This window comes from Amia ocellicauda, chromosome 4, assembly GCF_036373705.1.
Source record: "Amia ocellicauda isolate fAmiCal2 chromosome 4, fAmiCal2.hap1, whole genome shotgun sequence".
Classification (NCBI taxonomy): Eukaryota; Metazoa; Chordata; class Actinopteri; order Amiiformes; family Amiidae; genus Amia; species Amia ocellicauda.
In genome coordinates, this window is record NC_089853.1 from 27,081,377 (window position 1) to 27,153,465 (window position 72,089).

Sequence of the window (72,089 nt, forward strand, 5' to 3'; positions counted from 1 at the left end):
TCTGCTGATAGCCCCATGATGGCCTCTCAGATTCTGGTTTGCAGACCTGCAGCCTTGGCAGCTCCCAGTGAGCGCGGACTTGTTGTCCCAGGAGCAGTTCACGCTTTGGCACCCCAATCCGGCCCTCCTCCAGCTGTGAGCCTGGTCCCTGAGTGGGAGAGAATGATTGCCTCGGGTCTGTCAGACGTGGTAGTACTCACTATTCAGTTGGTGAGAGCTCCCTCTACGAGGTCACAGTATTCCTACCGCTGGCAGACGTTTAGCACCTGGTGCCAAGACAGCAGTCAAGACCCAATTAATTGCCCCATTGGGGTCATACTACAATTTCTACTGGTGCTGTTGGACCAGGGCAAGTCCCCGTCAATGCTCAAAGTGTATCTGGCGGCCATCTCCGCATGTCATGTCCAGATTGTTGGTGACCCCCCTGGCTGTGCAGTTTCTGAACGGAGCTTGTCGGCTGCGGCCTCCTCGCACCATTTCACTCCCCGCATGGCACCTTGATGTATTGCTGGATGCACTTTTCCAAGCCCCATTTGAGCCACTGAACTCAGCTGAGCTGAAGCTAGACTGCATTTTTGCTGGCAATCACCTCTGCAAAACACATGAGCAAGTTACACGCCCTGTCCGGCTTCACCTGCTCTGCCCCGTGTGGGCCCTCAGGTGCTATTTGGAACATCCGGCGTAATTTTGTAAATTTTAACAAAAAGTTGTGTTGTGCTTTAACACATTAGTTATTGTTAGCAGTTACACAACTTTGTGTTAAAATATAGTACTAGATCTATAGATTAAACACAACATGTTTAATCTGGAATAATAACTCTAAATACTAGATAAACTGCTGTTTAGGAATAGAACGCTTCTTTCAATTGATAAACGCCTGGCATTTAACTATTAAACATGTCACACTTTGTCATCATTAGCCATTTTGAAATGTTTGGCCAATAGTTCTAACTTCTGCCTCCAACTTTTACAAATCAGTTATCTCAAAGAAATTGGTCTCCTCTCCTTTTCGATTTTTGACACTGGTTGTTAATATCATTGTCCATGAAATAGGTATGAATGGCATTTAATTTGTGCAATCAAGTATTTTACAATGGCTGCCATTCACTAGTGATTAACGTAATGCAGACAGGTCAACTTTAGTTCTAGCTCCCAAGTTATATATTTTGTAATTACAGCTGAAGATGAAACCTACTTCACCTAATCTACGAACAGCATCAAATTTCCAGATTTTCAGTCTGATTTTCAACTGTTAACCGAAAGTAGAAAAATTACCCTCTTCTGTTCAAATTTCAGAGTTTCAGGCTTGATATAATATTTACTTGTTTCAACTTTTAGACAGCCCTATCCCAGTATGATATAACAGAAACTTAATTATGGAGTAAAGGAGGTACAGTACCATATTGTAAGGTATGTGGTAGTTACAGCAATCATGTTGCTCTGTGTAGCTGTTCTACAGTTGTAAACAAAATATTTAATCTGGAAATCTACTATACTTTAAATGCTAAATTATTGTTTGGCAATATCATATATAGTTTGCAACATTCACATTTCCAAAGTAAAATGTAAAAATAAATTAAATCATACAGCACTGTTAAAATTCACTTCACATTTCTCTACACCAACATTGTAAGTGATGGACAGATCAGTACTAGCCTACATATGGCAAAGGTTTGGTTGTATTAGTATTCTGAATCAAGTTCACTGATTCCCCTTTCTGCTTTCTTGACATGTTTTAAAGATATCGTTTGTGCAAAAAGAAGTACAGCTTAACAGAAAAAGAAAAATGTTATATAGCAAATGGAATTTTACTGTATCCCACAATCCCTATGCTTCAAAATGCAATATGATTCTGCAGCTGAGTGCTCTGAAATATTGTGAAGTTACAACGGTTTCCATTGTGGATGTCTTCTGTGGAGAAAACAGATCACTGTGCCGCATAATCCTGCTCGTTTGCCAGCGAGCTGCACACTGCGAAAAGCATCATTAGCTCTAGTGAATAAATGCAGCATTCATTTATTTTTGATGTAGAGTAACTTCCATTTAAAGAGTAATATAAAATTGTTATATAGATGAAAGCTGAGAGAGAAAAAAAAACATTACATAAGAAAACAAACACTGGAATCAAGGTTGCCTTAAAATTGTCAGAACCTTATAGAATGCAATCTGAAAAGTACTACATTGGACTTATAGGTAGGTATCAGTACAATACCTGACTGCATAGTTTTCGAAAATATAAACCAGTATGCTCTTTGCCTTTGTTGATATATAACTTAGGAAGGACTTTTAAAATTGTCATTTTGCAAATTAATTCTAAACTGTCCTACTATCCACATTTAAGCGGATGGACCCCAAGTGCATCATTTACCATATTACATAATATTGAAGAGCAGGTTGAAACCATTTAAAAGGTATCCTACTTTTAACACTTTAGATTGGAAATCAACCTAACCTAAATACAACTGGGGGGGAAGAAAAAAAATCCACAAGATGGGCTGCATGACAGCCATGCCAGTAATGCAAAATCAAGCTGCAATCAAAAGATTGTGCTCATATGTTCAGCCCCCATTTTGTTTGCATGTTTCTTTAATATTATGTACATACATTTTCCTGTTATTACGTATTTCACACAATTATCTAACATGCCAAAACAAAACATGACAAAAGCAGGCTGAAGTAGCCTTAATAAATGGGATAATATCTGTATTGTATACTAAACAAAACATATCATTTAACATTCAGCTCCTATTAGTCCTGAGTAGATATTGTCCGTGTTCAAATGAAAACTTCTGGCCAACAGAAACAATTGAATGTAGCAATAACTTTACTATCTTTACAATTTAAACTTAATCAATTCAGTATCCTAATTACCAACTTATTGCTGTGTCACAATCAAAGCTTGGCTCTCCACAGCTCCTAGGATGCAACCATTCTCTGAAAGAGAATATAGTTCCTGATGGTGAGATTATGTCCCATACTCACATTTGGGAACTCTTTTTGACTTGAAAGATAAATGCTGACTTTAGACTAGATAACAGGAGTAGGCAACCCCGGACCTGGAGGGTTTTTTGTCTCCCCCACAACATTTAATTAATGAATTAATTGGTCACAATTACCATTTGTCCCAGGTGTTTGATGATGAATGTTTTGAGTAATTGATGATTGAGATACAATTTGCCAACCCTGGACTAGAACATTCCAGTATACATAGGATTAATGCAAATATGCCAAAATGGCTGTACTGGGAGAGATCAGTCTACACTTCTTGAGGTGCCAGTGAATCATTAATACATTCATGGACACATTAAGTATGAAAATCTGTACTTATGTGTACATGAGTTTGTTTCAGTGATGAAACCCCTCTGTGAAATCAGTAGAGTGTATAAAGCTCCCACGCACGAGCTCGGAGGAGCGCCTGTGTTACACATAGAACAAAGTTATTGTTTACCATCACTCCAGATAACTAGATAGTCACAGGTCACATGCAACTATTTTATCTAAGTTAAATGTTCACTATCTATGTATGTATGAATGAGTCCCATATATGCATACATAAACATATCATATCAAACACAGTATATCATTTAGTGACATACTCTTAATAAGCGCATGTAGTTTGTGTCTGCAGCACAAACTGAAGGTGCTTCAGTTGGAAGATGAGTGCATGGAGGCAAGGTACATTTTACACTGAACATGCTGATTGTTGCACAATGTTCTTAAAAAAATAAATTATTTGATAGTTTAGTTGATCTTGCTTAGTCTGAATGTTTGTGGGTATATTTGGTGACAGTTTGAAGCCTATCTTTGGCTAACAATCTTTGCTTTTGTCAAACTTAAGGAGGTGTAGGGAATTTAGGAATTTTAATATTTTTGTGGGGGTTATTATAAGTCATGTTGAATTGCAATGTTTTAATTGTAATTTTAATACTAGGGGCCTACATTAAATTGTTTTTGTTGTTGTATAACATTAATAATGTTGATAATGTATGTATGTAGATATTACTATTGCATAATAATGTATGTACATAATGTATGTACAGTACCCAAGATGTAGTGAAAGGCATAAAATACCCATTATTTATATGATTTAAATTTTTCCAAAAATATTTTAGCTGCATGATGTCTATGTCTGTACTTGGCTAATATCTGCATTGTTGGGAGAGAGAGAGAGAGAGAGAGAGAGAGAGAGAGAGAGAGAGAGAGACAGAGAGAGGCAACAAAGACTTTTCTTGAAGAAACAGTCAACCCCTGATTTCTGGTTTGATGATATCTTTACCCAGCTGGTGTCTTGCTGGCGTTCCAGTTTATTAGCAGTACAACTGAAATGAGAAACAGATTTAACAAAGGATGTTCCCTCGGTTCCTTGTCTGAGCTGCTGTCAGAACACATCTCAACACACACACACACACACACACAAATATATATATATATCAATACCATCTTCACCATCAGCCTATATCAATCCACTACTGGATGAAGGCCTCCTCAAGAAGCTTCCACTACAGCTTCTATTTTCCATGTCATGCCTGCAAAGTTTATTATTTCATCTTCCCATCTTTTATGTGGTTGTCTTCTAAGTCTATTTTCACCTCCTGGGATCCATTCGAGTGTTTCCTTTGTCCAACTTTGATCTTTCTCTCTCTTTCATATATATATATATAAATTCTGTTGGCCTGTAGTCCAGCTTGCTATGAAAAGCCTAAATGATTGTTTAAATCTACACTGAAAAATATAGTCTCGGTAACTCAGACAAGGAGTTGAGCGTGGTTCATATATAGTGTTTATATAGGCTTACTCCGATATTCTACACATAATGTTTCTTTTATTGTTATTCATGGTGTCAGCTAAGGTATAGTTTGAATATAAATATAAATATAATTTGTTGGGACAAAACATTATAAAAAATAAGAAATATAACGACCTATCTAAATATGTATTTAAAAGTAAACCCAATAGTGTTCGCTCAAAAGTAATAGTATAATCTGTCATAATAAAGAGAGAAAGAGAGAGAGAGAGAGAGAGAGAGCGGAGACCAGACCATTCAACACATCTTGCTCTGTTCACTGATTGGTTGATTGGATGATTCACAACATGGCCTTGCCATGCTTTCAAAGAGCCTCCATCCTTTTTAAAGGATACTCGTGCAGGAGAGATGTAGATAACATGTATGTAAAATGCTGACTCTCAGACACTCACTGTTAAAACTCCAGGCTCAAATGCATCCAGGTTTTCTTCATTTGTTTCATTTTAAACATGGACTTGCTTTGCTGATAAGATTTTATGAAGATAGTATACATCTAACTAAATCAGTTACTTGCTTTTGAACAATCCCTGAGGTTTGACTAAATACATGAGAGTCAACTGAAGGCATATAACCTTTAAAGAGCAATTTAAAAACATGCATCGATGAGTACAAAAAATGAAATCCTACTGCCAAGCATTTTAAAAATAATTGAAAACCAGCATAACAACAGCAATACAGTTCCAAAACCTTACTCAAAATGATGTCCTTTTCCTTTGATTTGGCTACATTTTAAATTGTATAGGTATGTTATACATTTGCCTGGTAGTTATTGTTTTCATGACTCTAAAATGTTGAAGTCTGATATCTAATATTTTAAAGCAGACTGCTAATGTAACAGTTAAATGCCCAAAGGCTGTGATTTTATTAAATGTAAATGATCTTCATTTATATTTATATTCAACATTTATATTCAACATGGTCTGTTGTAATGAAGATGTCCCACTGATTTACACATAAAACATTCTCATTTATCTTTTTTCTTTCTTATTAAAAATGGGATACAAAGTCATGTGAATAGAGAATATGGGAGTATTTAGAAACCTCTTTCTATTAACATGACTATTTTTATATTAAAGAGAGCACCTGCAGCTAAGATCAGGGCACTCATAGCGAATAAAGATTTGTGACAGTGCTACAAAATGAAGCTTGGAAACATATATTCAAGATTAATTATAACATGTTAAATACCACCAAATAAAAATAATGCCAACAATGTCTGCAATGCAATTACTTTTCTATCAGTTATTTTATCTCCTATCTCTTCTTTTGCAGCTTTCCCAAACACTTAATCCATATCACCAGTGGTTGTCCTATAGGCAAGTGGACTGAAGCCAAATAATTTCTGTATAGTAATGTACTTTAAGGTGAATCAGTTGAACACTCAATTATTTCAACTTCACGTATTTAGGTCTCAGTTTAATAAAGTCCCAATACATTTTTAAAACATGATATTGTTACTTAAATTGTTTCACTTCTCTTGCTATCAAGTGCATTTTATATAAATAACAAACCTGAATTATTTGAATAAAAAACATCTGACCCAGAAATGAAATATCAGGAGACACACAAGGTGGGTCTTTTCCTCCCTCCTTTTAAATAAGACCATTTTGTGTGTCCATGAAAATAATATGTCTTTTCATTAATTAAGCAAAGCGATGGATCAGGCAGGAAACTCACCTAATTGCAGACAGCAGGTTGTCCTGACTGAATTGTAGCTTCAATTACAAGAACGGGATGAAGAACACTGTAGACTGAAGTATCACTATCCAGAGGGAATGATTATCACTCCCCACAAAAAACATGCCTCATCAAACCATGTCTGGGGAAGACAGGTGTGCATTTTACATACTAATCCACCTGATTTTTGGCTACCTTAAAACAAAAAAAAACAAAAAATTGAAGATTTGTGTGATGTGGAGCTAAGTGTACTGGAGGTAAAACCTGAATGTGCCCTGAAATAGGCATACACCCAGGCATTCAAAGGTAAAAGTCTTAAACAACTGTGTGTATGAGCCCTTAGCTGTTAAAATAAAAATAATATTTGTTAAAATTTCCCTGGCTACCTGGTAGAGCAGGCAGGAATCAGTTTAAAATGATGAATGTGATATTTATGGATCCTCAGTAGTAAAATAGGGCCTTGCAGCTTTGAAGATTTGTATATGTACCTGCTTCCCTTGAGACAGTGCATGGTTACTAACAAACATATATCACACAGTACCATTATTGAATCTTACACAGTACTGTTTGTGAACACCATAAAAAAAGACATTTGCTCTTCATTGGCTCCAATCCACACCAATAAGGATAACCCTAGGACTGAATGCTTTGAGCTTAGAGTATAGACGATGTTGGTTTCAATCATTCTGATTACTCAAATCCTAATAAATGGATAGCAAATCATTACTTCAGACTCAACATAAAATCATATAGTGCATTCAGAACTGAGAACCAGGAATTCTCTTTGCAGGAGAATGAAATAAACTGTAAAAGCATGTAATGGAAGCTGACTTACCGGAATCTTTTATGTAATGTCTTGATGAGGTTCATTAGAACCAATGAAATACTAGGAGTCAGAAAGCTTAAATCAATCTTTCTTTGATTTTGTTTTTCAGTTAGCCTTGAACAGAAGCAATGGGACTATGTTATCAGCGTGATGGTCAGAACCCTCACTGGTAATCTACACACATGGATTACTCGGCTCCTTTTCAACTCAACCCTGACACTGCTCTACTAATTGTATGCTGGCCAATAAGAGCTCCCAGCCACAGATAACTTGGTATGATAAGGACTAGAAATGGCAACTTGAGGGCTGCAGAACCCATTTTGCACTCCAAGTGTAGGCTTTACCAGCTACAGAAAGTTTTCTTCTTAAATTATTCACATCCCTTCATAGATGCTTACCATATCTTCCATTTATTATGCTGCTGAAAGAGTGGAGACCTCAGGCAGTTGTTACATTGTGCTCTACTGCACTCCATGTTTTCAAATCCTGGGAACTAGACTGAAGGAGGACATCTGTGATCTTCTATAACTTCTTACTTCCTAGCAGCTGGATCATAGAATGTGGATAGTTCTTGCTAATTACAGAGTACAAAAAAAGTGTTTTTTCCCTTATCTGGAAAAATCACGGCTGACCGTTGTGGAAGGTGTTTGATTGCTGACGACATGTGCGAATAAAGAATTAATTGCTAAAAGAACCATGGTAGGCTTACACTCTTTGTTTCATATTGTAACTTCATATAGTCTAGTGCACTATATTCTGAAAATATATTTTAACATTGTCAGGATTACTTGTAAAAGCTGGGAATTTAACCCTGTTTTCACCATAGCTCAGCGATAAAAAATACACTATACATTACAAAAGATCCAAACTACACATACATAACTATCAAAATATTACTGTTAATACCCATTATCAAGCTAAAATACACTTAAAGACTTTGCAAAGGTTCTGGTTCTTTACTCTATCACATTGCTGCCTTGCAGATCCTGTGATAGGTGAAAACCAAACATTGCATAACCTTTAATTTATCAGCTAAGACCCTGGTCCATAATATCAAATTATTACGGCCTCCATTATTGCCTTTTCCATGCAGTTACCTCGCACATCAAACAGAAACTCGATTCATTGGAATGTCCATGGTTTTATTGATTCCAATAATTGATTGTGAGTTTTCTTAAGAAGCTTACTGATTTATCTGGTTGTTGAATTGCATTGTTTTAGGACATCTGCCTAAGGACATTTTAGGACATTAAATACCAAACCATCAAGAATCTTGTCACATAAACTATAAATTAATTTATCCCATTAATGGGCTAGCACATTTTTTCCAGAGGACTGGTATATACTCCATAGAAGTTTCAGTTGTCTTTTACTTCCTTATTTCACAAACAAGTAACATATACTTGTTTCACTGGCAGCAAAATCCTATTAAAATGAACAAATTAGTGCACTGGTGGTGTGTCTAATCATTCACATCTTATACCACCCTATCATTTCAGTAGCAACTCTGAAAACGTGGATTCAATTTGATCAATCTATATAGTAATATCTTAAGATGAATAAGAATTTAGAAATATTTTAAAATACAGCACATCAGAAAATAAAAAATAAAAATGAAAAAGGCCTAAAAATACACGTTGGCTGATCATTTCAGATATTAACAAATCTATACTGAAAGTCTTCACTATGGCTTGATTATAAATGCACAGATATCACTCATGTTAGTCTTTTATGTATGGTTTTCCACTGGATCTTCACTGCCTTTTACACTCTGATTTTATCTTAATAATGTATTTATTTTGCTGTGTTTTTTGCAAGTATGTTTCCTTTAAATGTAAATGTAACTTAAGTCTTTAAGCATTGATACCAGCTCTGCAGTTGTGAGATAAGTTTGATTACACAGCTCATTACCAGTTTTGTTATATCTTTCCATTCTTTGCTTTTAAGATCTTGCAATCTACTCCTTTTGTTCCTGTGGAAAAAGGGAACTCCGTGAAATGTTGGCAAACCTAAACCTGGGAAACACTTCACACAAATTTGTTTGATGGAGGAAGCAACAAGCGGCAAAAGAAAGCAGTCACGTCCTACATCATTCACCCACATTTCTGTCTAGGTTCAAATACCCCACATCTTCATGTACTTAAAATATGAATTAAATTGAGTGTTCAAGTTCTAAGAAAAAGCCTTTGGCATATTACAAACTAAGAATAAAAATGGTTTACTATAGTGCAGTTGTATTTCCTGTGCTTGAAAATATGAAGGTTTTATTTCCACTTAATATGAATTGCTCATAGATGCTCATACATTTGTAGAGTGGAGTTTATAATAAAGCTGGCTTGTTCTTAACTGTATATATACACCGATCAGCCATAACATTATGACCACTGACAGGTGAAGTGAATAACACTGATAATCTCGTTATCATGGCACCTGTCAGTGGGTGAGATATATTAGGCAGCAAGTGAACATTTTGTCCTCAAAGTTGATGTGTTAGAAGCAGGAAAAATGGGCAAGTGTAAGGATCTGAGTGACTTTGACAAGGGCCAAACTGTGATGGCTAGACGACTGGGTCAGAGCATCTCCAAAACTGCAGCTCTTGTGGGGTGCTTCCGGTCTGCAGTGGTCAGTACCTATCAAAAGTGGTCCAAGGAAGGAAAAGCGGTGAACCGGCAACAGGGTCATGGGCGGCCAAGGCTCATAGATGCACGTGGGGAGCGAAGGCTGGCCCGTGTGGTCCGATCCAACAGACAAGCTACTGTCGCTCAAATTGCTGAAAAAGTGAATGCTGGTTCTGATAGAAAGGTGTCAGAACACACAGTGCATGGCAGTTTGTTGCGTATGGGGCTGCGTAGCCGCAGACCAGTCAGGGTGCCCATGCTGACCCCTGTCAACTGCCGAAAGCGCCTACAATGGGCACGTGAGCATCAGAACTGGACCACAGAGCAATGGAAGAAGGTGGCCTGGTTTGATGAATCACGAGTTCAAGGTGTTGGCCTCCAAATTCCCCAGATCTCAATCCAATCGAGCATCTGTGGGATGTGCTGGACAAACATGTCCAATCCATGGAAGCCCCACCTCGCAATTTACAGGACTTAAAGGATCTGCTGCTAATGTCTTGGTGCCAGATACCACAGCACACCTTCAGAGGTCTAGTGGAGTCTCGACGGGTCAGGGCTGTTTTGGCGGCAAAACGGGGACCTACACAATATTAGGCAGGTGGTCATAATATTATGGCTGATCGGTGTATATACACATATATTAAGCATTGCAATGTTACCCTAAAATGTGAGACTTTTTAGTCCATGTACGTTCATCTGTGCATTTTCTAGCATGGATTTCTTATCATTTTTAACTGTCCGTATATTTGCTTTCAAGAATGTTTGTTTTTATGGTAAATGTAAACTTGTAAGCTGGATGCAATGTGATCAAAGTTTGTAATTGATATGGATGCTATGCTCCTGTTTTAGAAATCCTATGGTTTGTCTTCATAGTTTGTTTTCTATCTTCACAACCACTAGACAACATGCAGCTCCCCAAATTACAAAGGGCTCATCTCAGTGGAGGTCTTCATGATGTCAGCATGATTCAGATTGGGAGGTGTTTTTCCTTGGATGAAATTAAGTTTGTTCTAACTTAATCAATACATCTTTTGAATCAGTTTTTGTTACAACCTCTTAGAAAAATATTATGAATATTTACTTTGGTCAAATATGGTCAATGACTTGAATGATTTGAAAATTGAAAAAATATACATATAATCTGTCTAATACAATATTATTCAATTACCATATCAGAACCTTTGACTGCCAATAGTAACAACAGTAATAATAATCATTATTCCACCTTGAATTAATGATTGGACCATTAGTTTAAAAAAAAACACCATAGATTGTTTAATACAACATACCATATTTTCATCAAACAATGTAACATCAATAAAATTGTGTCAATTAAAAAAAAATCTGCATATTACCTTTATTGCACAGAACAAGTTGAATGTTTTTGTCATCGATTTTTTCTTTTAATAAAAAGTTCTTTGTTTTTGACTACATACATGTTGTAGTCCAGAATTAACCAAAAAAATAAATGAATAATAAAATAAAATAATAAAAAAGAAAGATTAATCTATTAATCAATGGAGCTGAAATATTGAGTAAAGTACACACAGCTGTAACAAACATCCTTTTAGTCACTCTATTTTGAGCAGTACAAGCCATTATAGATGGTTTTGAAAAATGTTACTTTAAAGCCTTTACAACAAACCACTTTGGGTTAACACCATTTATTGGTATGTGGTTTCCATCTTCATTTTTGAATCCATACAACCCTTGATTTCTGCCCTGGCATTTTAAATATCTTAGCTGTCATAAATAGCCATACCCTTTACCTCTACTTTGTTGGCCCAGCTGTCCACAGAGTGTACTTCATAAGGTCAGGGTTTTGTACATAAAACCTTGAACATCAAACGATTTCTGGTTTGCACCCTTTTGCAGAAAGACTTAATTTAGAATTACATAATAGTTCCTGGGTATCTCTGATGAAATGGAAGCTTTTTTTATAAGATGGGATTCAAATAAAAATAATAAAAATATTTTGAGCTTTATTTAATTTCTTTTAAAAAATGTCTGGCTTTTCAAAACTTCCCAGAAGTAAAAGTAGTTTGGGGAATCCTTGGAGGGTTGATGAACACACGACCTTCAGGTTATCGCACCTCTCCAGAACTTCAGCATTTGCTATTCACCTTGTCTAGGTCTACAGCAGACCTAAGATTTCTGCTCTTCAAGTGTTTATTATTTTCATTTTATCAAATGACAGCAATTCTGCATAACCTGCAATTGTATTTCAATGACATGTTCAGGGGTAACAGCTCTTCTTGGAAATACAAACTAAGTGTTATGTAGTGAGGGTTTTCTACTGGGGGATTTCATTTTGTGTTGTTGATCAACTACATATGTGCAGCATATGTATCTTATGTATCTTTTGTGTTAAGATAATGTAGTATGTTAATTTATACACTGATAATAATACATGTGCATACTGTATGTAGCCACTGAGAAACATCAGGGATTCTATCATGAAAGATCTTTTATTTATGATGTGACTGACTTATTTCAAGCATATAATGTCTGTGCATTTAGTATGCCTAAGCAATCTTGATTATTTCCCCTTTTTTATTTTACTCTTGGAAGACAAATAAATAACATTTTTAATCAATATTGATAGAAATTGCAAATTATGATAAAAAACAGAATGTTTAATCAGAATGCTTTATTTTAGTTTGTTGTAAATAGAATCCTCCAAAAGAAAAAGAAAATAAACAAGGAAGGGTAAGAAACCATTTCCATTTTAACAGTAGAATTTGGAAACTGTGGAAAGGCTTTTCCTTTTTACAAACTCCTCGCAATGTCAGGACCTGTTCTAATTCAGAGGAGTATGAGCAACTAGGTCTGCAGAAACTGGAAATTGAGTCTGGATTCAGTTTGACACCAGGTCTTCAGTGAGAGCCCTGCAATTTAATGCTGATAAGGTGGAGAAAACAAGGCTTTACAAACAAGATCCTCAATAAATACCTTTCCCTTCAGGTTAACCGTGCTTTGAGCAGAAATGTCCAACACACTTACTTTTACAAGCACATACTTGTGCTCAATTTTGAGTGGATATTCATGTTCACTGGCAAAGGTAAGACAAAGAGTCTTTAATGAACAATTCGATGTATGTCATAATTAAATATATATATCTGAAATATTAATTATTGGCTACTTTAATCATGCATTTGTAATACCAATTAAAACAATCTGAGTGGCTATTCAGTGATTTTTTCTCAAATGGTAGCTACACTTCATTGGATCCGTACTGAAGCACACACACACACACATACAAAAACACATTGACCCTGTAGTTTCTCAGTAGGATCAACTCTTTAACGGTTCTTTTTCAGATAATTAAACTAATCTCTCAGACACCCATATTTCCACACTTTCTCTATTCCTGGGGAATGACTTTAAATTACAGGGTCAGGCATTGAGGAATCAATAAGTATGAAGAACACGGGGATATAAAAGCCAGTTACTCAGTTTTGTTAAGTTTCATTTACTTTAATATAACAAACATTCACTAGGGAATCATTAATAATTTAAAGGAGCAAACCTTATATGTATTTTCTTTTCTGTAAGTATGCTTCACTTTGGTTTGAAAATAAAAAAAAACAGCTAAAATAAAATGAAAGAGATGCAGTGCAAATATTTTGAACATGATTGATGATGTCGTCATTTATTTTGGTTAGGCTTTGCTTTAGGTCATCAACAGTGGCCCTTGGTGGAGTGTTGAAGGACATTTTCAACAGTCAGGAAACACAACAGCCATGAAAAAAAGAAGCTTCCAGAACCCTTCTATTCTATAAGGCTGAAGGTCAGTGTGTTCAGCAACCCATACTTCAGTGTCCCTCCTAGTTATCATCTCATCATAATATCTATGTTACCATTTTCATAAAAAAAAATGAAAAATTAAAAAAAATAAAAATTGAAAAACTGAAAGATAAAAGGATTGCAGGAGGAAAGATGATTTGCCTTTTGCATTCTGGCTGACAATAAGAAACTTTAAAAGGGTTCATTTATTATTATTTTTTTAAATATTTTTCCCCCCATAAAAATCCACAACAAAGTTCTGGTTCAAAGAAGTGGTCCCTGAAGGTCCATTGCAAATAAGTCTTGGTAAAACATCCAGGAAGGACATCAGCTGTGTAGTTTCTTTCATAATTTAACAACAATGAAAGCAAACACCCCTTCCCATGTTTAAAGTCAGGACAATTCTGTTAATATAGAATAACATCCCGGGATCCAGGGGGTTTTAGGGATTTTTTTTCTCTTTTATAGATTCATTGTCAATTTTCCAGGTCCTCAGTCTATCAGATCATTTTCATGTTGAATTTACGGGGGGCGTCTGCCGCACTGCTGCTCATGCCAGCATCCGATTTGCGGGGAACATATTCAATTTCTATGTTGTGCTTGGTATTGCCTTTGCCTCTGCTCCAGAGGAAGAGGAGTACCAAACAAAACAGAACGACACCAAGGAAAGAGATGAATCCCATAGTGGTGGCAATAATCAACGTTTTGATGTCAAAGGGAAAGGGGACCGTGGCACGGGTTCCGTTTGCACCGTTGTCATTGGGTTGATTAGAGATGAAGGCCAGGGTTTTATTGGGCTGATGAGGCCAATCTGGTGAGTAGCTACGAACGTGCAAATGGGCCAGTGCAGTATCATTTCCACCCGCGTTGCTTGCAATGCACACATATGTGCCATTGTCCTGGATCTGGGCATAACGGACTTCCAGGGTTCCGTCTGGAAACACTGACAGTCGGCCAATGGTCTTCGTTGTGATGAGGTGCTTACGCGGGGACAACCACATTATTACAGGGGCTGGGTCTCCATCTGCCTGGCATACAAAATGAATTGTGGTCCCCTCGTCGACAAACTTTTGCTGGGCCTTGCGGTCACGGATCCTTGATTTACGGCACGTGAAATAGTTGGGCTGGAGAACATCTGGAAAGTCTTTAAACTCCTTGCCTTGGACAAACTCGGGCATCGCACATGTGGGTTGCTGCCTATTGAAGTTGAGCCTCCAACGGCGACGAAACACCCAAAGTAGGCGACAGTCGCAAGCCAGAGGGTTGTCATACAGGATCAGCGTCTCCAGGTTGCCTACAGAGTGAAAGGCAGTCTCTTCCAGGGTGGTTAAGGAATTGCTTGAGACATTGAGGATCCGCAAGTAGTTTAGGCCCCTAAAAGAATATGGCTCTATTGTAACCAGTCGACCTCCAACGAGGTGAAACTCCTGCAGTCGAAGCAAGTCATGGAGCTTGCCTCCTTCCACGGTGTGGATGGGGTTAAAGGACAAGTTCAGGAAGCGCAGGTAGACAAGATGGCGGATAGCCACATAAGGAATGGTGGTCAGGTTGCAGTGAGTGATGGTCAGGGAGGTCAAGTTAAGTCCGTAGAGGCAGTTGGAGGTCATAGTGTCCAGAAACGGCCAATGAGTGATCTCAAGAATTTTTAGCCGGTAGAGCTGCTTGAAAGAATAATCCCTAACAATGTTAATATTGAGGTGCCGTAGCTGGAGTACTATCAGACTGTGGAGGTGAGTGAATGCCTCAGTAGGGATGGAGGTGAGATTGCACTTCTCCAAGGTGAGTTGTTCCAAACTGTTGAGTCCATGAAAAGCACGGTGGGAGATGAACACCAGGTCATTGTCTCCGACTTCCAGGGCCTTAAGGTTGTAAAGGTCCTGAAACATGTAGTCCAGAAGGATAACTATCTTGTTCTCACTTATGTCCAGTTGGGTCAGGTTGCTGAGTCCTGTGAAGACCCCTAGCTGAATGAGCTTCAGCTTGTTGCTGCGCAGCCCCAACGTCCGCAATCCGTAGAGGTTGTTGAAGGCGCCCGGCTCGATTGTGGAGATCACATTCTCATTCAGTTCCAGTTCCTCAAGGTGGGGGTAGGGGGCAAACTCATCGGGGTTGATGATCTTGATGCGGTTCTTGCTGAGGTCCAGAAGGCGTGTCTCTGTGGGGATGCCCTCTGGCACAGCTATTAGCCTCTTGCGGTGGCACAGCACTGAGCGCTCCTGGCCATTGCACTCACAGCGAGCTGGACAACCTGTGGCTGAGCCTGACAGGACAGTGCCCAGCATCAAGAGCAGGATGGGCTGCCAGCAAGCCACCAGGGAGCTGTGCACGCTAGCCTCCCCAGCCACCATCCTACCTGTTACCTGCAGAGACACAAAGAAGAAGAGAGGTTAAAATGGAAAAAAAAGCTTTGGAAACAAGAAGTTATTTAATTGGCAAATTTCTGTTAGTGAAAATTGGGTAACACTTAACAATAATGGTCCTAACCCTGACCCTAATTGTGTTTTATATATACGATGAGGAGAAAAAGTCAGATCAAGTGCATATGGTACTTATGTGTTATTCCTGTGGTTTTCAAACATTAGTTCTTTAAGAATTGGAGCCCATTATTATAACATGTCACTGAAAATTGTAAGGCAACATTTTAAGTGATTTTGCTCTGGAAGCAAATGGTTTGGCAATCCGTCCCTGTCGATCTCACTGAAGTAGAATGACAGTGTTTGTTGAGGGGTGTCCTCTATGTCATCCACAATTCATTCATTGTTTAAAGTTCTCCATAAAAAGTGTCGAAATATTATACAAATCTAAGATATTTAATTGTTTCAACAACATCATCTCGGGAGCATTGGGGCTATGTAAATACTGGAGAAGAACACTGGTGCAGCGTGTCTGTTGTTTAACAAACATACTGTAGATGACTTAACTGAATCTCACCGTTTCAAAGAGATATCAATTGAGATTAAACCAGAAATAATAAACTGCCATCTGGTGAAGCTTTTCAATGCATCATAACAGTTAATCCTTTTTAGTTACACAATTGTAATGGCTAGTGTGAATATTATAAAAGTATAATGTCTACTATACCAAATAAGATATTGTGTATAGAGGAACACATGAGTTTTTAATGCAAGATTCACATGTAAGAACACTAGGATTCTAAACTAAAAATAAATGCTATCTACAATAGAATGCAACAGAATTTAACAGAATAACGTAATATTGCATAATTTCTTAGATATCTGTATTGAATTTTGAGATACTAATTTCTTAATGTAATGCTTCAGAGAACGCTGGTATGCTTTACTCTGACAGTCGAAATCATATTAGGAAAGAAGAAACCTAAAAATGCTCTGTTTGTCTTGTTTATGAGCTTTCACTGCAGTGACATGGAAAAATAGCAGAACCAATTTGTACTATTAATATGTTCTGTTTCCCTTTTCTCTCCTTAATCTTAACCCATCACACATCTCTAATATAAAGATATTTTCCATATCTGCTGCGTGGGTCATTTAATGTGCTAATAAAGGAAACTGCCAGACTTTCAGCAAATTTGCTGCCTGAATATTAGGTAATAATTCACTGTAGGGGTGCAATCCCAATGAGATCATACTTGGTTCAGATACGGGGAGTACAACAGTGTTCTGCTGCATGTTCAATAAGATGTTTCAAAGCTGTTGAGATTTTCTAGATAATGCTGCAGGGGTTTAAACCCATCCACTTAATTGAAGATTCCATATTTCAACTTTATATTGCTATTATTTTGAAAATAAATGACAACCACATTGATGATAATTTAAGAATTCTATTTTCAGCCTACAAGAAGTGTGAAAAGGCTTATGTTAGAACAATTTTATAACTTACATCTGTCTATACTGGTCAGTGGGAAATCTCTCATATAAAGGAAGTAAACCACCACTTTTCAATAAATAAATTGAGCTCACCCTAGACACAATTATACTGTATATTAGGAAAATATATACATTTTATCAAATGCTTTAAAAAAATCTCTTTCTTAAATAGATATGATCAAACATAACCATTATACCACCTTTCATTCCAGAATTATACATACATAAGACTTTTATGGTACACCACTTGAAAATGCACAACAATCCTTTTGATCTCCACAATAATGAGGATAAATCAATCACATGAAAATAAATAAAAGCATTTTCACCCAAAGATTCAGAATGTAAGAACTGTTAAATGAGGAAAACCCATTATAGAAGAAGACATTTCAATGACAGTACAATATATAGTCTGCAGTCAACCGCGGCTTTGGTGTTTTGTGTTGAATAAGAACAACAGTCAACAGAGTAAAAAATATCTGCAAGTCGAAAAGTCAAAAAAGATCTTGTGATTTTAATTTTAACAGTGTTCTGAAAAAAATGAATATGCAGATTTTTTTCCCCCATCTACAGAGCACAATTTCAACATACATAAAATGGTCTACTCAGTTTCATTTTGTTGGTTAGTTACATACATATGGGAAGTTATTTCATTGAGATACACATTTATTAAAATACTTATTTACTATTGTAAGAACTGAACCTGTAACTGATACCATTACAAGAATACAAGAATATAGAGGGGAGGATACAAATACACTGGATACAGCAAGGCAACGCTAGTACATAAACTTGATTGACAATATCAGTCTTTTGAACCTCCGTCTAAAATTCCAGAGTTGCCACCCCACACAACAGAGAAGCCAATGGCAGTTGCTTATTAGCATACAATGGAGTCCTTACCCACTCCCTCTCATTTCTGGGTAATGACTCTGGTTCCCCACAACCGAAGGTGATTAAATCTGCTCTCTGTAAACCCTGTTAGACATGCTGTTCTCACTATTCTTTATCAACAGCTACTGTTTTGCTATTGGTACAAGACATTCAGAGACCTCCCTCAACCATCTGTGTCCACTTTCTGTAAATTAGGATGATATCCAAGAACATTTAGAGAGAACAGATCCACCGGAAACTGTGGAATTTCATCAGTACAAATGTTTCCAGTTTCAGTTTTATTCAATACACTATGAATCTACATTATTGCTATACATAAATACATATATTGATTGTGTTATTACACGATAATTAACATCCATGTACATGTTAATAAGGAATTTAATAGAAATGTATTTATGTGATAGGAATTTTTTAATTTTGTTCAGAGGGATTTAGAACCTACCTAGTATGTACCTACCACCTCATGGTACTCTTTTTTTTTTTTACAACAAAATATATTTTATTACTAATCTTAATACTTACTAAAGCTACTACTGAGATTTCCTTTTAAACAATCTACACAGATTGGATTTGTGTTGTACTTTTACTGTTAATGCTTACATATGGTAACTATATCAATTATTATTATGCAGTTACACATAATGCAATACCCAAGTTAGCAAATTTTATAAGCAGTCAGGCGGTGTTAAAATTAGCTGAGCTGTTAGAAAACTAACCAGTTACATGCTTTGTCAGTAATGTATACATTTTGTGCATCTGCACCATATATTATTATTATTATTACTATTATTTTCTTCTGCTCTACAATAAGTTAGAGGAGTTGACAGAAGGGTGTCAGGATTGTTTTGGGAAGGTTGCAAAGCAGGGACGGAATCGATGACAAATGGTGCCATGCATAATATATATATATTAACATTTATCACCTTCAACCTTTGCAATAAAATATGGCCTGTGTTACAGACAGATGCTGTATTTACATAGTAAGAACAAGTTTAAATAAATATATAGAGTAAGATTTGTGGGTGAGAGTGTTGTGCTGTTTTCAGTCTATAATAGAATTAAACATTTTCTATAACAGCTGCTTATTGGAGAGGTATTTTTTTAATTAATTAATGTATTAATCAGTACTTATTGTATGGTTTATATTGCACACATATTAAAGTTTTTTTAAGAAAAGGTTCCAAACTACTTTAATTTGCAAATTGTATTGTTATACAGTAGATCCAACCTGCTATTTCTGGTGTAAAATTAACATCTACTCAATAAATATAAAAGACAAATACAAAAGAAAACAAAATCAGTGTATGGGCAATACAGATGTGAAGTGACGTCTATAAGGTTATATGCCAATAACAGTACTAGGCTATATATAAGCATGGTACCTAGAGGGAAGTGCAGGAGAGCAAAGGTGAACTTTTGAGGGAAAGAAGTGTGAATATGAGTTTTGGCAATTGCCTGGATATTGACCGCAGCTTTGGAACTGAGAACCCACTTTGGATAATGACTAGATTAAGACTATGAGTCTGCCTAATGCCCATTAATCCATTAATATAGTTAAACACTTCAGGAGTTAATCAACAACAACCATGATGGTAATATTTTAAGAATATATTACTTGAGGCTCTGGAGGAATTTGTACAAAACGTAGCAAAAAACATTGGCCAAAATGGTTTAATAGAAGTGTACAAAAAAATATGAAGAGAATGACAATATTGTGGAGCACATAAAAGGGATAGAGATTAAACAAAATACAAAGAATATGTTGAACTGCAAAGAGATCTTAATGCAAATATTTATTTTCAATACTACAACAGCAAGAGGTCAATAAAGGAGGAAGGTAAACAGATAAAGGGCCAAAATGGAAGTATCTTGGAAAATGAACAAGATGTGACAAATGTTCTAAATGAGTATTTCACAGAGGTTTTTACAAAATAAAAAACTGACAACATGCCACAGGTTAACAACCAGTCCAGTCAAACTCTAAGAGAGATCAGGATAAATGAGGACGAGGTACTACAGGGACTAGCAGAATTAAAAACAAACAAATCACCTGGGCCAGATGGTATATTTACAACAGTACTTATTATAATTTAAAATTATTTATAGGCCACTAACTAAAATATTCCAAATGACACTTAGAACAGGGGATGTGCCAACTGACTGACGGCAAATGTCATACCAATCCACACGAAAGAGTACAAAACTGAGCCAGGAAATTACAGACCAATCAGTCTCACCTGCATTACTTGTAAAATGTTGGAAAAATTATTATACAAAAAATAGAGGAGCATCTTAATGAAAACCATATTCTTGAATGGCCTCCTCTCGTTTGTATACTTTCTTATGTTCTTCTTCTTATGTTCTTATAATGAAAATTTGAGGAATTCGGTACCACACATAATATTATTTTTTTAAAGAAGTTGTCAAATTACAAAAAATGGAGCAATAGTTCTCAACTGTTTTAGATTTTAAAAGAAGTGATGATGCCCCATATAATTATGATTTGATCGTGGTTCTGCGAAAGCAAATAGAAGACATGTTTTGTTCTAAAGCATAGCACATTCAAATTATGGTCTCTGCTTATTTTCTGTCACAGTGTAAACAATCTGGCCTGAAAAGTAATTGATTAGATTTTTGTACTTTATGCTGTTGAATGTCGATACGTTGTCAGATTCATTATACATTTCCTGTTATTTAACAAGTAAAATAAGAATACATTTTACCTGTATTCTACTGCTAATTCAAAATGTATTAGAGTAGGTTCATTCATGCAGATTATTCAGTCACAGAATGGTGTCTTGGGTATTTCCAGACTAGTAAACATAGGGAGGCTGTCACAACTCATATGTGCCTCTTAAGTGGCAAATTAATGTTGAGGAAATATACAACCAGTTATTCTGAGACCATAACTTACTTGTGCTTTGCAAATACTAGATGTGTGTAGATACTAAACTGCTTTTTTATGATAGAACTGACAGTAATTACTGCAGAACATCTTACTGAGCAACATGTTTTGAAGAGAAGCCATAGAAAATGTCATACACTCTCTTTACAGAAATTAATACTGGAAGTATTCTCTGAACAGCTCTAATCCATGGACATGATCCACTGCATCAAGACTATACAGTGCAACATTATTTTTCTCTCTTAAATCATACAGAAAATGAGATGCTTATAGTAGAGGTTTGCCTTCTCTTAATCTTTAAAAGAACAGACAAAAGCCATTCATTAAACTTATAAAATATATATTTTAATAAATATAATTTTACAATCTTTCCTTCTACCAACAGATCACAAAAATAATTGCATTTTCCAAGCACAGTAGAGAAACCACACATGCAATAAGTCTTCTCTCCTTACAAAGATAACAATTTTGCTTGGATGTGTATTTGTACATAGTAGCTTCACAGCAGTTAAATTACTCTTATCAAACAGAATATATTTGGATGTGCTCTAAAAAAAACTTCAATCAGAACTATATAAAAAACAATGGCAGCAAATTCATTTTCATGCTTGTCCTCTAATATTTACTTTTTGGATCCATGGCAGTCTCTTGTCTTTATGGAATATTAACAATAAATATAGATGAATCACAATTCTGACCACTACATGGCAATTACCGACTTAAGAATGGTGACTAGAAAAATGAGGTAGTACAGACATTATATAAGATGAAGCATAATAATGGCAGTTCAGACCCCAGGAGTTGCATGTAGACCTAAATCTCAGTTTTAGGGCTATATGGGCAGACTGCTGGAGCCTAGAGGTTAAAAGAATATGTCTGCAAATTCAGATTGATATAAGTTGTTCATGTTGTGGAATAAGTAACTATGAAATGGAAATAGATCAGAATTCCTTAAAGAGGAAAAAAAAAAAAATCTTACCTTTTTATATATATATAAATATTGTAATGCTGTGCCGGGCCATGTGGTGAGGGACCGCCACGAACTAAGGAAGGAAATTTAACGGGGGGGAACTGATCCACTATTCCCTACATTACCTCACCCCCCTCGATAAAACATAAGGCTACAGGCAGGGAGGAGGGCCTGACTGAGAGAGAGTTGGAATAGTGGTTAAGGAATTTAATAATGGTAATGGACATTGATATTGATTTTGGACTTTGAGTGTTTACCAGTGTGTGTATTTGTGTTTCATTAGTTTTGTTAAGAGAGGGACCCGTTGTATGTTTAGTTTAGGCTGCAGAGGGGCTAGGTTTTTATTTTTTTAATATCTGTTTATTTGAGCACCCCTGCATGGTGTATAAAAACATTCACCAATTTTGCACCATAACCATGCCTATTGCTTCCTGAGCCCCACCTATAAAACCCACGGACACTGTGTCCAACCCTACACAGTGTCACTATATATATATATATATATATATATACACACACACATACATACACATATATATTCTTATTAATATATCACTGCTTCCTTAAACTACAATGCTAACTACATTGTTTAACCTTTAAATATGTTGTGGTAAGCAGTAATATTTAAGCATATTGCTAGAGACAGTAAGTAAGAACAGTAAGCCATCAATAACATAATTAAATGTGCATGCCAACCGGCCTCGGAGTTCCTATACATCAATTCTCACATTTCAGGACCATCCCTAAGGAAACAGAGTGACAACCCATGATTGCTGCAGCCTACTTACATGAAACTCCTCCAGTCCTCAGCATATTAACCTCCCCTCTTTAACCTCTCTGTCACAGACTACAAAAAGAAAGATAAAATGGTAACATGGGCCATTTGTCTGAAGAGGATGACTGTCGAAGTATTTGTCTGACTCTACGGATCTTATGACTTCCCTCTCAAAACAATACAAATAAACCCAAAACATAAAATAAAATGTCCTAGTTCTTTCTTGTTTGTTTCAATACCCTATATTGATGCAGTCAACATGATTTGTAGAATACAACCTGAGTCTCCCCAAATATCCAATTTGTTTAGATTTTGGCTTGTGTAAGGTAGACAGTTTACATAAAACGATGCAAACCTTTTAAAGCAAGCAGCAAAAAAGAAGCCCACTTATTAGTTGAATAAACCTTGCTAACATCCTTCTAATAACATTGTACCCACAGATAAATGAACTATATATATATATATATATATATATATATATATATATATATATATATATATATTTTTTTTTTTTTTTTTTTTTTTTTCTACCTTAATATTCAAAATAAAATACTCAGCTAAGGAACTGTAGTAGTAGTAATACAAATTCTCTTATTGAGATTATATTTTTGAGATTAATTCTTTTTTTTTTCATACATGATCAATATGTTAACAATACCAGATAAACAGTTAACAATAAAGAAGAAATCAAAACAACAACAAAAAAGGTTTCTCTGTAGTACAAATAAAAATAAACTAAAATAATCAATGTGGTTTATGATCTCCCGTAGTATGAAGAGAAGAAAGTGAAAATACCTTTGTTTGTAACATAGTGTAGACATATAAAATGTCATTAGTTGGGTACACCATGTTCTGAAATGATTTATGACAGCGCACTTCAGATACAGATGTGTTAAATGGACCAGTGAGCAGTATCAGGGACATAAATGATTCTGAAGTTAAAGGCACACTTATCTTCCTAAATTGCATATATATATATATATATATATATATATATATATATATATACACACTCATCTAAAGGATTATTAGGAACACCTGTTCAATTTCTCATTAATGCAATTATCTAACCAACCAATCACATGGCAGTTGCTTCAATGCATTTAGGGGTGTGGTCCTGGTCAAGACAATCTCCTGAACTTCAAACTGAATGTCTGAATGGGAAAGAAAGGTGATTTAAGCAATTTTGAGCGTGGCATGGTTGTTGGTGCCAGAGTATTTCACAATCTGCTCAGTTACTGGGATTTTCACGCACAACCATTTCTAGGGTTTACAAAGAATGGTGTGAAAAGGGAAAAACATCCAGTATGCGGCAGTCCTGTGGGCGAAAATGCCTTGTTGATGCTAGAGGTCAGAGGAGAATGGGCCGACTGATTCAAGCTGATAGAAGAGCAACTTTGACTGAAATAACCACTCGTTACAACCGAGGTATGCAGCAAAGCATTTGTGAAGCCACAACACGTACAACCTTGAGGCGGATGGGCTACAACAACAGAAGACCCCACCGGGTACCACTCATCTCCACTACAAATAGGAAAAAGAGGCTACAATTTGCACAAGCTCACCAAAATTGGACAGTTGACGACTGGAAAAATGTTGCCTGGTCTGATGAGTCTCGATTTCTGTTGAGACATTCAGATGGTAGAGTCAGAATTTGGCGAAAACAGAATGAGAACATGGATCCATCATGCCTTGTTACCACTGTGCAGGCTGGTGGTGGTGGTGTAATGGTGTGGGGGATGTTTTCTTGGCACACTTTAGGCCCCTTAGTGCCAACTGGGCATCGTTTAAATGCCACGGCCTACCTGAGCATTGTTTCTGACCATGTCCATCCCTTTATGACCACCATGTACCCATCCTCTGATGGCTACTTCCAGCAGGATAATGCATCATGTCACAAAGGTCGAATCATTTCAAATTGGTTTCTTGAACATGACAATGAGTTCACTGTACTAAACTGGCCCCCACAGTCACCAGATCTCAACCCAATAGAGCATCTTTGGGATGTGGTGGAACGGGAGCTTCGTGCCCTGGATGTGCATCCCACAAATCTCCATCAACTGCAAGATGCTATCCTATCAATATGGGCCAACATTTCTAAAGAATGCTTTCAGCACCTTGTTGAATCAATGCCACGTAGAATTAAGGCAGTTCTGAAGGCGAAAGGGGGTCAAACACAGTATTAGTATGGTGTTCCTAATAATCCTTTAGGTGAGTGTATATATATATATATATATATATATATATATATATATATATATATATATATATATATATAAAACAACAGATGAGAAGACTCAAGTTTCACATCCTTATTAGAACATAGAGCATATTCAGTGTTTATCAACATATGAAAAATACATGATTTGCATTTCTGGAGCTAAAATAACAACCCCTTCCAAACTAAATGATTACCATAATATAAAGGTCAAACTGTGAAAATCATTGTCTGGAAAGGAAGCATTCTAAACCTTAATTTAATTCTTCTTTGCAAATCTGTATGCAAGTGTGTCCTCGTAGAAATACATGAATTGAAGTGAGGTTCTAAATTAAAATGACCTAGATTTCTGTATGCAAATACATTAGAAGGGAGCAAATATTAGATATTAATGTTGTGCAAATGAACCACAGAATGTTTGATCTGAGACAAAAGTGGCAGAAGAAATAAAAGGAAAATAGCCTCATTATAGATACTGCATTGTAGAGCCAGGGCTATTTTAGGTGACTGGGTGAGAGTTGGAACTCTTTTTTTTTTTTGGAACCCCTAAAAACACTGGCATCTATAAAAATCCCTGTTCATAGCAAGTTATTTCATACAGTTCACAGACTGGATGAGAATCTCAATTAAACAACTGCAAATAAGTACATATGACTATCTAATTAGATAGAGGCTGGGAGATTATACCAAAATAAATAAAACACTGTATGGTGACCAGGAATAATCAAATAAAAAAACATCAAAGTATAGATATTTCCATCTATGGATATTATAAAAGTAAAGATAAATTCTTTAGAAAATCTATACTACAGTTAAATGTAATTTAGGTCAGAAGCATTGTCAGCCATAGTGAAGAAATTGCAGACTACAGCATTAAGAATACCTGACTAGGTTAAGTCTTCAATTTAAGAATCTAGCTGTGTTTGTACATGTGTACTAATAAAAATAAATAAGATTATACTGCAGATGTTTTTGCTGGAGTATTAAGTGTTAAAAAAAGCTGAGCTGAAACCAAAGCTAAAACTGATCAGTCAGCATTGTGTTTAATCCTTTGGGATGAGTTATTTATTTATTTTTTCTGTGTTTTTCCATCTGCATAAATTCAAAGCTGTGATTCATAACCATTTTTAAAAAGCATGTATTGCGATGTACTGTAATTTCTTGCCATCCATTTTTTCAAAGCAGTTTTTTTTTAATATATTGTATACACAATTTTATTATCACTTGGACTTTTAGAGGGCAATGCAGGGAAAAATAGTTATTTGCAAACAAACAATTTGAATGATAAATAAGGCAGTTCAATTTGTAAAGTAAAATCATATTTTGCTTATTTGTGGTCAGACTAACCACTTCATGGTTTATTTTCCAGCTGTTGCAACAACTGCAGAACAGAGAATTAAAAAATACATATTTATTTATGTGTGTGCTCTGTGTGAGAGAGAATCTGAACTTGTAACACTGATTAATTTCAGCAAAAGTAAAGACCATATTTAGGGCACTACCTTCCTCCGGCTTGCGGCATCCTATTGTGCTTTTCCTGCTGTTTAACGTTCCTTTATATTGGCCCGTCTGTCTCTCTGGGGTAGGAATATTACGAGATCAATTTTACAGTTTTTCATTTGCCGGCTGAATTACCAAGAAAGGTGACCCTTCATGTCACTGTGATTGAAATCTGGATCAGCAGTGTGGGCTGGCTTAGGCCATGCATGATATGGCAAGGCTTAAATCTGACTTGACACAGGACAGATGGGTTCCAAAGCTTTAATCCTTAGGAAGAGGCTGGCTGATACTAGGTACAGAATTCACATAGAAACAGCTGTTAGACACCCATCTGCCTCTGCCCTCTGCATTTGCCTTCATAAACATGTCCCTTGTACCAAAGAGTTATACCCACTTATTACTGTAAGAGATCCTAGTAGGCTGATATGCAGTTAAAACTGAGAGATCACGTGACACTACCCAATCCTAGTCATTCATTTTTTTTAAAGGTGGTATATATACATATAAAAATGGCAAACAATTATAGAATATAGAGTAAAGTGTAGAATTTAAATCAAAGGAAGCTCTGCTAAAACTGCACAATGAGTTAGGCAGATTATATTTAGGGAAGAAAATAAAAAAATACATTGCTGCCTTGGTTCAAAGAAGAGCAACCAGGTTGATTCCTAGTCTTAAAGGATTTTCCTAAACAGATAGGTTAAAGCAACTGAATTTCATCAGTACAGAGGAGAGATTATGAGGGGAATTGATAGAAATAGTCAAAATCCCAGAAGGAATTGACAAGTCAACCCAAACTACTTCTCATCAAGAGGACAACTGGACATTACTTTTGAAACTGAAAGCAGGATGCAATTCTTTACACAGAGGGTTGTGAGAGTGACACCATTTACCCAGCCATGTCATTGAAGCAGGCAACCCAAGATCCTTCAAGACACAGCTGGATGAAATCCTTGGATCGATTACTTATTAGTATGTAACTGAATGAGCTACATGGGCCAATAGACTTCCTCTCATTTCTAACTTTTACGTGAACAAAAAAGGAACTCTCAGCTACCACATGCCTTAAACATGCCTATATTCATGTAAACACAATTGTCCATATGGGATACTGTAGATATCAGTATCTTTTTAATCTTCATAAACCTCTGTTAAACCACTAATGGACGAATGCACGCCAATATTTCCACAAACTTTCTGATAATCCATGAAGCTGATGTAAAATGACATCTCTTTGAGAGTTTGAATTACTTATATTTATATATATGAACATCATATTGCTGGAGCAGAAGTTTGTGGACAGGTATCGGGGGAGCTTCTAAAATAGCATCTAAAAGGGCTGCAAAGTATGACAGTAAGGATGAACATACTATCTGTAGAGTGGCTTTTAATTGTTATACAGAAATAAGGAATATGCCATATCCAGTGCAGACTGGAGTAGAGGAATGAGAGGAAAAGTATGGCCAAATATTGAAAAGCTTATCATTTACAGGATTAACCTTGGAAAGTGAAATGGCTAAGCAGTTGGAATTACCGTAGCATCAGGGGAGACAGAGAGCAACAACTGATTACCAAACAATAGGCACAGTAAAGGGAAACTAATGTGTATCAGAACATTTTCCTTAAACAACTGCTTACAAAAGAGGATAGTTCACTCTTGTCTAGTCTGATCTATTCAGGCAGCAAAGATCTCCCTACAGGACTTGCTTTTTACTCTGTCCCCTTACCTCCCCTGAGGCTAGCGACCTTCATCCCTCCTCAGCATGCAGCACTGCTGCTAAAACGGCAAAAATGAAAACTGCACGCCAACGCAATAACTGGGAATAATTGATTTAAAGGTCACCTCGCTTCATATTTCACATGGGCTGTGACCTCGTCCAACGATTTAATCTACAGGTCACAATGTGTATGTATGTATTCGTATTTATTTATTATTTAAACAGCATGAGATTGGAGGCTTGGTGTGCAATTGTGACAAGTGGCAGTAGTTTGTAATCTGTTGCAAGTGAGCTCATCAATGGTATAAATGGTGCTGCAAAGACATTTCTAACGAGGACATATATTCCAATATGTATGCAAATTTGCTTTTGGATATAATTCCAAAAACAACATGTAAACTGAAGAGTTAAACAGAGTTAAACATATTTTAATTTAAAATTATTAGCATCAAATTGCAAATGTATTAACAGCTGTGCAAAGTTAACGTGTAAGATACAGAGCTATAATAAATTAATATTACCATCTCAGCCTTTCAGACAAAGACGCTCAAATTGCTGGCAAAACCAGCTTTTTCCCTGGCAACATTTATGTTAAATTAGCATAATCTTCTCATGAAAAAAAAAAAAGATCAGGCAAGCCAGATTTCAACAACAGGCATGATTTTCTGTTTTCCTTTGAAGTAAATATGATTAATATCAAGCTATTGTATACATTTGACCCTATCATTCATATAATAAGAATATTTTTATCTTTTTCATACCCCATTCTCTTCTTACAATAACATGAAAGACTCATCTATATGTTCCTAAAAACATGCAGGTAAAAGAATGGCACACTTTGCTTTGAACAACCAAAGTTTTAATTAAACACTTAAATATAAAAGGTAAAGCAAGCTAAACAATGTAATTTCTTACTTATACTGGAGAATACAATATTTTGTTTCATTATTGCTGAGTGTTGTCCTACTATGTCATTATGACAACAAAAACAGTAAAATAAATAATGGTACTAAAATGGAAAAGTTGTTGTTTTATATTGAGACACAGTAAATGTTGTATTAATACAATTCAAATCAAGCAAAATGGTTGAACTTATACTCAAGAGAATTAGATTGATTATTATTTTTTTGTTTTTTGTTGGTTAGTTCAGCATGGCTCACTCCAAAACCATGCACTGGAATATTACTGGCTATGTGACATATATATTCTACAGGTTTTGATTTTCCATTACTGACTTTTATTGCAAAGAAAAACTGATGTTCAGAATATTCAGCCCTAATTCAACCATCCAGGTCGATAAATGAGGATAAACTGACAGGTTCTATACATTCTATTAGCTCAGCTCATTGCATGGTCATTTTTTCATAATCTTCAATTTAGAACATGCATTCATCATCTCAACGCACGGTAATGTGAAAAGACTCTCTCAAGGAATTTAGCTTTAATTTTCTGAAAGAGACATATTTTTTTAGTTATTCAAGGGGTCTATTGAATTGCTGTCACCTTTATGCATCTGTAATAGTTCTTGCAATTGCATGTCCATTTATAAACATAAATATTTTTCAAAAGAAATAAGGGATAGTTTTCTCTGCTATGAGATTTCACTTTTTCTGCATTATGTAGAGTATTAAGGGCTTATTGGAGACTATAGAGTTATACATAACAGAATATCAATATACAAAATAAACAGAACTGCTATAGTCTGCTTCTTCATACAGTATAAATAAGAACAATACTTTTGCCTGCTGGTGATAAGTAGAATATAATCATGCCCATGCGAGTCTGAAAAGTTAAAACTTGCCTTCAAGTGGAAGAGCCTTGAAATCCCACACACAGAGCTTAAATGCATTCAAAATTTATTGCTTTTCATCTAAAATAATTACAATAATGGGACTCAAAATAAATTCAAGGAAAATGCTCCATCAATAAAACTTGGTTCTGGAAAAAAATAAATACATATTTTCTGCCTTTGATGAGTGTAAGATAAAAAAAATACAGATATATAAAAGCTAAGGAGACTATAGAGAGAATATTAAGCACAAGAGCATTGAATTAACAGGATTTGCAGATGGACAACAACTAAAAAATTAAAAGCCTGTATTGTGTTCCTTTCTAGTTTCTATTTTAAGACAGATCTTAAGTTTTGTACATTGTCTTCCATTATTGGTTGCAACAATAAATAAAATAAACAACATACAGTGGAGCCTTTCAATAAGTACTTTAGTGGCATATGATTTCACAAGTGAGTGTATTGTTCATTCATATTGGTGTAGCAGGAAAGGTTGGGCTACGTTACAGAAAGAAGAGTTCTACCATAATTAATAATTTAATCATGCCAGTTAGGGTGCTGGATTTGCAGTGAGTGCAGTCTGAAGACGCAGCTGTGTGATATTGATGTAATCGCAGCTGGCATTTAGGTTCTTCTTTTCACCGCAGAAATGTCTTTACTTTGCAGCCTGGAGCTTGTGGATGGGCATTTAAAGAAATTGAGCTGTAATTAGTGCCTGCTGGAAGAGAAGTGACCCATCGCAAAGAATAAACTCAGTCTTTTTCAATGCCTGACTGCTGTCAAAGTGACAGCCTTGGAGGGATATACTGCCAAAGGTAGTAAAATATTATTGGACAAGAAAGCCTGCCTTGATACAGCTAGTAAAAAGACAGTCACTATCCTTAGTGGGCAGTAACTCATTAAAGCTGTGAAGCCCTGTTTCCAGAAATAATTACATTGTCTTCATGCCTGCCTTAGTAAAAGCTGAGTGTTTCATTTTTAAACATTAATTATATAAAAAATATATGCAGTCAGCATAGAATTAGCCATAATATAGCTATTTAGTATTTTCCTCTTGTTTTTTTTAAAAAAGCAGCGTTTTAACCAAACTGAGATGAATTTATTCAAATCATGTCCACTATTGCACCTATTAGATAGTTAGGAACTGAATGTAATCCAAATAATAGATCCCAGTGGTGGCTACTTCCTTATTTAATAAACATAATCCCGCCTCTATTAGAATGCTGCTCTTGACCTTTAACTTTGGACAATTTTGTGATTATGTCAAGAACAAATCACAGATGCAGAATACAAATGGTCTGTCAATAGCTGAACTAGTGCTTAATCTTTTATATTGTCCCTCTATGATCCCACCTGTATCTCAATTTGCTTACAAAATGTGCCTCACTCCAGATGTGATTTCATCTGTAGTCATAACAGGCGTAATCACAAAATGTTGCTTATTTTTCCAAAATGGGTACATTTATTGTCATGGATTTATAAGCCATTAAATGAAATAAAACTGTCCATGTTCGCCCCAGCAAAGTCACTTCTGTTTACTCAATTAAATTTATCTTCTCAGGGCAGCACCTTAAGAAGCAATTTCTCATAAGAGCTCACAGGAAAAAAATAAAAAAGGCTGCTTAAAATCACAGCACATAAAATAACACATGCTACTAGAAACACTCACAGTGCAGTGTCAAAATCAGGTATAAGCTTAAGATAACAAGCTTAATTGGGACTACCTAATACTAGTGCACGTCTGTGTGTTGATGTAATCACTGTGGTAAGATAAATCCAGTAATCATATCTACCTGCATTTGAATGCAATGAAAGCACTTAAAACAGGAGTCAACCTATTGGTTGTTATACGATATCTGAGGCAACATCAGCTCCTGAATCAATCCAAGATAACAGCATCTAATACCATTTAAAATTCAATAAGCTGCCCCAGTGTTCAAGCCCACTCTGAAACTTTAATTTGTCTGCAGAATTCAGCACCTAATCTGTGGTTCTTGGGAATGCCATATCAGCTTGCAAAGATGGTACAAATGTGCTACATTGACTGTTCATGGATTGGGCAGCCTGCTGTGCAAAGAAAATGGTGATTTTGGCAGTGAAAAAACACTAAACTGAATCCATCCCGGGCAAAGAGTGTGATAAGCAACACTATCTGTCAACTTCAGGCATTGCAAATCAAAAACTGATCCATTTGGAAAAAAAATGAAAATAAAAAAGCTTAAAAGCTTGGCAGCATCAATGATTTATATCTGTTAGTGCTGTTTTTTCTACCTGATGTAAACTTTTGTACAAAGTATGTGTCAGTGTGTGTATGTGTGTTTGTATGTATGTGTGAAGGAGGGAGGAGAGTTGTCAGCTTAGCTTTCTAATGCAGAGCTACTGTTAAATAATGGCCAGCAGTGGGGAATTAATGAACTAAGTGTTGGTGTGACTTCAAACAATTAGAGGCATTGTTTAAAGATTTAAAAAAAGGGGATTGTGAAAGTGCACTGTGATGCAATTGGAATCTCCTTAAGGTCTTTAGACACACTTCATAAATAACAATGAGAAGTGGGGGATCAATCCTATTTCATCACTTCTCGAGTTTTAATTTACAGCGCTTTAACTGGCTGCTGCAATTCTGTGGTTGTCTGTTAATAGTCCAGGCCAGGGAGGCTCCATCTCAGAGATAGCAGGCTAATCCTAGTCCTCAGAGAGATTCCTGGGAAAAGGAGGCTTTAATTAGTCAGATAAGCCTGTTCTTCGAGGTTATTGATACGAACAATAAACTGAGGACTAAGCAAAATTAAAACAAAGGAAGGGAAAAAAAAACACATAGAAAGGAACAGCGGTAGTGTGAAAATCAGGTCATTATTCGTTTTTCTTTTTTTTCTTGTCCATCTAAATCCTTCCCATTCTAACCATCTGCATTAATATTAAGAGGGTTAAGAGGGGATGGCTGCCTTAATCACAAACTTGCTTACCTTTGTGAAAATAGAAAGGAAAAAAGTTTATCAAGCTGTAGTATCTGACACATGGGATATAAACTGATTAAGGAATCCTTCTTTGTCAGAAATAATTTAACTTGCAAAAATGTGCTGAACTTCTTGGTGTGAAAGGGTAATACCACGATTACAGATATGTAACGATATGAAATGTAAATGTGTGATTGCCCTTTAATTTTTAATACTGTCTGCCTATGGGTTTTTGAATTATGTTCTGGAAAAGGAAACAGTTGCATCAGCATTTCAATGCAAACGGTCTAAATCTGTCATTTATATACAGTAGTCTTTATTTTAATCTTGATAAAAATATACATTCCTTTACTTTGCCCCACATGTTTGTTGTATCACTCTTTTCAGCCAGGGTTATTTTTAGACAGTGTGTGTAATATCACACAGCCAAACCGCATAGCAGTCCATCTACCATGCTGAGGTATTGCTGCTTGAAAAGGTGCAAAGGCCAGCTCCGGGCCGGACTAAAACTTGCCTGCCTCCAGAGCCACACAATGCTCCTTGAGCCCTGAACTGGAAACATGCTGTGCAGCCAAGGTGAATGGCATTGACTTCCGTTGCCCTTATCACTGCCTGCTTGTTATTAATGGTGCATCTGGAGACAGCTTGGCAAATGCAAAAGCAGAATTATTTATATGACATTTGCATATCTGCCAAGGCTCAGGCTGAGGGAAATTGTATTAGGGAGATTAATTCTGAGGCTTCTTTACACGTAACACAGGCTTCGCCAATTTACAGCGCCCATTACTTGTCGTCTTATGTAAAAATGTAATGCATAAAGGGAAGCATATTACAGATACACTAGAAATGCACTGAAGAAAGTAATTTCTTCACCTGAAATGGACTGCTAATGTGCCTACATTAAGTTGCCCTGGATCTGGCACACTGGCAGAATCAGTAATGTGAGCGGAGTGTACTACAGATTGCTGTGATGCACAGCGCTGTGCCAGAGACATGTTTTCTTTTTTGGGTGTTTTGTTTTTTCTCTAAAACCCCAGAGACTTTGCCCGACTGCTCTGACATAATCCACTTTTAAAAACCATACATGGTAGACCAGAACATTATGACACAGGTCAAGTATGAGTTGAGTTCTCAGCCCTCATGTCTCCCTCTCTACTAATGCTGTGCCACTCATTTTGCCTGATTTTATGCTCATAGGGCATAAAGTGTGCTACTTTATATTGTCATTTCACCATTATTTTGTTTTGATTAATGCTTGAAGGAATACATAAATTAGAATATAACATTTAACATTTTAAGCATAACAGGTTTAATTCATTACAAATTACATATGAATTATACAGGGGTATATCATGTTATATCCTAAATTAAATTCTGCTTGGCCACAGGCACTTATGTTAAAGTGTTACTTGAAACAGACAGCCTGACTTGGGGACTAGAAGATAAACAGGTACCGTGCCTCTGAAGGTATGTTCTGCCAGCATGAAACATCCTCAGATTATGTATTAGTAATGTATAATTGCCACCTTATATCTTTAATTATCATTATTTAAATATCTGTAAGAAGTGATATGTTATTATTAATTCTCTATCTCAGATGCTGATCTCAGATGGGATGAACTTAATTACAGATCTATGTGCTCCAGTCAACACAGAATCACAAAAGAACCACTTAGTCAAAGGGTTGTTTACTACCAGTGTCCAGTGTACACTGCATAATTTAGGCTACATAATCAAACCTGAGTCAAGAGTCAATCCTGTAGCCAAGCTAAGATATCATACAAAACATGGGATTAAAATGCAAACATTTCTAAATAATTAAATATTGAGTAGAATGCGAAATTTAAAGAGGAATCTTCACATATACTAGGAAACTTAAAATGTGGTTGGGTTTTTCATTTATCTCACTGGGTATTAGTGAGATTTTCATGGGTCTGTTAAGGGGAACAATATCTCACTGCTGACAGAAACACACTTGAAGCTGATGTTGGATTTAACGATTCATTAAAATAATTTCTCATTCATTCATTTTGTGGGGGTGGATTTGATTATCTGAATTATAAGTAACTAGGCTAATTATAATCACAAACTTCCACACTACCTTCATTAACCATCTGTGCAAATGAATAAATGAAAAGCAGTTTCTCTTTGGCTTTTTTAGTTTACATTAATGGAACAGTATGACATGAAACTATTGTTTTCTTTTTTTTTCTTTTTGGTACATTAGAGTTTAACTGTGTTTTACTTTCCCAGCATACATTATCCTCTAGTGCTAGAGTAAATCGAAAACAGTAAATGTGATTTTCCCCTTGCATTAACAGAACACTGCCAAACTCGTGGCCACTTTAGGATTTCACAGACAAAGCTCAAGAGTGGGCTTAAAAGCCTAATATTGTATTGTATACTCAAAAAAGGCACATTATGAAAAAACATGAATAGCTTCTGTATTCTGTCTGTTATCAAAAGGAACACATAAAAAATAATTGAAAACATAAAAGAAGCTGCATAACGATACACTAAATTCAGAAGAACAAGAGGCTTGAGACTCATTAGAAATAATATAATAATCAGGATAGTGGTAATTCAAGCATTAGGCCCCATTATCCTGGTAGCGCAGCAGTAGACTTAGACAGTCCACATGTCCTTAATGTATTCTAATGTGATTACAGACATTAATACTGTCTCTTTTCATCATACAATAAAACAGCAGAAACAGCTTCCTTGGACTGTTGCATTTGCTTAAATGTTTCACTGGGAGATGGAGAATTCAATTTGGTTGCATGGAAGGGATCACTGATATATATTTTTTCTCCCCAGTCATGCACCCATGTCTTCCCCCTTAACATTTCTATGGCTGCCAAATTGGGACAGGAAACATCAGCCCACCAAGCTTTGGTTCACCACTTTAATTTTCACAGTAAAGGGAATGTTTCTTAGTTGCCTTTCAAAAGGATTACTTCATTGCATCTGTGTGTCCCTACTATTCCATTAAGTTGTTGCAAATCATTTATTTTTTCTGATTTTGATTACTTCCAGCTTTATTTTTTATACTGCTAACTAATTGTGAGAGTAACACCAGCTAATAAAAAGATTGTGAAAAAGAAGACATTTTGTGGAGAGATAAACCACTGCTAACAAGAATGTTGTACAAATGGGCAAAAAACGAGGATACAACTCCACCTTCACCTAGTGAAGACTTCGTTACTGAAACTGAGTTTGGGTATAATGCAGTGAGTGATAACAGATACCAATAGATCATACTAATAATTACTGATTGTAATTAAATGTGTGCTTTTTTCATATACAGTGAGGGAAAAAAGTATTTGATCCCCTGCTGATTTTGTACGTTTGCCCACTGACAAAGAAATGATCAGTCTATAATTTTAATGGTAGGTGTATTTTAACAGTGAGAGACAGAATAACAACAAATAAATCCAGAAAAACGCATTTCAAAAAAGTTATAAATTGATTTGCATGTTAATGAGGGAAATAAGTATTCGATCCCCTATCAATCAGCAAGATTTCTGGCTCCCAGGTGTCTTTTATACAGGTAACGAGCTGAGATTAGGAGCACTCTCTTAAAGGGAGTGCTCCTAATCTCAGCTCGTTACCTGTATAAAACACACCTGTTCACAGAAGCAATCAATCAATCAGATTACAAACTCTCCACCATGGCCAAGACCAAAGAGCTGTCCAAGGATGTCAGGGACAAGATTGTAGACCTACACAAGGCTGGAATGGGCTACAAGACCATCGCCAAGCAGCTTGGTGAGAAGGTGACAACAGTTGTTGCGATTATTCGCAAATGGAAGAAACACAAAATAACTGTCAGTCTCCCTCGGTCTGGGGCTCCATGCAAGATCTCACCTTGTGGAGTTACAATGATCATGAGAACAGTGAGGAATCAGCCCAGAACTACACGGGAGGATCTTATTAATGATCTCAAGGCAGCTGGGACCATAGTCACCAAGAAAACAATTGGTAACACACTACGCTGTGAAGGACTGAAATCCTGCAGCGCCTGCAAGGTCCCCCTGCTCAAGAAAGCACATGTACAGGCCCATCTGAAGTTTGCCAATGAACATCTGAATGATTCAGAGGAGAACTGGGTGAAAGTGTTGTGGTCAGATGAGACCAAAATCGAGCTCTTTGGCATCAACTCAACTCGCCGTGTCTGGAGGAGAAGGAATGACCCCAAGAACACCATCCCCACCGTCAAACATGGAGGTGGAAACATTGTGCTTTGGGGGTGTTTTTCTGCTAAGGGGACAGGACAACTGCACCGCATCAAAGGGACGATGGACGGGGCCATGTACCATCAAATCTTGGGTGAGAACCTCCTTCCCTCAGCCAGGGCATTGAAAATGGGTCGTGGATGGGTATTCCAGCATGACAATGACCCAAAACACACAACCAAGGCAACAAAGGAGTGGCTCAAGAAGAAACACATTAAGGTCCTGGAGTGGCCTAGCCAGTCTCCAGACCTTAATCCCATAGAAAATCTGTGGAGGGAGCTGTAGGTTCGAGTTGCCAAATGTCAGCCTCAAAACCTTAATGACTTGGAGAGGATCTGCAAAGAGGAGTGAGATATGTGCAAACCTGGTGGCCAACTACAAGAAACGTCTGACCTCTGTGATTGCCAACAAGGGTTTTGCCACCAAGTACTAAGTCGAAGGGGTCAAATACTTATTTCCCTCATTAACATGCAAATCAATTTATAACTTTTTTGAAATGCGTTTTTCTGGATTTTTTTGTTGTTATTCTGTCTCTCACTGTTAAAATACACCTACCATTAAAATTATATACTGATCATTTCTTTGTCAGTGGGCAAATGTACAAAATCAACAGGGGATCAAATATTTTTTTCCCTCACTGTATATATATTTCACATTTTACTTACATTTCTTTTGTTTTTACTTTTTTGCATAATGTCTAAAAGGCAGAAATAATGTTGCTTATGATTAAAACAACTGGGAAAGTATGATAAGTATGCTAGTTTTTGAAAGTGGAATTATTTTTTTTACAAAATGAATAATTACGATAATGTTTTGTGAAGATAGAACTAGGGCTTTATTTTAATCTTTTGTAAAGGTCAGGACTCTGTACTCCATTTTATGAATGCAATCAAGTTAATAAGGACAACTGTGATTATTCTTTGATTAAAGAGACATAGCTCAGCATAACATACAAATCCATAACAACCATGGGCTCAAAGCCAACTTTCATTCCTTCCTCCTAGCTACTCCCTGGATATTCTTCAGTTGTTACCATCAAGAGATATATTTATGACACAGTCCTATAAGTAAATGTTTCATAAACATGGACTACAATGGAGAAGGAATCTACTCCAGGATTTCTAATATAAAGGCATGGGTATTGATTTATATTGCCAGAGAATAAAAACAGATGATTTATACAACATATTGAATCCAATTTATAAGTGCATATTCCCTTAAAAATAAACAGCATCAACAACTGTGTTAAACTAGGCTACATCTAGAGAGCACTAGAAGTCAAATACACACGTGTAAATGGAAAACCTTTAGGAGGAAACACCAAGAGAGTATCAAGTTTGAACTTTAATACATAGCTTCCAGGAAACTAATACATAGGCCTTCAAAACCGCTGTGACATACCTGTCAATCATTGCTCCCCCTCAATGAGGTGTGCAGCCTTTTAATTCAGGCCAGCACTGAGGGAGTGCTCAAGGTGTAATCCGTCTTACATCAACGAGTCTCTGTGAACATTATAGTTATCATGAGGAGAAGGCCACAGGCTGATTAGTATTGCAACTCAGCAAACCTTCAACTCTGACCTCAGCAAGACTGCAAACTTAATTCAGAAATCATTTCCCCTGCCACCACCGGTACTCAAAGATCTTGAAATTGAAATCATCTTTATTACCTGACTGTTTGGCAGGTGGAAAGGGACCTTTTCAAGACCACACTGCCAAGAGTTTGCAGAGATATAGGCCTCTTCATCATGGCAAAAAACATATGATACCAAGTTGGTACATATACAGTGCATCCGGAAAGTATTCACAGTGCTTCACTTTTTCCACATTTTGTTATGTTACAGCCTTATTCCAAAATTGATTACATTCATTATTTTCCTCAAAATTCTACAAGCAATCTTACAAATTTATTAAAAATAAAAAACAAAAAAAGCATTTCAAAGTATTCACAGCCTTTGCTCAATACTTTGTTGAAGCACCTTTGGCACCAATTACAGCCTCAAGTCTTTTTGAGTATGATGCTACAAGCTTGGCACACCTATTTTTGGTCAGTTTCTCCATTCTTTGCAGGACCTCTCAAGCTCCATCAGGTTGGATAGGGAGCGTCGGTGCACAGCCATTTTCAGATCTCTCCAGAAATGTTCAATCGGGTTCAAGTCTGGGCTCTGGCTGGGCCACTCAAGGACATTCACAGAGTTGTCCTGTAGCCACTCCTTTGTTATCTTGGCTGTGTGCTTAGGGTCGTTGTCCTGTTGGAAGATGAACCTTTGCCTCAGTCTGAGGTCCAGAGCACTCTGGAGCAGGTTTTCATCAAGGATGTCTCTGTACATTGCTGCATTCATCTTTCCCTCGATCCTGACTAGTCTCCCAGTTCCTGCTGCTGAAAAATCTCCCCACAGCATGATGCTGCCACCACCATGCTTCACTGTAGGGATGGTATTGGCCAGGTGATGAGCGGTGCCTGGTTTCCTCCAGACATGAGTTCAATCTTGGTTTATCAGACCAGAGAATTTTGTTTCTCATGGTCCGAGAGTCCTTCAGGTGCATTTTGGCAAACTCCAGGCGGGCTGTCATGTGCCTTTTACTTAGGCGTGGCTTCCGTCTAGCCACTCTACCATACAGGCCTGATTGGTGGAGTGCTGCAGAGATGGTTGTTCTTCTGGAAGGTTCTCCTCTCTCCACAGAGACATGCTGGAGCTCTGTCAGAGTGACCATCGGGTTCTTGGTCACCTCCCTGACTAAGGCCCTTCTCCCCTGATCGCCGGGTGGCCAGCTCCAGGAAGAGTCCTGGTGGTTCCAAACTTCTTCCATTTACGGATGATGGAGGCCACTGTGCTCATTGGGACCTTCAATGCTGCAGAAATTTTTCTGTACCATTCCCCAGATCTATGCCTCGATACAATCCTGTCTCGGAGGTCTACAGACAATTCCTTGGACTTCATGGCTTGGTTTGTGCTCTGACATGCACTGTTAACTGTGGGACCTTATATAGACAGGTGTGTGCCTTTCCAAATCATGTCCAATCAACTGAATTTACCACAGGTGGACTCCAGTCAAGTTGTAGAAACATCTCAAGGATGATCAGTGGAAACAGGATGCACATGAGCTCAATTTTGAGTGTCATGGCAAAGGCTGTGAATACTTTTTTTTTAAATAAATTTGCAAAGATTTCAAACAAGCTTCTTTCACATTGTCATTATGGGGTATTGTTTGTAGAATTTTGAGGAAAATAATGAATTTAATCAATTTTGGAATAAGTCTATAACATAACAAAATGTGGAAAAAGTTAAGCGCTGTGAATACTTTCCGGATGCACTGTAAATGGTCCCAAAGGACACAATATGTCATAGCTGAAAGAGAAGTTTGAAAGCTAAAACTGAAACAAATGCAACTCAGAAAACCAAGAAAAGGACTGGTGGCTATTGGCATTTACGTAAGCATACATATTGTTCCCTATTCTAATGCCTTTGGGTTTAAAGGTTTCACACATAAATTGGTAGCATTCTTTTAAAGGGCAGCTAGATACTTCAGGGACAGTTTCACTGTTTATAAACCACAATGCAGTATGTACCAATTATTGTGCTTGCTGTAGCTATTTTAAATAATCTTTCCATTCTCAGACCACTTCCTCGGGGTAGGGAAAGGTTTGGGGAATATGCCTGGTGAACAACTTGGCATCCATCTCTTGACATTTCCTAGGGAATCAATCTCTTCCACTACTGTGCAACTATAATCCTTCTTACCCTTTCTGATCAAACAATCTTAGTTTATTTTTCTCTTAAGTCAGCTGAATTGTTCCTTCTGTAGGCAGGTTTATATGAAACCATATATAATGTATGTCAAAATAATTGATCAACACTTAGAATACAACACTACAACAGTAGATTTTTATGAAAGATGTGAGCTAAATTCTCGACTATTTGGAATTTGTCAGTAGTTTGTTCAATTGCAATAAAAATATCTCTGTGAATATTTGGTTGGTCAAATGTTATGCTTTAATGTACGATTATACTAAGATTGTCTTTCCTAGAATTTAAATAAACTGATCATTAAACGTATTTAATCTCAGCAACAGACTTCCTTTACAAAGACAGTCATCTTGCTGAACCTTTTGTTGTTATTTAGGTTATTATAGAGAATCTGAAATGGATGGTTTAAGCATCGGAATGATTACAGATAAAATTACAGATTCTAAAAAACAATATAAAGTCTTAATTTTCAACTCTTTCAGCAGGAAAAACTCAAAAATACATGTAATTTACCTAAACAAAAGCCTCTCAAATAGTTTACGAGAAGGATTTTTTTAGGTTTCGCAGCAGAGAAAGCCATTATAAACAAAGAGCTCATTATGATTATAGCACCCAAGAATGGTAACCTCTCCAAACAAAATCAAATAAAGTAACAAAAACAACAACTACCTACAGTGCATGATACGGTCTTGACGACAATTAATTTAAAAAGCTAGCAAGCAACTCAGTGATCTCTGAAAAACAAACATTTTAGAGCATTGTCTAAGCCTTAATACCTTTATCTATTTTCCACTGATGGTCTTATGCACCTCTGAATAGCTTTCAGTAATTAAATCGATTGAGAGGGAAATAAAATGACTGAGCGTGGGAAGAGTATAGATCCGAATGGAAACCAAAAAGGATGCTCCCTGTAGCCCACACGCTGGAGTAAGGAATCTCCAAATGGTCCAGCATTTCACAACAGCTACTGCATGAGAAAAATACGTGCAAATAAGTGTGGATGAAAAGCAGAGTTGCCTTATAATTTGGCCACAAATGATTTTCCCACTTGACAGATTGCCATTCGATTTAAGCACCTAAGCAAAACTAATGGGGGGAAATAATAGTTATTCACTAAGCTCTTACCTCTGGAGTCTGGCAATGCATTTCAATTAAAGATTAGTATAGTAAGCTGTTCTATTTTTCTCTACTCAGTGTGACAATATATAACTGATTTGGATTTGGAGTGACATAAGCCATAATGGCTTAACCAAGGACAAACTATAATGCAGCCGTTTTCGATATTGAGGCCTACACCACAGGCCAGGATACAAAAAAAATGTAAAAGGTTTTTCATTTCACTGCATTGTTTCAATAGAGATTCCCCTTCCTTAGCCCAGGTCCTCATCATAACAGCTGACAAAATGTCTTTCTATTTCAAGTTAATATAAAGAAAAGTCTTTATAGAAACTTTACTCATAGCTCAACCACTAGTATATGAGACTCATCTGAAACATTGGATTACTTGTCAACTGAATCCATTTGCCCCAGAGTGGCGTATCCCAAAGGCCCAGAACCACAGCAATCCAAATGGAGGCAGACTCATTTGAAAGGGGATTAAACCAACAGTTGCCAAGTGTGTTACAGTGACATCCAAAGCAAGCTGCTGTCACTACTTTAAATGACCAACCGTCCAGGCCCTCAAACTAGTGGATGAACCATACTCTGGTTTCTTAGATTCAAAGTGTTCAATTAAGGACAGGGCAGATTCAATTCTGCGATATGTGAACTATGATGCATTTGCATAGAAGGCACAGTTTTAATTTCAAAATATAATCTGGGCCCCTGGTGTGAGTTAAGCAGGTTAACAGAATTTTCTAACAGAGTTATTTTACGTATTGAATTGGAAAGATAACTGCTGGCCGTGATCTATAACAATACTGCTTTGTAGCTGTCAACCATTGTCACTTTGGGTACATTTCAAATAACTATTAACCTCAGGAGTAAGTCAGTAAGCTTTGGGGTTCTCACATTTCTGCAGAACAGCAATGTGCTATTGCAATAGATTTGTTAAATGGGTAAAGCAAGGCAGAATTATTACAGCTCTATCACAGTACATCTTGGCAAATTGGAACATTTGATTAATGAGTAAAACTAGGCATGGTTAGCTGACTCCATTACATTGGAACTTTTAAAGTGGATTTACTGTTTACCAAAAGTGTGACATGAAAATTACCCAGTTGGACACAAATGGGAAAATGTAAGTATTAAATTTGAACAGCTTATATAACAAATGTAACTATCACTTGGGTGAACCTACCAAACTATAATAATCCTATCTTCACTGCAGTGCAATGGGTATTTTTTGGCACCTTGTTATGTTCCATTGATGCATGATGTAATGTAAATTAGCAGTGCTACTATCCGGATACAGGGGATATACCTAATGGCAAGTGCTATTTTTTTCTCTCTTCTCATATGGATCTAATACTTTACAAAGACACATCCATTAGCTTGGAACAGGAGCACCCACCTCCAGCTTGTAACTCAATACAGGAAGTCAATATTGATGTCTTGATTGAGAAAACCACCCAATCCAAGGAAAAGTGAGATTTCCTGATCCTATTCGCGTTGGTTTTAGATACAGACTAGGGGAAGTTTAACTCCAGCTTAGTTCAGGTCAGGATTCCTTGTTGCTTTTTGGGCACTGGATGGCGTAACTTCACAGCTAATTCATGCATTCATTGTGTAATCTTAATGTCCACAGAAGAGTTGTGGCCCAGCACAAAAACCTTTTTACAGTATTCACACATTTAATGAAAATGCATAACAACTACATTAGACTGAGAGTCCATCAAAACTTTGACACATCCTTAAACCGCAAATGACACACCTATTACTTGATGGTGGGTTGACATTGGGTAGAACCTAGAAGCCACTGGCACACAAAAAGCTGCCCCAATAAACATGTTTTATCATTTATATTTAGTTATTTATTTAACTAATCAGGTAATCTGTGAGCAAAACAAATAGGACACATTAAAAATGTGAAACTATTACATTTTCCATGGGAATCTAAAACAGGTTTATCTCTCAACAATTAGATAAGGACAGATAGGATAGATGGATAGACAGACAAAGAGAGACATAGAAAGATCAAGAGAGTGGCATTGATAGATGCATACTGTTCTTCTTATAGAATTAATAAATATTGACACATGCCAAGTCATGTCCAAGGATCTGATTACAATACCCATTCAGATGACACCCCTTTGCAGTTGCAAAAACAAAGCAGAGTGGCTAATATTTTACACCAAATATGTATCTGTTTTCACTAAAATCTTTCCATTATTGGCTACATATTAACAAAAAAATGAATAAAAAAATCCCCAGAGGATCACAAGAAATCGCTATTCTCTGCGCTTGTCTTCTCATTTTCGCTGAAACACCAAGCCCTTCATGCAAATTCCCCATAAAATTAAACTTAAAATATATATATATATATATATATATATATATATATATATATATATATATATATATATATATATATATACACACACACACACACACACACACACACACACGCTTTCTCAGAGGTAAATATGTTGGTTATGGCTTATTGGATATTGCTTGAAGGATAAAAAACACACAAACAAAACACAGATTACTAGTGTAAATTGTTATTTGATCCATTGAAAATATGTAGGAATATAAAATGGGACAATGAAACTGCATACAATATATTATTTCATTTTAATATTGTTCAATACAACAGAACTACTGACAAATATATATATATATATATATATATATATATATATTGAATTTGTATATTTGGATTTTGGGCAAGGAAAATACAATTTAATTATAATTTCAGTATTTGTACCTGAAGAGGGCGCACGGACACACTCAAAACACTGTGTACTTGAACGTGTGTTAATGATTTATCTACAACACAATAATGCATACATGTATATGGTTTCTTCATTATTCATTGAAGTTAAAACGATTTTAAATGACCGTACATATTATTGCATGTTCATCAAAACCTGCCATACTTATAATAATACTAATAATTAAATAACACACTGTATTTCTCATTTTTAAGTTTCATCATGATAACCCATTACACAATAGTATTGAGCCTTACAGGACAATTCCCTGAAAAGCACATTATTATTTCCGTAACAAAAAGGGACGGAATTGTACAGCTTATTTCTAAGTGCGCTCTTTGGCAATATCGCTGCGGTGCTTTGGGGAAAGGACTAATCACTCACATAGTTTTACATTTCATCCCATGCCTAGTAACACACAACGTTGTGACACCGCACACAACTCTACACATTATCGTTGCAACAACGGTATTCTTGCCACACCATTTCTATAACGGTACTACTACAGCTAGTGCAACGTTACATTGTTACCTGGGTGGCTATTCATTTGTATCAAGGTTGCATGAAGTAACAAAGATGCATTAGGCAAAAATCCTTTTCTTAAAATATGTTACTTTGGTGCGAATTCCAGCCTTTAGCATTGACTCACCTACAGCTGCTTCCAAGCATCCTCACGCAACTCGCCCAACGGCTACTCCCAGTGCAGAAACATAGGACACATAGGAATCCACTAGCTCAAGTCCATTGCTTTCAGTTTTTTCTGTGGGTGAATTCACTTTTTTCTCAAATTCCTCCGACTAAGATGCCTAAAGCGGATCAACACAGAGAGCGACTGGCGTTAGTCTGTCCGGTCATTGCGCCCTAAGATTGTGCGCTCTTCTTGCGCCCAGGTGCTCTGCGCTATTGGAGATGCTTTTACGCGGCACTGGTTTGCTGCCTACACACTCATATACATCCACACCGCTCCCCCAGCCCACTCCAGTCTGCACTGCAAAGAGCCCCTCGCAAGGTTATTGTGTGTCTGCCTGCTCCCAGCAGCTTGCTCGACAGAGAGGGGTGGAGGGAGGGAGGGAGGGAGGAGGCTGAGGAAACCAAGAAAAGGATGTGCTTCATACATTTATTTGTACACTAGCGTCTATATGCGTGTGTAGTATGCATCATATTTAGGCTACATATGTATGTTTGTCGCTCGGATTTTTTCAGGACTGACATGATTCCTACATACAGCAATATCCCCAATGTATAAAAGTAAAACCTAATTTAATGTTGACTGTTATCCTGAAAACATTTTCATCTTTAATTTTATTGAGACAGGGTAGCTCTTGTCTGTAATATGCCTTTCATTCCCATGTAACTGGGCATGTGCATGTCAAGTCTTTATTTTCTAAATAGATATAGAATTATACTAATATTGAAAATTCAGCAACTAGAGAGGGATTTCTCAGAATCTTGCCATTTAAATACATGTTTTCTTCGTTGGTAGAGAAAACATGGCTGTCCTACAACTGAGAGCAAATGCAACAATTATGTTCCTTGTAGTTTACAAATAGGCTACAGTTGTATCATAGGGCATTGTTATTTTGCTCTTATGGGCTAAATGTAACAATTAGCTACAACACATGTATTTGGGATTGCAATACAAAAGCTTTTTTGCTTATAATATCATTATATTACTGAGATTATTTTTACTGTGATTAGTTTTGAATAATTTATATCAACAATGGATGATTAATAAAATCACCATAATTTGGTAATCATTAATCCACATGACACCCTCCAAATCATCTCAGAAGACAATAACATTCATGGTTAACCTCAGGGTTTTTGAATTAAACAGCATGCAGAAACAATATTAAAAGAACAATTCTTGCGGTTTTTATAATAATAGATCATTCGCAGGGGATATGCAAGAATGAAACTGATTGTGCCATGAACTGGTTAGTCATCCAAATATCAAAGAAAATACATATTGTAGTCTGAAAGCATTTAAGTATGAAAACATTTGACATCTGGTGACCAGTCTGTAAGCACAGATGTAGAACTACCAAAAGGGACCACACAGATCAATTAAGAACAATCTATTTCAAAGAGTCTTTGGTGTATAGCTGTGTATGTCTGTGTGCATGGTTGTGTGTTTGAAGTCTGCATCTGAACTGAATAACCTTCAAGCCTACTTGGTTGCTTGCTTACACAGTGTGTAAGTAAAGCCCTATCTAAATAATTTCCCTTGGAGATGATAGCAGCAGTACCCTTATTTGAAGACATGATGGCACTGTGGGCTGCAGTATGATCTATGAAATGTTACCAGGCAGATCTCAAAATGTTTTAACCTTGAGTCCTAAATAGTTTTGTTAATTTCATATTGTTATTTTCTTTTTGTCTCTGGTATTTATAGGAGACAAAAGGTACTCAACTTTTAAATCCAGCAGCTATATATATATATATATATATATATATATATATATATATATCAATTTGGACACTCTTACTGAAATACAGCAAAAAGTAAAATAAATACAAGTGAAGATTGTATAACATTCATGACATACAATGCAATATGTTTATTTTTCCTGCCATTATTCAGCAAAAATGTTCAATTCATTCATTTGAATCCATTCAAATGTTCCCTCAATTTCTGCTATCATGACTGCACATATTCTAGGTATTCTGCACAACTTACACAACTCTTGCACTGTATCATTCATTGTTTTGGATTTACCAGCTCCCTGGGGACACTTCTGCTTCTTTCTCTTTTTCCACACTCCTGTCCAGTTAATCTCTTAACATTTCACTGTGGTTTCAATATTCAACATCAAGTAATACTTCCAGGAAGACTAAATTAAGAGTTGGGGTTGTTACTCAATAGGCCCGTGAGCCTTAATAGAAATTACACGTAAAAATCAGTTTAAGATTGTTCGTGTGTCCACATTTTTACATTCCAGTAACAAGTAGTACTATTACATAATGGGCCAGGCAGGCAGACACAGCACATTTTACACCTTTAGGGTGGTAAAGCCTAATTTGATAATAATGGATATTTCATTTTTCAAGAATTGTAATCATATTTGAACACATTAAAATCTCTTTAATATAATCTGTGTTGCATTACTGTATGCAGTGTACCTTCATCACAGTTGCAAAATCATCACATAAGCTTCACATAAACAATGATCCTTCCTCTGGCATTACATTGGAATTCCATCTACCATCAGCAATACATTTCACTAATATATGTACAGGAGGCTCTGCCTTAAAGGGAAAGCAATTCTAACAGTGATTTGCTAAGTAACTGGAAGTAATAGCTGGGGTGTCAAACCACTGTGCATGAATGTCTTCGCTTCGAGTGCAGTGCATTGTACAAACCTAATTGTGCAGTCAAGCCAATAACTCCCGCAGCTACATAGCACAAGAAGGAAAGAGAGAGAACACTTTACAGAATGAAGGCCTTTGGGAAGCCAGTGGCCATCATGTACAAGTAGGTTTTATTTCGAAAGCCAGTCTTAAATTGTTTATCCTTCCTCCAATTTTGCTCATTTTCTGGGCTTCCAATAGTTGTCAAGTAGGTAGTGAAATCGAATGCCATCTTATTAAAATGAATGGGATGGTGATGGAAATATAATGAGAAAAGGCCACAGCTGCAGTGAGGATAAGCACATGCCTGTTTGTGTGTTGGGTAACAGAATAGGTCACTGGAATTTAATACAGGTAGTACTGGAAGTCTTGGGCAAGTGAGGCCTATCCAACCATTGACTACATGTTTGCTGATGTGCACATGCCTTCCTGTGATGGTAAACCGCAACTTGTTCAAGACTGAAGAACTCTACAGTAGAGAAGTTAATATGATAATGAATAGGATGTCTTGGGGCATCTAGAATTCAGGTCACAATTATTCAATTTTAATTAAATGCTCCATGAAAAATAGTTTGTTTTATACAAGGACACATTTGTAAGGTCTCGTCTTCACCGTGTATGTTCAAACTGAAAAATGTAAAGCTGTGACAGTCATATCTGACCTGGATTTTGTAGTTAATCCCAAAAGAGCATAAATTGTGAATCCATGCAATCTATAGACGTATAGAAATTAATAGCTTTGAAAATGTTATCTAAAAAGTTGAATTCAAAACCTTTTGCATTGCCTACTGTATCTCTTCAAGAAACTTCTTCTTGTCTTAACCTTTTATCTATTAGATTCTATACCAATTTTCCCTTGGTGCAACACTGATCATTTTCTTGCTATGAGGCTGGGCTTGAAAGTGGTTTCAACCCAGTTGCAATTAAGTAATAAGCTGCTATTGCAATCTAACCCATTAATTAAATTGTTTCCATTTTTGTTATTCTAGGCATGAATCATTCCATGACACATTTTTATATAGTGATGCAGTGCTGATGCGCTGCGGCTCGATTACTGGCTCCCCCCTCGATAAATCAGGGAGCGATCCGCTTCCTGGTGTGGAGAGGCAGGAGGAGAGCCAGGGAAAGGAGTTGAAGAATGTGTCATTACTGAGTATTGAGAGAGGGATTGACTACTGAATACGAACTGTGTGCATGCACTTTATGAGGACTATGGTTTAAGGATTGGATTGATTGCTGTTTGTTGTGTTTGTGGTTTGATTAGTTACGTGTAGTTAGGGATTTGTTTACTGTGTTTAGTTTAGGCTCAACAAGGAGCTAGGGTTTTGTTTACATTTCTGTGTCTTTTTGTTTGAGAATAGCGCACTGCATATAATAAACCTCACTTTGCACCGTAACCTAGCCTCTCGGTTTCCTAAATCCCTGCTTGAGATCCCCGGTATATATATATATATATATATATATATATATATATATATATATATATATAGGTCCTTTTTAAATCAGTGTTACTAAGCATAGATTGGTTGAAGACTTCTAGGGGACAAGGACATTTCCACTGTGGAACCATACTCAATCTTTCAAAAGCACCCTCGCTCATAAGGCTATTTTCTTTATCTGGGTCATCTAGTTTTCAGTTAATTATATTGACTGACCCAAATACACAGAATTGTTGATCATTTGATGCCATTTACTTCAAGCTTGGAAATGTATGAGAACAATATCTACAGTATCTGAGGGAACACTGTGTCAGTGTCACTGTATTTCTCCTTTATAGCGGCTTGCCAGAATCACTTTGGGGATAGCCTTTCAAAGGCGGTGACCTTTAATGTCTTTGATAGCTCAATCAGGTGTCTCTTTTTTCCGGCTTTTTAAACTTCAAAACCCAAACCCCAGCTCTAGTAAGGTTGTAGACACAGCAAAACGTGACAAGTTGTATCTTTATTGCTATGTTTAGCTGGCATGGCTTGTTGTCCAATCTGATGCCGCTATTTCATTTTCACTTAACTCTCAACCAACCTGACAATGTGTTCCCAGAGCAGGGACTATTACAACCACTGCACCAAATAAGCCACAAACATACTTCCATGTAACAATGGTCTTTTCCTCGCAGCATTGTGCAGTGGAATCCAATCCTTGCTGTAGTTCCCCAATTCATTGTAGAAACAATAGGTTTATGACAGCAGGTCAGGAAACCAAAAGTTGTTGCTTGCCTGTGTTTGCAGCAGAACACATCTAATCAGGGCCGAATCAGATCTCATCACTTTATTTTCCATCGGCAGGCGGATGGCTGTGTGCGCCTGTTTTGAACACTAAGAGAATAACAACTAACCAGGTTTTTTTTGGGACATCATAAACAGCAAAACTGAAGGTCACACAGATTAAAGTCCATTGACAGCTGATGGTGTTTTAGTAAATCACTTATAATGAAATCCAAGCAATCTCCTATATGACTGTGGAAAAAGGTTATCATTTTATAAAGACTGTTCTGAAACATGTATGCACCCATATTAAAACACACAATAAATTAGGGCTTTCTAAAGTGCTGTCTCATGTACTAATTAAATTGTAAATAGTATATATCTATTAAAAATGTATCTCTGTAAAAGTACTTTCATTACATTATGCCTCATTATGTTTATTTATTTATTCTTGAGGTAAATGCTGTATTCACCAAATTATTATGATATTTTCTTACCAAGTTTCAATTGAATTCCACAAAAAGAAAACCTTGGCTGGTTTAGTAAATGGATGAAATATTTAAATACATAATATGGCAGTCTTGTTAGTTTCATATTGCACAGATTTAAGAGGAAATTGAAAATGTTTTTGGTTAATGTATTAATCATAATGCTTCTAAGAGCTCAACTATCACTGCCACTGTCTTTCGTAAGGAAGTAGGACAGTCTTCCTTTTCTTTGTTTACTCTGAGACATTTTTTTTCCCGGTGAAAACCTTGACTGACAGAAAAAACAACTGACATCATGAAAGTGCAATATAAAATGTATGTGTACGGACCAAAGTGTAAATACAGCATACATCAGTGTAATATAATAGCTCCTTGAGTGACCAGATGGGTGGGTAGGTATATAGGAGGGGAGAGAAATTGGATCCCAGACAGAGTTAGAGCACCATGCTGAACCGCCTAGCTCTATGTAATGTGTATGTGCAGGATACAAGTTGTTGTTTTTCACTCAGAAACTTGGAACTGCTGAAACATAGACATGTAGGTGGAGAGTAAGCAGTTTTAAATCCTATTGCACTATACAAAAATAATAAGGTATGCAGCAGACATATCAGCCTTGATTCGTATGTCTTGATTCCTATGCAGTTTTGCCACTGACATTACAGCAGAAGGAATATCTTTACAATCAGAGCCCCAATCCTTAAAATAACTGCAATGTATGTATGTGTTACAGAAATGGGGTTTAGTTTTCATCGTTTATTACACCAATTAATCAGTAACAGGTACAGCACTACAACACTGATATGTTTCTGCCACTTAACGAAGAAATACTCAGCTGATTAATTAACAAATCATCGCCTATCCCGGAATAGTAAAAGCATTAAAGGAAATCAAGGACCACACTCTTATAATGATTGTGCCTCGCCATGCCCCCATTCCTCAGTTTGCCTGCAAAGAACACACCTCGTTGACTTTTACAGCTCGCCCCCTTGCATCGCTGATTTATCTAATTAACTGAGCGACTGCTATTTTAACCCCCTACGCAAAAATGTGTCAGATAATTAAAGTGTCTGAGCTCTGAAAAACCCCTTTGCTTACTTGGCTGCATAAATATGCACTTCTTGGATGCGTGCAATTAGACACCCCACTCCCCCAGAAAGTCACATACTTAGACTTTGTCATACCAAGAATATGAATAGCTTTGCCTGTGCCATAACTTAACGTGGCAAACGTGTTTTACATCCTGGCAACACAATTATAACTGGTTAGGATGTACTGTTTGGACAAGCCTTTTTTTTCGAAACAGTCAATTGTGATGTGTATTTAGCACCGTTATTATTAAGAATTACAAATATGCAAAAGATGATCCGAATTGATAGATCTATCGTGCCACTACCAGCTGAAATTAAGCTTCACAGCATTCCTAACTTTGAGGTAACAATGGTAACAACGATGCACAATCCCTCTAAGTCAAGTGTTTTGGGGCGATTCAGTTCTCTTATTCATACTGGGCATCTTATTTGATGTGAAGCTCTCAAAATGTTTGTAATTTTTTGATTTTTAAATACACATGCTACCACAAAGAGTTAAGCTGTTTAATTTTTTCTCAAACTGACCACGAAGCTATCAGGTCAGGAGTGAGATTAGGTAGTCACAGAGGGAGTGTGTAGTGCATTGAGGATATATAAGCTTGCCTGCAGGGGTTATTTAACAGCTAACACAACAATCGCATGGTGTGTAATGTGGTGACCTGCTAAGCACCATATACCCCAGTAGAATCAGGAAAAACATTTTGATTTCTATAAAAGTTTCCTGAGCACTATTTCAAAACTTATTCATAGGGGCAAGCAAGGTGAGTAATGCCATGTGGAAGATAGAGGTGCATTCCTGGATTTGCTGTGTTGCTTATCTTGGGACGCATAGTAAATGTGCCACTGAATCTAACTGCCAGCAGTCTGGGTAATGGTTCCTGTGTTAATAACAAACTCCTGTTTAACATACAGCAAGCAAAAGGACAGGCCGAGGTGTGATCAGTTTAGTACAAGTTCTCTTAGGGTCCATCATTTGTAATCCATTTGTGTGATCCTTGAACAACAAAAAAAGTATAAAAACTATATTCATCTGAATGTTTTTCATTAAAGGTAACAGCTGTGAGCTGCCTAATGATGCACAAGAATGGCTCAAAATAGGCAATATCTTACTGTCCCATATCTCTCTGCAGTCTGATCCCATCATAGATTTAATTGCCTTACGGTTAATGATACATCTCATTGCAGACCCCCCAAAAAGCCAGCCCTAACACAAACCTATTTCACACATCATTAAGGAATCATTTGGAATATATTTGTCAGCAAAAAACAAAATGAATGAACATGAGTAAAAGTGAAGTGAATTAATTAGCAAATAAACTGCCGTAATAAGTACAAAATAAAATATTGAGGGTGAAGGGGCAGCACAAAATCTCTCCTTGGTTTTAACGGTTTTGTGAAGAGGAAAATAATTATAATGTTTCCAGTTCATTAGTGTTCAAATAGGCTTTGAGGCTACTGCAGGTTATGTGTTGTTTATTTTGTTAAAAACAAATACATTATTTATTTATTTTAAGTTTCTTTTGTACCTTGCCAATTGTATGTTATTTACTTTTGAGTTAATGAGAAGCTATCTTGCAGGTTTTAAAGTGATTAAATAACAATTGCAGAAACCATAAACTGGATTGTTATTACCTACTACTTTGCCCTCAAAAAAAGAAATTGGTCTAACGGTCAAAACCATTGGCACTCCACGTTGGCTACTTTAACTAGATTTATGATTTCCCAGCATTCCAATGACATTACTTAAGAGGACCTGACCTGTTGATGAGTATCACTTCAGGTTAAGAGTACATGCCTCTGGAAACATATTAAGGGTTGTTCTGAAGATCCAGAAAGTATGGCATCAAGAGGAAAGAAGGAAACTAATAGCATGTTATGGAAACAGGTGAAGCAATGTGTTACTACACAATATAAAGCTGCAGATCACATTATTCATGGAGTCTTTCCACTCAAGATGCAAAAAAGCCTGCAAGTAGTGGTATCTGGTGTTGATTTCATTAAGTTTAGGATCTAATTTCTACTGACTTAATTATAAATGTTTACTGGGGACTCTAACCCTTAACCCTAGTCCTGACTAAAATGTAACACAATAAACAATAAACCCAGAATTGTAAAATGTAAATGTAGCCAGTAGACCATTCTTACCTTCATCTGTAACCCTAATAAAAACATACATTGGACAAGGTTTCTAACTTCAGATTTTCAGTTTTTTTATTGTGATATTTACAAAAAAAATGTAATCCAATACAAATATATATGGTCGTTAATTAGACGAACATCAAAATTATATGCCGAATCTGTATTGTGAATTGTAACACTGCATTGTAGTGTTGACAGGAGAGCCCTTATCCTTACTGCTATTGTATTACATCAGTAGGGTACCTGTGGCTTTTTAAGCACTGAACCACTGGTAGACAAAACCACAATCTCAAGCTAGGCACAATCACATCTATGTGTATTTTAAAAATATAAAAATACAGTACTAGCATGAAAAGAAAAAAAAATTGAAGTGGCAAATGTATTTATTACAATCAGACGATTCAGTGTACTTGATATTGGTGTGATTTTCTTAATGCAGTACTTGAAAGACTTTTAGGCATTCTTGTAAAGCTCAAAAGCATCTGAAACACTACTTTATATAATTCTTCAATATATAATCTGAAATAATTAATATTATGTTCTAGAAAATCATTCACTGAGAAGTCTAGTCAATGTGAAATTTTCAGCATCACAGCTCATATACTAAAATTGCATGTCTTGCATGACCTAACATCAGATTTGTTGGGTGCAAGCCATCCTATTAGACTCTAGATCTTCTGAAATCATAACATTGAAAGCTGTTTAGTATTTTCAATATTAAAAGCCTAATAACTTTGGCTTTTTTTATTTATTTTTATGTGATCTTATTTACAACATCAAGGCATTAGAAGGATAGTCAACAGTCTTACTAATGTACATTCATAGCAAAGAGTTACATGTTCATTTTAAAGGAAACATTATATGAACAGTTGTTTTTAATTTAACATTTCTTTTGTTGCATTCTGCTTTGTGCTTTATGAATGACTGTCTCTTGTTATTTGCTTTCACTGTAACTTGCCATTGTACCTAATATGCCAAGGAAAAAAAAAACAATATTGAAAAGGTTGAATGATAGGTAAGTATGTGAGTGGTGCAAAAGCTTCAACATACAATGGTTCACCTATAATCTCAAGAGCATTATGCAATGCAAATTTCCTGCCAAACTACACATCATCTTAACCAGTTTCAAGTAAGCTTTCAAAAGCATTTTTAATGTGATAATTAACTGCATAAAGCAAAATGATCTAATGCAGCATCACAGATTCCAAAAATAAATGTACTAACGGCTCCAGAACAATTGAAAAGTGAAATAACCTGAAAGCTGATTAAGTTCTATTGAGGGATTAATACAGTTAATACAAAATATAAGTCCTATATCCTAGATTGTAATAGCTAATAAGTGCAGACAAGATGTGAAGTCATATATATATATATATATATATATATATATATATATATATATATATATATATATATATATATATATATATATATATATATATAATGTTATTATTTACAACACTTTACAACAGCAATACAATAATAATAAATGCAAGTGACACAGATTTTGGTTAAAGGTAAAACAAGCTGATGATTAGCTTAAGATCATTTTTCTAATCTTCCATGATGTTCCTCAACACGTTTCAAAGATGATTTTTTAATATATATAATTCTCAGTAAGTGGATTTCTTGACATAAAAAGATTAAAATGTTACAAACAACATCCTTCATGAAGGAATACAAATTGAAATAATCCTCTTCAATAAACATGAAACATCTTTAATATCTGAGGTTATTAGGATTGCACACATGTTTTAATTGCAGAGTAAATATATAAATGTTCGAATTAATATGGTACTTCTCTTACTTAATGGCAGTAAGTCTTGACACATCCCACACTCAGTCTGCCTTTAAAGTGTACTCTGAAAGATTACAATATAGTATTTCTAATTTCCACACAAGGTATCACACATGTTTAGAGTCCAGTAGTCTTCCTTTGTGTGATACAAGGGTGGATACCAAATGTGTTGCAGTGAGGATTTGCCTCACTGTGAAACACAGTCCAGTGAACAGAAATGGTGATCTGTTATCAATACATAAACAAAAACTAAAGACCCATTCATTACCCAGGCTTCTTACAAATGACATCCCTCAACAGTTACTATTTGCTCTAAATCACAGGCATCAGAGGGCTCCCAGATTGATTTACTGGAATGTCAATAGGCGATCCCAGTGCTTCGAAAAGCTGAAGCTGTGAACCTGGTGCTGCACATTCACATCCCGCTAACCTTAACTTGATGTGCCAGGGTCCATTCAGGGAACATTGAGCTGTTATAGCCAAACAAATGTTATTTTTAACAAGTGTCCCAGAGCAGCTTGTAGGTTTATGAAGTTGATGTTACAGGGATATTCTACGTGAACCATGATGTATCTGTATTATTATTAACTACAGTAAAATGCAGAAAACCTGAGATTTCTCACTGTAGGAAAGGCATCTTCTGAATTTGAAGTCATCTTTAAATTTGAGAAAACATGTTCTGAATAAATATTTCAATATTTAGTTTTGGTAGTAAATTAAGATTCTTGGAAAATTGAAATCCAGTTATGTTTAAATCTAGAAACTTGGTGACCTACATGGAATCCATCTGTTATTTATTCCAAATTGAAGAATTTAAATGTTTGCTTTCTGCAATGTTTATATCATAAAATTGTGTTTATGTGTAAAGGCTGAGTGAATTTGCCTGCTGTAATAATAATTTAGAGAAAACTAACTGCATGAACGAACTAACTTTTATTGTACCATGAAGCTGAAACATCTGTTTCAATTCACATTAGTTACTGAGAAATATGATGTGGAATTTGCCATATATACCATAGGTGAGTAGTATTGCCCTGCACAGTACAATGTAAAATTCCCGGTTCAGGGTATCTTAGATGAAGCAAAAAAGTACAATACTCTCCAACGATTGTCCCAGTTTTGTAATTATAGACTTCATACAGAACAGACAAAGACTTCCCCTCAGCTGAAATATGTAATATTTCATTTTCCTCCAGGCCAATATATGTAAATTATGTATGCCATGAAAGACTGCTAGTCTCCAAATTAATTATAGAACTTAAGGCTATATTGATAAAGCATTTGTATTCCAAAGCTCATTCTGAAGCACGATGACTGTGCAGTGTGGGCCCTATAAAGCTCAACAAAAGCCATTCTTATTTCAAAGAAGACAAAAAATTGGTAAAAAGTCACATATAGTATTTAAATGTGTACGTGTATTAATATATTACATATTAGCATGTCCTAATTTACAGAAACAAGGAATTAAGTGCGTTATTATCAGAGGCACCACTGAACATCTGATTACAAAACTGTTGGCTTTTAAGGGAAAATAATATGCAGCCAAACTTTTGTTTATCTTTGAAGTTCAATGAAAATAATATGTTTCGGGAGGTTGAGAAAAAAAATGGGATTGGAATTTGGTGCATCAATGATATAGTTATAGAAAAGAACAAAGTATCCAAAAGGAAATTCTGAGGGTCATTAAGAAGCCACATTAAAATATAAAAACAATGCAGACAATATAAATGAGTCCTTTACATACCCAATATTATTAATGGAGTGTCATTTCTTCAGGTTAACTTGGTGTGACAGAAATTGCTCCTCCCAGCAAAATAAATAAATAAAAACAATGATTTTAAAGGAGAAAAAAATAAGAAAAGAAAACATGCAACACGGCTGCATTGTTACATTGCAGCGGGAAACCAAATCAATCTCACAGGAAAACCTGGGGTCTGAAAAATCACTGACGCAACAATGATGAAATGTTCCATTGGGGATGAGTCTCTCTCTAAATCCCTGTGACTGAGAGAAGTCATCAATAACGTCTGCAGCCTTACTCCTGAATAGATCTTATGTACTTGTGTAGTGGTCTTGTTGTACCTTAAGCTTGGTCTCTGGGGTCACAATAAATAGAATACATTAAGATTTACGCTAATTCCACCCATGTTTTAGACTCACCTATGTGGGGAGCAGTGGTGTAATGGTCAGTTGAAAGTAGAGGAAGGATATTATTGATCAGGATAATATATAGACCTGCTACCTACTTCTCAGATAGAGATGCTCCTAGTGGCCTCTAATCTTTTATTAGTCTGCATGTGAAAACATGCAGAGTATTGTTCTCTTACAAAATATGTATTATTTTTATTATTATTATTAGAGTCTTGTTCTCTTACAAAATCTTTATTCTGTTTATTATTATTATTATTATTATTATTATTATTCTGCCGTTCATCTGGACTGCACCTCCTCCTACAATTCTTAACGTACTTTCCACTCTATAAGTACTGACAATACATGTTAATACATTTAAACTGGCCTCTATTAAATCTATTTTTCTAACATTGCGATTCATATTATTTACAACAGCTACTGATACTGCTACTACTTCTACTACTACTACTACTATTACTACTACTGCTACTACTACTATTACTACTGATACTATTAATACTAATAATAACAACTTACATTTACTTACACTAACTACATACTATAGTATACTGTATTACTTTGTGATGTATTATCATTATTACTACGGTACAACAAATACTATAATACATTGTTTTATACCATATTACACTTTTATACTATAGTATACTGTAGTAACTTATTATATACTATAGTACACTGTTGTATACCGTATCTTATATTTACTACAGTACTACATGTACAGTGAAATATACTGCTTCCTATACTCAAACATACTTTCACATGCAGACAAAGTTTCTCCAGGACATTTAGTATTCTATTTTTTTTTATTATGTCAGAATTTTGCCCCAGGAGACACGGAACAAGTTTGAACCCAAAAGACATTTTCTAAAATGAAGCATGCAGTCCTCTTGCTTACACACTTAATTTGGACTCAACACAAACTAATTATCAGCATCTTTGGAGGTTGGAGGAGACCAGGAATTGCTTGTGCCTGCTTTTACAATGCTGGCTAATTGCCTGCATCATACATTTATGCTATTATGGAACAATCTGCATGCAATTATCCTGCAGTGGAAAGCATAGCAAAGCATACTGCAAAACAGACTGATTTTTTTTTTTTGTATTTATTAGCCTGTATGAATAATTTATTTCAGTAACTTAACAATGGTGCTCCAGCATGTCAACGTCTGAAGTGGAATTGTACATTTTCTTGACATACCTCTACTGAGGTCACATGTGATACCTTCCAATGCAGACCTTGTATTTTTCTCTATTGGACAAATGCAATGCACAATGCAATACAATATACACAATGTCTGTTTAATATGGTACATTGTATTGCATTTCCACTAGAAAACAGAATTATCCTGTTTCTAATGTCAGCGCTGGCTTTGTCAAGCATTGTAATTTTCTTTTCAATGCCGTGAACATGTCTTGCAGGATTGGGTGCAAGATACCTCAGTGGAGATATATTTTTAACAATTGAACAAAATATTGTGCAAAAATGTTTGGTAACACTTTAGATTGCGTGACCCAATTTAAAATTAAATAGATATTCAATTGAAAATCTATTAACATTCAACTACTTGATCACTAAAGTTCAATAGCATGTTCATGTAATATCTATCTATACCAAAAATGTTGTAAATGTGTAAAAAAAATTGGAGATATCTATATTTGCCCAAATTGTTTCTTGTAACTTGGCTTATGGGTTTGATATCTCCAATTTGGATGGCTGAGTGATTTTGTAACTTGTGTTTTTGGTATAGATAGATATTACATTGACATTCTATTGATATTTATTTAGCAATTTGTTGAATGTTAATAGATTGTCAATTTAATATTAAATTGGGCCATGTAATCTAATGCATAACTAAATGTTTTATATTTTTTAATATTATATATATAAAACAACAACAAAAAAAGTTTGTGAACAGAGTGTTAAAGCATATAATGTATCATATTCCAACACGACTGTATCTCTACATATTACAAAGCTCTTCTCTCTCCCTTTATTACACTTTATTCTTCAAAGCAAAGAGATACTGTGATCTGGGTGAGAGGGTAATCCAGTTCCCATAATGTATATAAAAACACATCCTTCACAAAAGATTAATGGCTTGCTCAAGCCAGCCATCAACATATAAATCAATGATGAAGGCAGCAGTGACTCCACACATGGATGAAAGCTACCAATTGCTACACATTGAGTCTCTGTACGATAAATGAAAGCTCGAACATTTTAACACCTGCTTTTCCATGCTCTCTTATACTTAAAGATAAATCTAAACCAGCTTGTCATAGATATTACAGCTATTGTAAAATTACACAGTTATATTATTTAGAAACTGAGCATAGATTCGGTCTAGTATTTTCCTGTCAACAAAGATTTGCTTCGGGTAAATCTGTGTCAAAATGCTATACTTTCAAAGAAAAGAGTAGATTTCACAGTGCAGTAAAAACCATAGAACTCATTGTCTGGATTATTAGACTGCGTAAAAGGACTAACTGACCTTTAAATTCTAAACATTAAGCTGATACTAGAGATTTTACACGGAAATTAGTAAACCATGCTGGTGAGTGGCTGTTTTTCATTCACCTCTTAAAAAGTGTGATCTGCTTGAGTACATCCTTTATACATAATCATACAATTATAACTTTCTATATTATGTTCTAAAACTTTTAAATGATTCTGGGTATTGTGTGTACTGAAGAAGTAAAATGTCATTACATTGCCAAGTCAGCCTTGAATGGGGGAGGGGGGGGTAAGGCAGAGTGTAAGTTATGATGTGATGTTAATCTCATTGGGTTGAGCCCATCAGGGTTGAACGCAACATCAAGGAATAAACACACAAGATCAACATTCCAGCAACTGGATTAATGATGGCAGAAAGCCACAGGTCATCTTTCTGTTTATAAAACTTGATCATGAGGATAGTGTACCATATTTGTTTTATTTGGTGTATTATAGTATGAGCCAGTGAGCATTATCATAAGAAATATTCCTCTTGTGGGGACAGAACATATACATGCACATACATATAGTATACACAGTTAGGTCCATACATATTTGGACAGTGACACAGTTTTCATCATTTTGGCTCTGTACGCCGGCACAATCGATTTGAAAGGAAACAATTAAAATGTTCTTTAAGCATAGACTTTCATCTTTAATTTGAGGGTAGTTACATCCAAATTGGTTGAACGGTGTAGGAATTACACCCATTTTTAGATGTGGCCCCCCCAATTTTTGGGGCTCAAAAGTCTTTGACTAACACAATCATGAATAAAATTGTGAGTTTCAATACTTGTGAGTTGCAAATCCTTTGCAGTTGGCCAGATCAAGAACACCCTCCAGGAGGTATCTGTGTCAAAGTCAACAATCAAGAGAAGACTTCACCAGAGTAAATACAGAGGGTTTACCACAAGATGTAAACAAGAAACAGGAAGACCAGATTAGAAGTTTGCCAAAAAACATCTAAAGAACCTGTACAGTTCTGGAACAACATCCTATGGACAGATGAGACAAAGATCAACTTGTACCAGAATGATGGGAAGAGAAGAGTATGGAGAAGGGAAGGAACTGCTCATGATCCGAAGCATACCACCTCATCTGTGAAACATGTTATGGCATGGGCATGTATGGCTGCCAAGGGAACTGGTTCCCTTGTATTTATTGATGATGTGACAGCTGACAAAAGCAGCAGGATGAATCCTGAAGTGTTTAGGGCTATATTATCTGCTCAGATTCAGCCAAATGCTTCAAAACTCATTGGACAACACTTCACAGTGCAGAAGGACAATGACTCGAAGCATACTGTGAAAGCAACCCAAGACTTTTAAGGTGAAGAAGTGGAATGTTCTGCAATGGCCAAGTCAATCACCTGAGCTGAATCCAATTGAGCAGCATTTCACTTGCTGAAGGCAAAACTGAAGGCAAAACGCCCCAAACAGGAACTAAAGACTGCAATGCAGTACAGGCCTGGCAGAGCATCACCAGGGAAGAAACCCAGCATCTGGTGATGTCTATGGGTTACAGGCTTCAGGCAGTCATTGACTGCAGAGGATTTGCCACCAAGTATTGAAACTCACAATTTAATTCATGATTATGTTAGTTTGTGCAAATACTTTTGAACCCCTAAAATTGGTGCAACCACATATAAAAATGGGTGTAATTCAAGCCAAAATGATGACACTGTGGGATGCTGACCATCAGGAGGACTTCAAGGTGTGGACAAAATCTGAGATTCCAAAGACCCAGATGAACTATTAAAAGGAAGAGGTAGCAATATCAGGTTCCAAATGCATAGAGATACTTTGGCTAATAAATTGGATAAACTGAGAACTCAGCTGGAAAATTGTTGTGAGATAAGTGATCATATCTAGCAAAGACTCCGTAAGCAGATTAATACAGCACTAAGATCAAAAGTAGAACAGCAAACATAAGTGCCAGTGATAAAACTGCTGTTCAGGTTGAGGACTTGGCATAGCAAATCAGAAAATGCATAATTATCTGGCTAATGCTGAATGAGGCATTAAAGAGTAACAATGCCTAGTGTTAAAAGACATAAAATGATTCTGGAAAAGGCAATGGACATGCACAATTTTCTGCCACCGAAAGAGAAGTCAATCTTTGTGGTATTTTTCTGATCTACCCTTACCGTGCATCCCAGAGGTATTCAACAGGGCCGAGGTCAGGGCTCTGAGGAAGCAATGAATTGCCATCTACACTATTTCCCTTAGTTAAATTCAGATGTGAGATGTACAGGTCCTCAACATAAATAGAGGTTTGTCCTTTTACTTTTTGTTAATATATTGTACGCACGTCTGTGATATAGTCTCTTTGGCAGGTGATGCCCTGCCCCTCTTGCAGGGAATACACACATGTCATAGGTATCAATTTTTCTGGCTTCAAACCACCAGTACCCAGCTGGATGCAGCAACATGCAAGCTAAATGCTTTTGTTCCCATAGAGAGAACCTATTTTTTTTCATATGGGAGCTTTAATGATGCATTAATTTTCATAACTTGAAATAGAAGTCCAGTAACAATTGTCTCCTTAAACTGAACAAAAGTAAACAAATCACTAATTGTGCTTTGTATTATGATTTTCCTGATCCCTCAATATCTCAATATAATCTATATTGTTTTTTGTTCTTGTACTTGTAATAAACTTGATTCTCTACCTCCACTGCTACAGCATTTTCACAGCTGAAAGATGGTTTTTCAGTTCACATTTCCTCAGTCTGAATAAGAAATATGTGATCCACCTTACAATACAGAACCGTTCCATAATGTGATCCTCCTCTCTCCCCTCCTCTCTCTCCTGAGGTCAGGAACTTTACAGACTATGCCAAACACACATAAGAGCTGAAACAAGATTGTCAGCCCCTTTGCTTAACGGGAAAGTCAAACAGAGATCATTCATCTTGTAGACATGATATAGGTTGTGTGCTAAATCCTTAGCAATGTTAGACAAACCTTTGAGCTTACCATGGAAATGTACTCTAATCCCACATGTGTGGGTGTACTAAAGTGTATGCCTTTTCCCTTAATCAATGCCTCAAAAATCACTTTAAAACAGTCACCCAGGACCATTTCACCTATTTCAACGGACAAATTAAATCAAAGCATCGAGGTACATGACCTATTGGCTTGGACCCTTGGTGGCTTGGTTATTTTCACATTCCTTCCATGAAAGGCACATGGGTTCTACACTTAACCAGCCTAAAAACCAATGGGAAATCATGTCGATGCATTCCCTTCATGATTTATTAATTTCACAAAGCAATTACTAACTATTTTTTTCACTAGCTCATCCATTCATTCCTCTCTGGTTGTGACACACTATATCTTAGTAGAGAGCTTTAACGTACCTCCTCCACACAAATTGTGACAAACCGCTTTTTTGTTTTCTTTTTATTCTCTGAGAGACACATCACAATATTACAATTCTACTGTGGTACAAATTGATTATTCTTCACCATCACAAAATCAATGAATAAATAAAATAATTGACATAATGTGGGCATAATATTACACAAAAAGAGGTAGATACTTGTTAAAAGGACAAGAAATGCAATTTGGTAAAGCACCATTCGAAATGACCCATGTAATGCAAATTAATTCCATGAACTACCTACAGAAAGCTAAAACTCAACCTGGTTGACTGCAGAAAGGCAATTGTGTCTCCTTGTCCTCACCGGGCTTCTCATTGAGTCATAGAAACCATTAAAGACACTTGGCCGGAGATCTTCACTTAATTCACTGCAACACATCAGGTTGCACCAATATAGAGCATTAGTAATTGGTTGCATCATTACTGTTCTGCTTACTGTCACAATGATGCACTCATCACTCATCCACTTTGTGGTCTTAAAATGCTGAAAGATCTCACCTAGATCTGAGCTTTCGGTCATTTCAGGAATGACACTGAACATGTATCATAGATTGGTTAAGAAAGGAGTAGTATGAAAATGTAAATATTAAATAGATAAAACAAATTAGAGAGACAAATAAAACTAAAAAAATTTAAACAATAATACAAATAATAAATATATATGTATATTTGTTTTATTTATTTTTTATTTTTTTTTATTATTATTGTTGTGTCTGTTTTCTCTTGTAGTTTAATTTTGTCCTGTCTATTTTCTTCTAACTTTAATATTAACATTTTTATACTTTTATAACAATTATCATTATTATTATTGGGAGCAAAACCATAAAGCATGGGTCTCTGAGGCTCTTAAAATATAAAAAATGGCTCTATCTGCAATTATTTATAATACGTGCTTCAGGTATTTGAATTATTTATTTACAGACTCAATAACATACAGCACAGTTATGATTTTCCTTCAGTCTAATATCTCTTGCCATCCAGCCAGCAGGATATTTCATTTCTCAAAGTGGGTCAATGACAGTGACCTTCATACTCTTCAGTGAGGTTTAAGACTAAAACTGAACTCATACTCAATCATGTGACTGATATGAACTCACAGCAATTATTCCATTTATCAACATGATTGATAAATTGATAGACAGGTATCTGGATAAATAGACAGACAGACAACAACCTAATTAAAAATAATAATGAAGGTATACAGATTATATCACCAGAAATGTGTCTCAGAAAGTACAATTCAGAGAAAGCAAGTCATTAAACATAGCATTGCAGAAAAAATATAATTAAATACTAATGAAGGAATATGAGACTCCAGCCCTAAAGAGTCTACAGATTTAACTACACGAGTTCACAGTTGATGACAGAAAGGATACCACGGTTGCTCTGTGCCTGATGTGGTTTTGTGCTTTATTCTTCTGTGTTCGCTCCAGATAGGGTTTCCCCAGGAGCAGACTTAGCTCAGTGAAAGCAGCTGTAATGTGAGCCAGTGGTCTCCTCTCATTTCTGAGCAATGACCTTGAGAGGCACGGCGCACTGCGTCTCCTGGCTCCCTCGGCCTCCTGCTGTCAGTCAACCTTCCAATGACCTTCCTTGCTAATCAGGGAGGTAAGACATACTTGGGCACCTGCCCCCAGCCTTGCCCTCCATTGTGTGTTGGGGAACAGCATGTATAGCTTTTGTGCTTTACATAGATTTACTTTTTTTAAATATATGTATATTTGTTTCTCTGCCCCCCACTGTTTTTTTTAAATACATTCACTAACTACAAAGAAAGGTGATAGGAAGTAAAGGCATACTTAAACAACTTAAACACAATATCATTATATAAAGTCGATGATCTACAGGTCCTAAATCCAATGGTAAATCCTATATAATCCTAAATATTAATATTGTCTCAATATTTTTGTAAAGGTCAACCACTCTAATCCAACAGATGCTTCTATAAATGAGTGGTAGGGGCTATATTTTGTCCACAGAAATATGACAACTGATACAGTATTTCTTAACTGTAAATTTAGCAATATGTGCCCCATTTTGACAACTCCACTATTTATTTACCCAACACCTATCTGACCTAGGGCACAATTAAATAAAAACATTGATTCACCCACTAATTGGAAACTACAAGCCTATACATCATAGAGAGGAAGAAAACATCTTACAAAAAATGAGGCTGCCACAGAGTACAGGTTTGCAGTTTTCTATTAGCAGGTGGTCAAGGTTTTGATTTAAGCTCAGCCCTAGACAAGCTGTGCCATTGAATGTAAAGAGCTCCAAAAAACACAAATTACAAAGAAGAAGAAACCTATCAAGCTGCTTCTTAGAAGACCCCAAGTGTTTCAGCTTGCAGAATACTGCTAGATACTGTTTCCAAAATATAGGTTGTCTATGCACAGTGTTTCCAAAGTTGGTACAGTGGTGCTTACATAAGAAGAACAGACATCGCTTCACGAACAGAGTTTCAGTTGCAAGGAAGGAAGAAGATATGTGCCCTTCTCGACTTTACTAAAGCAATTCCCAGGAGCACATGGCCAGCTTTATGATACAGGGCCCCTGGCATCACCTAGCCACAGCTGTCAAAAAGCTCATCCTTGATTTGACCCATTCAAACATTTATCCTGAACAACAGATGGAGAGCTTTTAGTGGATGAGTCACTTAGGAAGTTATGTAAAACACATATAAACATTCAATACATTAATATAAGATATTATCCAACATGGGGTTCATTTGCAGGACACTAACTATTATATATCCTTTCAGTATTACATGTCTTATTAAAAGTCTTATATGGCGGTGTATATTTATCATATCCTCTTAAATATAAAACCACTAGGTGTATGCATTTTCTCTCCACCAAGGTATATTAAATTGAGTGTTGACAAGACAGCGTCCAGATATAAGTTATCTAATGAAAACTAGGTATAATGACACAGCTTTCAACAGTGGTAAGTTGCTTTATATTTCCAAATACAGAGAATGGTTTCCCAGGCCTGAATAATCACATTCATTTCAACACAAAAGCAATATTGTGCTCATCTAATTAAAAAAAACACAATGTGAAAAATCTACAGCAAGTTTATATTGTTTTTTATTTTGTTTTGTTTTTTACAAATTATTATTTGTATTATTATATTATTTTGTTGGTACAGGATAACCTGATTATTAATGTTAATATGTGAGAGATACACTGAAGGTGTAACAACACATTTAGCAGTAGCTCCACTGACTCTGTATGTGATTAAATAGCTGTGCTGGATGAATATAAAATACAAATATTCCACCTGTCATAAAAAGTTTATCTGTTCTATAGTTTATGTTTTTCTAGCCCGGACTCTCCCATTACTGTTACCTCTACGTTTGTCCGAAGGGAGGGTGAAAAAACCAGGCTGTACTCCACGGGTTCAGGGATTAGTTGGGAAAAGTTTATTTACTTGTTTTCTTCTTCACAGTACTATTTTCTTCTCAGGTCTCCTACTGTGACCTGACAGAACCCAACCTTTACTGCGCCCACTCTTCAGGGCGGGTCCCAACAATTCCAGCTCCTAATATCTTACACTTCACAATTTACAGATCTAATAACCCAAAAAAATGTGGCGTGTGGGCCAATCAAAGTTTTATACTAAATAACTACAACACAAAACACCGGCTGGTCCACTGACTACACAGTTAAAACAAACCAAACCGTCAGCTCAAAACAACTTCCTTGCTACCGGCCCAACACTCTTCCTTTGTCCTCTGCCCCACCCCTATTTATATCTGTCAGGTTGCTGGGGTTGATTGACCTTAATTGCTCAATCACCCCAACCCCCCTGCAGTCTATAAGCAGACAGGGAATGACAATTAACCCCCTCCCTGTCACACTCCTCCTTCCCCAGTGTTCCACATCCCAGGTATTTTTATTTTTTATTTTTTTTAATCTCCGCTCCTGTCACACATCCTCCTACCCAGCTCCAAACCACCGGTTTGAGCGACCTACAAACCCCTGCAATGCACCCGCGACAAACCATCCGCATTAGCATTACACCTACCGCTACGGTGTTCAATTGTGAACTTGAAGGGCTGCAATGCCAGAAACCACTAGTGACCCTAGCATTGCGGTCCTTGTGATCCTTCATCCATATAAGTGGAGAGTGATCAGTAACCAGGGAAAATTCCCGCCCCAGCAAGTAGTATTTCAGGGAGTTCACTGCACCTTAACTGGGGCCATCTTCTTAGTCAGATCCGTCAATGGGGCTGCTATGGTCGATAACTCAGGCACTAATCTTCTATAGTATCCTGTTAGCCCTAAAAATGCCCTGACTTGTTTTTTGGTTTGGGGAATCGGCCAGCTTTTAATGGCCTCCACCTTTGAGACCTGTGGTTTGACCACTCCACCGCCCACTACGTATCCTAAATATTTGGCCTCTTGCAAGCCCACAAAGAACTTGTCTGGGTTTGCGGTCAGACCTGCTTGTTTCAAACTACTCAGCACGGCTTCCACTTTGGATAGATGGTCATCCCATGTTTCTGTGAAGATAACAATATCGTCAATGTACGCAGATGCATAGTCCAGGTGTGGTTGGAGAATTTTATCCATTAGTCTTTGGAACGTTGTGGGTGCTTCATGTAGCCCAAACGGCATTACTTTATACTGGAATAACACAAATGGGGTGGCGAAGGCAGTTTTTTCACGAGCTGCTGGCGTCAATGGAATTTGCCAGTATCCTTTGGTAAGGTCTAGTGTGGTTATGTACCAGGCCTTACCAAGCCTCTCGATCAGCTCATCTACCCTTGGCATGGGGTAGGCATCGAATTTTGATACTGCATTTAACTGCCGGAAGTCGTTACAAAATTGCCACGTACCATTGGGTTTTGCAACCATCAAATAAGGACTACACCATGGGCTATGCGACTCTTCTATAACGTCTAAGGCTTTCATTAATTCTATTTCCTTATAGACTTCAGCTTTCTGAGCGGCCAGAACCCGGTAGGTCTTATTTTTACCCTCACGCCAGGGGCCATTATAATATCATGTGCTATGGCATTAGTTCTACCAGGTGTCGATGAAAATACATCGCGACGTCGACGTATCAATTCGTGAACTTCTTGGACCTGTTTAGGTGTCAACTCTGGACCAATGTTTACGGGACCGGTCTCCTCTCGATTGTCGCTGCCCCCTTTTATTTGTATCTGGGTGGGACAGCAGTTAACTTGTCCTGACCCCCCTAATAGCCCTTCTCTGTCTATCCATGGTTTTAATAGATTGACATGGTAAAGCTGTTCCTTCTTACGCTTATCAGGTTGTCGGACCTTGTAATTTACTGGCCCCACAGCCTCAATAACTTCGTACGGCCCTAGCCAATGGGCGAAGAGTTTACTTTCTGGCGTGGGGACCAACACCAACACCCTATCTCCTGGCTGAAACTGACGGATTTTAGCAGTTTTATTGTACTGCTGTGCTTGTCGCCCTTGGGCTTGTTTCAAGTGTTAGGTGACTATGGGGGTGATTCTATCAATGTGGTCTTGCATCTGGAGGATGTGGTCTATTAAGTTCTTACCTTCGTTACTTTGCTCCTCCCATGCTTCCCTGGCAATGTCCAAGATACCCCGTGGTTGACGCCCATATAACAACTCAAACGGTGAAAATCCTGTGGAAGATTGGGGAACTTCCCGAACAGCAAACATGAGGTAGGGCAAGAGCAAATCCCAGTCCTTTCCGTCTTTGGATATCACCTTTTTAAGCATTGACTTTAGAGTTTTATTAAAACGTTCAACCAACCCATCTGTCTGCGGATGGTAGACTGAGGTTTTGATGGGTTTGATTTGCAACATTTTGCACAAGTCTTGCATTAGTCTACTCACGAAGGGGATCCCTTGATCCGTCAGGATCTCTTTGGGGATCCCCACTCTAGCGAATACCTGAATGAGTTCTTTTGCAATAGTCTTCGAGGCCATAGTCCTCAATGGAATGGCCTCGGGATACCTAGTGGCATAATCGAGGATTACCAGGACGTACTCATGGCCCCTGGCTGATTTATTCAGTGGACCCACTAAATCCATGGCCACCCTTTCAAAAGGGACCTCTATTATGGGCATGGGTTGCAGTGGGGCTCTAAGATGAGGTCTGGGGCTGGCTCTCTGGCATTCCGGACAGGATTTACAGAAATGTTCTACCTCCTTGTTAATCCCCACCCAGTAAAACCATTGAGTTATGCGTTGCAGTGTTTTGTCGCTTCCCAAATGTGCCCCAAACAGATGATTGTGAGCTAACCTAAGCACCCTTAAACGATATGCCCGAGGTACTAGCAGTTGTTCAACGTGACTACCGTTGATTATAGTGACCCGATATAATAAGTCATTTTTAACTATAAAATGTTCATGTGGATTCACAATTGCATTCTCCACAGGTACATCATTTATGGTTACAACCTTCCCCCGAACATGTACTACAGTTGGATCCTGTGATTGCTCCCATCCAAAATTCCTGGTTGAGGGTTGGAAAGTATCATACCAGGTTTCTGTCCCGTTTTCCCCAATGTCAATCACTTCCTCCCCCGTTTCGTCTAAAATCTCTCTGGGGGAGCACTAGGTGCTTACCCCTTTCCCCGTTCTTTTCCCCATTTCCAGCAACAACACTCTATTACTCAGAGATCCCTTTCGTTTCTCACAACGTCACTGTCGACGTGTTTTATACACTTTTTTGAGCCGTGGCCCCTCGAATATTGCCTCCATAAATGGAAACACGGTGAACAAGCTCTCCGCAGTAGCTCTTTCTACAATGTCAGTGGAAGCTGGGTCATCTAATTGCCCCATCGACTGCACCACTTCCTTAAACCCTGGAAAATCTCTCCCCAGTATCACCTTATGGGATATCGTGTTCACCACCCCCACCCGTAACTGTGTCACGTGCCCCTTAAATTCCACGGTGGCTAGGGTGGTTGGGTAACGCTTTATGTCCCCATGTATGCAAGTGATCCCTACTGTGAGATGTTTATCTACTTGGTTGGCAATGACTAGATCCGAAGTTACCAGCGTCATTGAGCTGCCAGTATCTATGAGAGCTGTCACCTTATTTCCATTTACCCCCACTTCTGCTAAACACGGAGGTTCTCCTGGAATGGCAATACTTCCACAAAACTGTTGCCCTGTATTACATTGCATCAACTCCTCAGTTTGGGGGCAATTTCTGGCAATGTGGCCCATATTATTACATTTGTAACATCTGTAATAAGTGTAATCCACCCCTTCCCTCATATGTGTTAAGCCTGCCCCTGGTCCCTGCCATTGTCCCTTCGCAGCCATCTGCCGCCCGTCATTCCTCTTGGTAAGTGGCTTATCCATCTTCATGTGGGGAGGTTGTCTTCCTCCCGTTGGATCTGGGGTTCTGGGCATATGACCTGGTGGAGTGGTTGAGCGAACCAATTCCTCAGCCGCTAGTTGCCGCTCCACTAATGAGATAAACTCATTGAGGGTGGCTGGGTTCCCCTGGCCTACCCACTTCCTCAGGCTGGCCGGTAGGGCACGGAGATAGCGATCCATCACCAGGACCTCCACCACCTTGTGACTGCTGTGGACATCTGGAGATAGCCACCTACTGGCTAAATGTATCAAGTCGAACAGCTGAGAACAAGGTGGACGTGCGGTATCATAGGTCCAGGCGTGAAACTTTTGGGCTCTTAACGCAGATGTGACTCCCGCCTGGGCCAGGATCTCCGCCTTTAGGGTGTCATATTCATCAGCATCCGAAGGTGTCAGGTCGGAGTAGGCCTTCTGGGCATCTCCAACAAGGAAGGGGGCGAGTATGCCAGCCCACTTGTCCCTTGGCCAGGCTTCTCGAGTTGCAGTCCTCTCAAAGGCTAGAAGATAGGCCTC

The 72,089-nt window shown here is 36.9% G+C and overlaps 1 protein-coding gene across 1 annotated transcript; it reads right to left on the minus strand.

The window, feature by feature from the left end:
- Nucleotides 1-11,268: 11,268 nt before the first annotated feature.
- Nucleotides 11,269-46,147, minus strand: lingo1a (leucine rich repeat and Ig domain containing 1a). Its single transcript, XM_066701694.1, has 2 exons — nucleotides 45,787-46,147; nucleotides 11,269-16,071 (listed from the first exon to the last, which is right to left on the minus strand). The coding sequence occupies exon 2, from the start codon at nucleotides 16,057-16,059 to the stop codon at nucleotides 14,212-14,214; it is 1,848 nt and encodes a 615-aa protein (XP_066557791.1). The 5' UTR covers nucleotides 16,060-16,071; nucleotides 45,787-46,147; the 3' UTR covers nucleotides 11,269-14,211.
- Nucleotides 46,148-72,089: the final 25,942 nt, after the last annotated feature.

Excerpts from the sequence above, each read along its gene's own strand:
- lingo1a (XM_066701694.1), bottom strand. The coding sequence starts at position 16,059 with ATGGTGGCTGGGGAGGCTAGCGTGCACAGCTCCCTGGTGGCTTGCTGG.